The 62,335-nt window shown below is 43.8% G+C and overlaps 2 protein-coding genes across 4 annotated transcripts in view; one reads left to right on the top strand and one right to left on the bottom strand.

The window, feature by feature from the left end:
* Positions 1 to 13,561: 13,561 nt before the first annotated feature.
* ZDHHC22 (zDHHC palmitoyltransferase 22) lies at positions 13,562 to 21,771 on the top strand. Of its 3 annotated transcripts, none has more exons than XM_073349265.1 (3): positions 13,562 to 13,908; positions 15,634 to 16,209; positions 20,192 to 21,771. In XM_073349265.1, exons 2-3 carry the CDS (start codon positions 15,648 to 15,650, stop codon positions 20,455 to 20,457), a joined length of 828 nt encoding a protein of 275 aa, XP_073205366.1. In that variant the 5' UTR covers positions 13,562 to 13,908; positions 15,634 to 15,647; the 3' UTR covers positions 20,458 to 21,771. The 3 variants fall into 3 exon arrangements, with proteins under 3 accessions (XP_073205366.1, XP_073205367.1, XP_073205368.1); XM_073349266.1 differs by lacking the exon at positions 13,562 to 13,908 and adding an exon at positions 13,956 to 14,413; XM_073349267.1 differs by lacking the exon at positions 13,562 to 13,908 and adding an exon at positions 14,917 to 15,461.
* Positions 21,772 to 51,526: 29,755 nt separating this feature from the next.
* CIPC (CLOCK interacting pacemaker) overlaps positions 51,527 to 62,335 on the bottom strand; it is a 15,380-nt gene continuing 4,571 nt past the window's right edge. The window contains 3 exon segments of the mRNA XM_073350349.1: positions 51,527 to 55,617; positions 55,619 to 55,904; positions 60,075 to 60,294. Of these exon segments, the coding sequence (XP_073206450.1) occupies positions 55,031 to 55,617; positions 55,619 to 55,904; positions 60,075 to 60,294 (1,093 nt within the window). The 3' untranslated portion in view covers positions 51,527 to 55,030.

Here is a 62,335-nt window from a genome sequence, read left to right as displayed (position 1 = left end):
TTTTGCACCTACCTAGCTACTTCCTCTCAGAGAGGTGAGGAAGAACCCCTTTCATCACTGGAGAAAATGCACAGTAGACAGTGCTACCGTGGCACAGCTATGCCACAGCTGCTGTAGCGTTTTGAGGGTAGCCATAGCCTTCGTGCCCAGTCCTATGTTTGAATGGCGTATGCCTTTCTTCCACCTTTTGCCTGTCTCACCTGTTAAAGCTGCAAGCTCTTTGGGGAAGGGAGTGTTTCTTACTAGTTATTTGTACTGGGGTACCGGTCATAATGAGAGCCTCGTGGCAGTGCTGTAATGAATACTAATTAGGGCTGTCGATTAATTGCAGTTAACTCACGCGATGAACTCAAAATAATTAACTGTGATTAAAAAAAATAATCGCGATTAATCGCCCTATTAAACAATAGCATACCAATTGAAATTTATTAAATATTTTTGGATGTTTTTCTACATTTTCAAATATACTGATTTCTGTTACAACACAGAAGACAAAGTGTACAGTGCTCACTTTATATTATTACTTTTGATTGCAAATATTTGCACTGTAAAAATGGTAAACAAAAGAAATAGTATTTTTCAGTTCACCTCATGCAAGTACTGTAGTGCAATTTCTTTATTGTGAAAGTGTAACTTACAGATGTAGATTTTTTTTTTTTTTTTTTACAAAACTGCACTCAAAAACAAAACAATGTAAAACTTTAGAGCCCACAAGTCTACTCAGTCCTACTTCTTATTGAGACAATCGCTAAGACAAACAAGTTTGCTTACATTTACAGGAGATACTGCTGACTGCTTCTTATTTACAATGTCACCTGAAAGTGAGAATAGGTGTTCGCATGGCACTTTTGTAGCCAGCACTGTAAGGTATTTACATGCCAGATATACTAAACATTCATATGCCCCTTCATGCTTCGGCCACCATTCCAGAGGACATGTGTCCATGCTGATGATGGTCATTAAAAAAATAATGCATTAATTACATTTGTGACTGAACTCCTTGGGGGAGAACTGTATGTCTCCTGTTCTGTTTTACCTGCATGCTGCCATGTATTTCATGTTATTGCAGCCTTGGTTGATGACCCAGCACGTTTGTTTTAAGAACATTTTCACTGCAGATTTGACAAAACACCAAGAAGGTACCAATGTGAGATTTCTAGAAATAGCTACAGCACTCGACCCAAGGTTTAAGAATCTGAAGTGCCTTCCAAAATCTGAGCGGGACGAGGTGTGGAGCATGCTTCCAGAAGTCTTAAAAGAGCAACACTCTGATGTGGAAACTATTGAACCCAAACCACCAAAAAAGAAAATCAGCCTTCTGCTGGTGGCACCTGACTCAGATAATGAAAATGAACATGCATCAGTCTGCTCTGCTTTGGATTGTTTTCGAGCAGAACCCATCATCAGCATGGACACATGTCCTCTGGAATGGTGGATGAAGCATGAAGGGACATGTGAATCTTTAGTGCATCTGGCATGTAAATATTTTGCGATGCCAGCTACAAAAGTGCCATGCAAACGCCTGTACTCACTTTCAGGTGACATTGTAAACAAGACGTGGGGAGCATTATCTCCTGCAAATTGTAACCAAACTTGTTTGTCTGAGCAATTGGCTGAAGTAGGACTGAGTGGACTTGTAGGTTCTAAAGTTTTACATTGTTTTATTTTTGAATGCACTGATTTTTTGTACATAATTCTACATTTGTAAGTTCAACTTTCATGATAAAGAGATTGCACTACAGTACTTGCATTACGTGAATTGAAATATACGATTCTTTTGTTTTTTACAGTGCAAATATTTGTAATCAAAAATAAACATAAAGTGAGCACTGTACGCTTTGTATTCTGTGTTGTAATTGAAATCAATATATTTGAATATGTAGAAAACATCCAAAATATTTAAATAAATGGTATTCTATTATTGTTTAACAGTACGATTACTTTTTTTAATCGTGCAATTATCACAATTAATTTTTTTAATCACTTGACAGCCCTAGTGTTAATAAACCTATTGATGTACTGGTCACTGTCTGTCTATGTTTCTGTAGCACTCATGATCATCACTGGCCTAATGGGACCCTCACTCTCCCAGAAGAGGCTGTACTGTCTTCTGTCACTTTTGAAGTGCTTGTCCAGAAATTCCAACCTGATCTTCATGAGCAAATCAGTTCTGTCCACAGAGGAGGCCTTTCCAATGGGAATGCCCTTCCCTCAAAGGAGTTTCACCATTGTTATAGTTATTGTCCTTAGCCTTCATACCTTCCAGGTGCTTCACAAACATTAACTAGTTCAGCCTCACAATACTCCTGTGCAGTAGGCAGATAAATATTGTAATGATCCTGCTGGCTCACTATCAGTACCTTACCCCCAGTGCAGCTGAGCTGGAGGGAAGGAGCCAGGAGAGGGTGCTATGTTAACCATTTCTACATCCAGCCAGCAGTAAAGGGCTCGATAATCCCTAAATCACAGGAAATAGGCTATCCAAAGGTCACAGGGGACTAGCTCAGGAGAGAGCCAGCGCTTGCATGTGAGCAGCAAGACAGAGCTGCAGCCCGGGAAGTGGCTACTGAGGGAAGACCAGGTAGCAGGCAGCCTGAGAGCAGGGAGTGTAAGGCTGAGAGCTGGGCTGGCACAAGGCCAGCAGCAGCTGCAGCAAGTTACAGGGCAGCAGTCTGAGCACAGGGGGCATGGGACAACTGGGGTGTCAGGAGGATAGTGCATTCAGGCTCCAGTGACATAATGCACACAAGAACCGAGCTCTGGCTGGTGGAGTGCAAGCCAGTGCTTCACTGCCTCCAGAAAAGAGGTGGACTGGAGGGTGTATCCCTGGCTTGCATGAGGCCTGATGTATTCACTAGATACTGTTACCTTTACAGTCCTGGGTAGGACTGCCCCCGGGGTTGACATTGGGTTGGCCTGTGCTGAAACTGTTAAAGTAATTGTGCCAAGGGTCTTTGTACCTTTTGGTTTGTGGAAGCCCGAGTAAAGTAATCCCCCTTGACTTGGAATGTGTGTCTGGGCACCTGCTGAGGGCTACAGCTTGTAGTCACCGCAGCACCTTGCAGTGGAGTCAGTTACAGTATTTGTGCCCCCATTGTACAGATGGGGGAACTGCGACACAGAAAAGGGAAGTGCCTTGCATAAGGCCATACAGCAAGTCAGGGTCAGAGCTCTGATTAGAATTCAGGAGTTTCTGGTTGAAATTCTGAACTCAGTGCACTACACCACACTGTGTCTCATTGCTTATTGGAACACTTGCAACAATAGGTCAGTCCAGCCTGACAGGGCTGCAGGATTCCTCTCCCCACTGCTCTTTCTGGCCAGCACCACATAGGGGGTGAGTAAACCACATCTTCAAACCCTACGACCATTTAGTTTGAAAAAGTACCATAATCTGGTAACAGAGTAACAGCCTTTCCTTTGTTAAACTGAGCAAAAGGTTGGATGCTCACATATCAGACAGCTAGGAGGGGCTCTGGAGTTAACCATGGAATAACCACTCAGGCAGAAGTATTGTCTGTAATCCATTTACAGTAAACAGTTACTCAAAGAGGTCTCCAGATGCTAGGTGTGGATTTAATTGGCTTGATGTCTCATCCACCAAAGAGTGCTGCAAATCTCTTCCCAAGACTTCAACTCCTGTCATACTCAGGTTATGAAAAGCCACGTAAACTGATGAAATGAAGCAAAAGTTTGTAGAGATCTGGGACCAAATTCAGGCCAGGTGTAATTGGTGCAAATCCCTTTGGTGTGAGTAGGAATTGCACCTCTTCACATCAAAGCTGAGTTTGGTCCCGTGTGCTTAAGTGTCAGTCTTCCTATCAGTGAGGTTTTATCCAGGTTCAGTAGCTTCATTGGCCAATAGAAAACTCCTCATCTGGAGCTCTTTAAAGAGGTCTGTGTGAGGGACACTGTGCTTCAGATCTGTACTAAGCCTGATGCTGGAGTCCATCCAGTGTGGCAATGCATCATTTCCCTTGATATGAGGAAGTTTGGGATTATCTAATAGGAGCGGAGCCAGCTGTGGGAATCTGTTCTTTTCTGTATGGCTTTGGTGTGTAATTGTACCAAAGCCTACCTGCATTGCTCATCAGATCTCTCACTGTTTCAATCACAGAATCACAGCAGTTAGAAACAGAAAAAAGATCTTTTAGATCTTCTAATCTATGGGTTCTCAGTCTGGGGATTGTGACCCAATAGATGTCAGGAGGCTGAGTACCCCGCCTCTCCCATATTGTTATTTGTGGGGAGGAATTCCCAGCTAGATAGAAGGGGGAGTTGTCCCAGTATGGTAAAGGTTTAGAACCACTGATCTAATCAATCAATTTCCCAGCCAATGCATGATTGTTGCTTGTTGTACATTTACTAGGGCTTTGTCCAATCTCATTTTAAATGCCTCTGTCAAGGTTCCTTCCCCACTCTGAACTCTAGGGTACAGATGTGGAGACCTGCATGAAAACCTCCTAAGCTTACTTTTACCAGCTTAGGTTAAAACTTCCCCAAGGTACAAACTATTTTACCCTTTGCCCTTGGACTTCCACTGCCATCACCAAACATTTATCTGGGTTTATTTTTATTAGGAAAGCATTGTTTGGAAACGTCTTTCCCCCCCAAAATCCTCCCAACCCTTGCACCCCACTTCCTGGGGAAGGTTTGGTAAAAATCCTCACCAATTTGCATAGGTGACCACAGACCCAAACCCTTGGATCTTAAGAACAATGAAAAAACATTCAGTTTCTGAAAAGAAGGATTTTAATAGAAGTAAAAAGAATCACCTCTGTAAAATCAGGATGGTAAATACCTTACAGAGTAATTAGATTCAAAACATAGAGAATCCCTCTAGGCAAATCTTAAGTTACAAAAAGGCACACAGACAGGAATATCCATTCTATTCAGCACAACTTAATTTCTCAGCCATTTAAAGAAATCATAATCTAATGCATATCTAGCTAGATTACTTACTAAATTCTAAGACTCCATTCCTGTTCTGTCCCCAGCAAAAGCATCGCACACCCAGACACTTTGTTTTTCCCTCCCCCCAGCTTTTGAAAGTATCTTGTCTCCTCATTGGTCATTTTGGTCAGGTGCCAGCAAGGTTATCCTAGCTTCTTAACCCTTTACAGGTGAAAGGGTTTTTCCTCTGGCCAGGAGGGATTTTAAAGGGGTTTACCCTTCCCTTTATATTTCTGACAGCCTCAAACAATGAGGCTTCCAGCACTTCTCTTGGGAGATGATTCCACAGCCTAAGAGAGTTCCCCAGAAACATATTCTTAGAGTAAATTGAACTAACTCTGGATTGACTATTTCTTCTCTCTAAGCCAGCAGGTAAGAGCTGATTCTGGGCTGAAGCCCAGCTCCTTCCTAAAACCTATGGCCTGGAAATGTTGCACACTTTATTTTTACCATTACTTCCCTTTGATCTGATATTTTCCCCCTTCCGTGAGGTGACAGAATGGCAAAATATTTTGGGGAAAGTGAGCCTATCCTGTCTGGGCAGGAGAGAAGAGGTTATCTGTGTCCATCTATATTCTGTCTATCACCATGATAGTCGAGTGCCTCACAAACCAACGTAGTAACACAAGAAGGTCTCTGTATCTCTCTCTTTGTGTATTTCATAAGGAGGTTTTCTTTGTGTGGTTTTTATATAGGGTAGAGTATAACTGCTGTCTTGCCCATTCCATTACTGTCTGTCCTGGAGGGCCAAGACCAGCTTTTAAAATCAACTTGATGGAGATATTCATGCTGGCTGTGTTTAATATTAGGTGTGAGCTCATTTCCTGACTGTGACTTGTGCAGTGTGTGACTTATGCAGTGTCTGCTGGAGGGGGTTGTGGGGAGTTTTAGCTAAACAAGCAGCACCATCTATGGGCTTCATCTGGGATTTCAAACAGTTGATTTTAAAATCCCAAAGAGGGAGTGCCTCTTTCTATTTCTCATTTTCCATGTTCCAAGCAATGGGTCTCTCTCCCTCTTCCCTGGGAGACGATTACACAGCCTAATCCATCTCACTACCAGGGAGTCTTTCTGGACGTTTACCCTGCATTTTCCCTTCTTAATATCATCCTATTGCTCCTAGTTATACCTTCTAAGTCCTCTAAATAATTAATCTATCTCCTTGATGTTTGCACCCTTCAAATCCTTTTGGATTTATGTCTCCCCTTTAATCCCTAATGTAACTCTTCCTGTAATACAGAGGAGTTGGGGTAAAGTGATATGTACAAGCAGCACATAGACTGCTACCTTTATCCCTCAAAAAACCTTCCTATAGGCTAAGGCCTAGGGTTGGGGAAAAAATGAAAGGTAACAAGAGTTCCCCCTTTCTCCAGTGTATCTGAAGCACAGAGCTCCTGACAGCAATACAGTGAATCTAGCTTGGGCTTACTCACAGGGGTAATAAGGATGTTATTTGTTTTAAATTAAACAGGTCTGATGGCTTTTGTGTTCAGTCATCAGCTACCGTAAAACACTAAGAAACTGTTTTTTTCTCTTTGCCTGAGGCAGGAAAACAGCCTATCAATTTTCTGCTCCACTAAATGCTTCCAAGCTCTCGCTGATGGGGCACACCCCTCTCAGTGAATAGCACAGACTTGAGACCTGTCTATAACCTTGTTGGGGGACCTGGCTGCTACAGAGTTAGAGTTAGACAGACCAAGACTTTAGGACAGGTCAAAGACATGCTTAAGATCCCATTTACATTGCAAAATGGATCTGTGCTTTAGCAGTGTTGGGGAATTCTGACCCTCAGCATGTTTGCACTTGCAACATGGACATTCTCTTGGTCTCATATTAGTTCACATGCAGATTAAACAATATTTAGGCACCAGAAATTATTTTAAAATGGTCACAAGGCTGCCCATCCTCAGGAAGACTCAGAAAGAGAGAGTCATCTATTCTATATTCACTCTGAAACTGAGGAGGTCCCTGTCCGCTAGCACCAAAGACTCAAGTGGCTCACTCGGGGGAGACAGCATTACAGGATCTGTGTGTGCCTCTCCACTTAGCTCTCCATCCAACACATATGGGAATACTGATGTTGTGATACTGCATTCCCTCAGACAGAAACACAGGATTGCACATCTCAGGGGACAGGGAAGCAGGAGTCCTGCTCTGGGAATTTTGCCACCAGGGATCCTGGAAATAGACTACCAAGACCATACAACTAAGGGAAACAGGCCCAGCTGCCTCAAAAATTCCAAAACTGAAGGCCTGATTCTGCCACTCTTACTTTTACTGATCAACACTTTAATTTGTCCCATTAAAGCAAATGGGTTTAATTGCAGAATAAGATGATATTCAACCTAAGTAAGGGCAGCAGAATCAAGCCCTGGATTCCTTAGATAGCACTTACTTTCTTTTTCCAGAGTTCTGCTGAGACTGGTGAATTCATTACACAAAGCACTCAGACACACTATAGTTTTTCAGACACAAAAATAAGCATGGAGTACAATGTTCATCTTACTGCCACTGATCACACTTACTGCCTTGTCACTGTGGGTTGTGTTCTCCTCAATGCTCACTAGTTTATCTGAGTTAGGCCTGATCAATGTTTGTGTGGAAGATCCCCAAGTAGAGCCAGGTTGTTACAGGAAGTGGTGCTGATGACTCTGTAAGTAGCAACGTTGCCCCTGAGTCAGTACTGAATCATTGCCAAGTCTGGCAATTTGGGAGTGGTTTGCGGTGGGAGTTACTAGGTTTCAGATGAGAGGTTACCTTGAAGTCCTAATTGTTTTTTGTCTTAAATCCTAAATCACTTATGCACTTTTCAGAAGAGTTAGTAGATTAATCTCTGTGTTCTGCCCAAATTTCAATTTGGGTAGCTATACTCAGCCTTCCTAAATTCCCCTGCAGCTTTAATTACTTAATGGTGCTATGACAATTTACACCAGCTGAGGATTTCCCCCCTTCCCCAATTCTTCATTTCCAGTCTTAAATCATTGTATCTTTGTATTCTGTTAAACAGCTGCCATGTTCTACCCTGCGTAGGTATGCACTTTGGGAGCCTTTAAGATGGCAGAATCTATATAAATGTAAGATATTTAGTCTAACAGCACACGTTCAGTTAGAATCACTGATATCTGCACTGTTTAGCAGATATATATAATACGAGCATGTGCAGTACTCACATATATAATAACAATAATATTTTACATTTCTACAGCACTCAAAGTAGTTTACAAACTTACATTCCTACACCACCATTGAAATACAGCCAATCTCTAGGGTAGAGAGGGACAGCCAGGTGAAATGAGAAGCAACAAGCATTCTCCCACAGGACACATTGCCGCGGCAGTCTATTTTATAGCACTGGTTTAGAAATTTGTTCTGTTCTCCATGGTGAAATGTGTCATATTTCATAACGGACTTCACTCCTTCCCAGACTGAGAGGTTTCTTTCTCTAGGGAGCATCAGTTTCTTCAAGGAAGAGCCCCAGGGAAACGGCAAAAGGGAAGGAATATTTTATCTTTAGTAACTGGTCATTTCCATTTTGGAGGCAGCAAAAGACGCACCATCTGTTGGGCAGTGAATATTCAACACATGAGCAGTGATTTGACTATGAATATGAGAATGTGTTATTGTTGTTTATTATTTATAGGGTGCCCTAGATGTGCACGACACTTTAAAATCCTTGGGATGTATGATATAAATTCAATCAAGAATGCAACACAAAATAGCACCAGACCATGGTATGTGGGTGTGAGGATGTGGGGGCGGCAGCTGTAAACACAAGTAGGAGTGGGCCGCTCTTGGAGATAGTGATTGTTCCTGTTGCCAGCAGATTGTTTGAGCTGATCACTTTCACACATTCCTTGCTGTTTATGTAGGTTTTTAATCGGCTCCTGTAATTAATATTTACATTTTTTATTTTAAATTCTATACTCACTGAAGTGCTCTGCTCCTGCAGAACTCTCCATGGAAGTGACCAAGCATTAAAGGAACATTAACCAGCTACTGGCTCTAACCACAATATTCTTCCATGAGCAGTGGGACTGCTGCCTTCTCAGGAGCTTTTAATGCCCAAAAGCTTAAAATGAATCAGATTTAAACAAAATGATTCACAGAAATCAAATCGATGTGGTTAGGCACCTTTGCTGTTAGCCTTCAATGGGCTTTAGCTCAGATACTATTGTAATTTCTCATTGAGTTCACTGGGAGCTGGATCAGGTCCTAAGTGAATCTACCTTAGGTGCATAGAGCCTGATCCCTCAAGTCCTAGTTAAGAAAATGAGAACTGGGGGCATTTCACACCTTGCAGAAGGTGCTCAGAGCTTTGCAGGATTGAGGCTTTGGTTATGTTCTCTGCTGTTGGCCTCTTTTTGATTTGCCCCCACTCTCTTTTACAGGGCTGCTTGAGAATTTTCTCTTACAGACCTTCCTGCCTGGGCTTTCAACCATCTGTTTGCAACTAAGTTCAGGCATGAGCACCCTTCCCTTCATGTCGGGCTCCTTTTCCACCTGTCTCTATGGGAGATTTTCCTTCCAATATTTTCTTTTTTAAGCATATATTTATTGGCTTGCTGAAGTTTATTTGATCATTAGAAAGTTGGTGTTTCCCAACATCAGCAGCAGGCAGCAAATGAGTCAAATGTTAATTTCTGCAACAGCTTTCATGACACATAAGAGCACATGCTGAATGGTTACTTGGTACATTTGTTTTAAACAGGCCTGATATTTCCTTGCTCTATCTAGCTATCTAACCAGGTACTTACATGGCCTTCACCAACACAATATCCAAATACCCCTCATTACTTAAAATATGACACTAGTCTTTTGCTCTTCCTTTTCTGCCACCACAAATGGGCTTAGGGCATTTCTTGAAAATGAATGACTGAGAGAATGAGAGTACTATTATGGGGAAGGCTGAGTGAAGAGATGGGACTTATATATGACTCTGAATGTGACAAGACTAGTGGCCGTTCTTATTTCTTGTGGCAAGAGTTCCAAGTTCTTGGCTTGGCTCCTGTGAAGGTTCTGTCTCCCATGGTCACAAGCCATCCCCTATTAGTCCGCAGTAACATCATTAAGTGAAGTGTTGTGGGAGGTCCTTGGTTGCCACGGGACAGACAGTTTCTCAGGTAGCCAGGTCCAATTTCATATGGGGCTTTGCAAATCAAAACAGCTAATATTTGTAAATTTGACTTGGACTGTGTACAGTAGGTGCAAAGTCCTGTTTAAAATCATGTTAGTTAAAATGTGATAGTTTTTAAAACACAACCACTTTTCCTTATCTAGATCTGCCTTCAGAGTTCATGCTTCCTGGTCCATTTGATTTTTGGCTTTTCTAATGAGAATGACAACATCCTGATCTTCTGCATAAATTAGTATTTAGACACTTCTTTAAAAGGGAGATTTTGCCTGATAGACTCAGACCACCCAAAGAGCCATTACAGTCTGTTCTGTAAATCTTTATTAATTCACAGATTATTGACACTTTTTTCCTTTGCTCAGTCTGCTAAGTGTTATAAATCCATGTGCTAAAGTTCCTTAGGACATTGTCACTGGACAAGGTTAGCACAAGCAGGTGCAAAAGAATATGGTGCTAAATGAAAAATAGCTGTTTTTCATTTTCCTTTTCCCCATCCACTACATGGATTAATGACCTGAATATGTCTGACATACAAAGACATGTCTGAAATACAGCAGGTTAAGAATGTGTCTTTAGGTAGAAAACTTTCCAGTCAGACACCTTAAAATGAGTCCAGACTGATTTTTGGCATGTGTCAATGTGTGAAAACATGTGTCCCCTCATAGATATATTGTATGCCAAATTTTAGCCCACAGCATATTTTTACAGCTGAGTTAGAATCCCTGGAAAAGACAAGACATAATGAGCCATCAACAAACAAACCAGACAAAAGCTTGGCCCACACAGATGGGAACATGCCGCTTGTCATGTAGTATATTTCCACAGTAAAGCTAATGATTGGCTGGATCAGGGAACTACCTATACTTCATTTTCAATCTCTAGGCTACAGATTCAAATCCAGCACAAGTCTGATAGTATCAGAAAGTCATGACCTTCTATCAACTGTTTAGTAGCCCTAATGTGAGCAAGTTCATCTCCATCCTTTCCCTTATTGACAGGTGTCCACATCACTAAAGCCACCAGCACAATTTGCACAGCATTACTGGCAACCTAGGTCAAAAAACAGGAACATAATGTTATGTTCCCGAGTTCATATTTAGATACCCGCCTGCCTTCCAATACCGCTCAATGGCCAGCAGCTCTCAATTATAGACAGGAGCTTAATTTTAGTCTCTGATTTTAGGAAGTTTTGGCTCTTGTTGACAACTTCAGTCTGCACATAGGTATCCCTATCTGCCCTGGAGCCTGGGCTCTCTGAAATCCCATCAGTTTCACCAGCTGTCTGAAGGGCCGAATGCAGCCCCTGGGTCATAGTTTGCCCATCCCTGCTATAGAGACTTTCATCTACTATGGCCAAGTGTAGCCCAGGTTATGGTGACCAAAAGATGCAATCAAATGATGGCTGTTTGACAGATTGTGTGGAATGAATTAGTGAATTCCCAGTCTACTTCCTAGTAGATAGTTGTCCACATGAGAGAAATCACCTTCACACTTGGCACTAATTGATCCTGTCTCAGGAGAGAGTTTAAAGTGTCAGTGGACCATGGAGGTCAAACTCCCTCCAAGTCAGGGGTGAGACACTGCGGGGCTGGCTCTGGAGTGTGTGTGGGAGAAGTTCACAGTGCCATTCTCCAAGAAGTACCAGTGCAATGGGTAATAATAATAATAATTAATAATTAATAATACCTAGCCCTTTTATATAGTGCTTTTCATACAGAGATTACAAAGCCTTTATGAAGGAGGTAAATGTTATTATCCTTGTTTTTTCAGATGTGGAAACTGAGGCATGGAGTGGTCAAGTGATTTATCTAAAAGCATCCAGCAAGCCAGCAGCAGAGCTGTGAATAGAACTTAGGTCTCCTGTACACTAGTCCACACTAAAAGAAAAGGCGCACAAGTACTCCTTTTCTTTTTGCGAATACAGACTAACACGGCTGCTACTCTGAAACTAGTCCACACTGCCTCTCTAAAAGAGAAAATGGAAGACTTACATTTCTCTGTCAATCAGTCTAGCTTCTTTCACCAGTATGACATTGGGGTGTGGGAAGGGAGAGAATAATACCAATTCGTGACGTAAATATTGATGTAATTTGTTTTAATACATACCCACAAATTAACCATTGCTCTTGTTATTTCAGTGAGTGGACAAGCTAATTTGTCTAGCTTTTCTCAAATCTCTCTCTCTCTCACACACACTCACACACACACACACACACACACACTCAAATTCCTCCCTGATATAACTCCACTGAAGTCAATGGAGTTATACCAGAATTAATTCTGACTCCTCCTCCCCAATCTCCCATTTCACAAACACAATAATGTGAACAGAGAAAAACAATGTATGCCATATTTTAAAATATTAAGTCAGTATTTTGCTAGTCACGAAATCGTGAGCATCAAAATCTGGAAGAGCATGTTAATGAAAGCAGCAGGCATAATTTAGCCACTGTACCACTCCTCTGGGAAAAGCTGTTCACTTTCTCTTATACATTTCATTAATAAACTGTAGCTTGTGTTGCTACCAATATAGGAAGAATTAATGTGTTTCATGTTATTCATTCCCTTCAGTCAATGATCCTTCATTACATGAAAAGGTTTCAATGTATTTTTTCTGTTATTTTGATGTAAACTGTTAAAATAAGAAGAAAACACTGATTATTCAGAAATAGAAGCTAGCCTGGTATGTTCCTTATTTTAAGGCTCACTCTAGTTTAATATTAAATAAGTCAAGGAAATATTAAAAGATTTTGTTTATTTGGGAACATGACAGGGAGACCATTAGAATGGGAATGAAGGCTGGGCGAATGCTGCCCAGTTTTCCCCACATTTCTGCTGAAGTACATCTCAGGCATGTCTCATTTCAGCTCCATTGTGCACAGGCCTGGCTACCTCTGGCTTTTGCTATCCAAAATGTGTTGTTTTTTTTTTCTCTCTGAAATGTTGAATCATGAAAGTGAGCAGAGGAAAAAAAGTCATTTATGCAACAAAACAAAAAAACACGAAATAAAAACCAGCTGACTGTCACTAACCCCCACGTGTGTGTGTTTGGGGGGGGGGTTAGTTCTTTGTCTCACAATATGTATCTCCTTAGAAGCTGAGACACAGGAGCACACCTCAGTCCTGGCCTGCCATGCACTCCACTTGGATGTGGGTGATAGGCCTCCCTGGCAAAAGCAGAGCCTGCTAATGAGTCTGAATTACAGGATGATTCTTATGAAAGGGACCAATCCTAGGACCAGTTTGCAGCCACCAACCTGTATTTTCTGTCCCCTGCGACCAGTTCAGAATTTGAACCTTGGTCTCCGTAGGTTCAAAGCACTAGGTCAGGGAGCCTCCTCGTGCCCCTTTCAAAGGGGAGACATTTCTTCGACAAGCTGTGAGTGTTTGTCAGTGCCTTGTGAGTGGGGTTTGTGTGGGCGTGTGCACGTATTTTGGAGAGAGAGCGTGAGCGTGTGTGGGGGGTGGGGGGAAGAGGGCGCCAGTTACTCAGCACTTACGGACCTGGAGTAATTAAAGCTCCGCGCACAGGTTCCCTGGGACCCGTTCAGATGCAGCAAGTGCACTTCACACACACCCCCTCACTGCTCGCTAGTTGACTAGGGTGCCAGAGGTCCCGGATCTGGGTAAAAAAGAGGAGGCTGCCAGCCAAGAGAGAGCGAGAACCCCTCCCAAACTTTCCAGCCTTCCCAAACCTGTTCCTCAGGGCTCTTCCAAGGAGCGGCTCGTCGGCAGCAGGCGAGACGTTTCCATCCCCCCCGAGGCACCTGCTGGAGCAGCCAGCTTCCAGCCAGCCGGGCTGCCGCAGGCAGGACCTGCTCTGGGTGAGTGAGCTCAGATTCCTCTTCCTCCCCGTCTCCTGCTCCACGGTGCTACCGCTGGTGGAACTGATGGGATTTCAGAAAGCCCAGGCTCCAGGGCGCAGAGGGACACCTTCCCACTGCCTACAGGGTGCTGGTAGGGTAGGAGGGACCCCAGATGCCGGGGCCCGGCGGCACACCATACTGCTCCCTCCAGTGCCAGGGCTCACAGGAGGGCTCCTGCCGGAGGAACTGAAGGGACAGCTCCCTCTTTCTCCCGAGGCTCCTGCCGGAGGTGCTGAAGGGACAGTTCCCTATTAAGCACAGGGCGGTTCCTGCTGGGGACGCTGAAGGGACAGCTCCCCATTGAGCAGCCTGCTGCTATCGGGAGAGGGCTGCTAAGGGGGAAGCTCCCCGAGCCTCCGCAGTTCACACCGCAGCTGCTGCTAATCCAGCGGCTGGCCTTGAAGGGGCACCAGCTTCTTCCCAGCCCCATCGGACTCCAGCCACAGCAGCTCCAAGCAGCCAGGTAACAACTAGGCATTCCTAAAAAACAGCAAGCAAGGGGATTTCAAGGTTATTCCGCGTGCCAGCCAGACAGCAAGCCAGACGAGCTCGGAGAGGGGGATGAGCTGATCTGGAGACTGCCCAGCGGTCCCGCCAGAACCAGGATGGGGCTGCCAGTGTTGGCACCAAAGAAAGTTCCCAGTGGCTACTAAATGTTTAAAGTTTAAGGGACAAATGTGCTTCTGATTTAAGTTCCAGGCTGAAGTTAATGGTGGATAAGGTCCAGCTGGGGAGTGTAAATATCAGGCCGCGCTGGAACAGGCGGCTCCCTGCTTCATTTATTTGCCATAGGTCCTTTTCCCCTTGTACATTTTATATGTGTCTGGCACGGATGGAAAAAGAAAGAGCTAAACGTAGTCATCGCTGTGTTGGGGGAGCTGGCGTGGACCTGCCTAGACAGCTGCTCTTTTGTACCTTTGGTTTTTAGGGGATTTTGTTTGCTTGTTTGGTGTAATCATGTGTATTGACTATACAATAGCGATAGACAGACACACGCGCACAGCGCTCTGTTGCTGTGACAGAGTTCCTCGCACAACGCCGAAGGTTGCAGCTGGGGCAGCCCCTAGCAGTTCTTTTGAGCATTTCCTCATCTTGCGCATGTAGGGACAACAGTCATTGAGGTAATCGGAGATCTGTGGCTTCAACGGCTAAATTAGAGCTTTGGATTTGATCCGTATTGCAGTGGATTAGAGCAACCACCCTTTCTCTCTTCCCTCTTTCCCCCACCTTCCTTCTGACATGCAACACGAAAACTGACCCTGCCTGTAACAGGAACTCCTGTAGTAGAGAAAAGGGGAGCCGCGGAGCGAGCTTGGTGCTGATGCAGCCGGCAGACAGAGGCTCCAGGCACGGCAGCCTCTGGAATCTCCGTGGCAATGCCGCCTGCAAGCTCCCTGGAGCCAGGCACTGGGGCTGTGACAGTAACAGCTAGGAGATGAGGAGCGACCGTTCCCCAAGGAGCTGGCCTCTGTCACGCGCCACTGAACTGGCGGGGATTTCATTGCAGAGGGGTGCGTGTGGCAGACGGGAGGGAGCGGCGGGGGAGAGCAGCAGAGAGGGCATTGCCAGGAGCAAACAGGGGAGCCGGCGGGAGGGGGGAGAATGGGGCACCTGGAAGGAAATGGACGCATCAAGTATCCGTCTGAGGCGGTGATGTTTGTTCTCTTCTTGCTCTCCCTGCAGGAATGTAATCCACAATGCTAGTTCTCAGGGTGCTCAATGTTGTTGCTCCAGCCTACTTCCTGTGCATCTCCTTAGTGACCTTCGTCCTCCAGCTCTTTCTCTTCATCCCCAGCATGTTCAAAGACCCTTCCACCACCCCACTTTTCTCTCCTGCTCTGCTGCATGGGGCCCTCTTCCTCTTCCTCTCAGCTAATGCCCTGGGGAACTACATCCTTGTGATACAGAACTCCCCTGAGGACCTGGGCAAGTGCCTGAACTCGGGCGGAGGAGCCGAAGTGGTGGCGGACCGGCCGGACGGAAGCAGGTCCCCTTGCTCAGCCTTGCCCAGCACCCACTTCTGTAGACTGTGTGCCAGAGTCACCCAAAGGCATGACCACCACTGTTTCTTCACAGGGAACTGCATCGGGAGCAGGAACATGCGGAACTTCATCATGTTCTGCCTCTACACCTCCTTGGCTTGTCTCGACTCCCTGGTGGCAGGGGTGGCTTACATTTCTGCAGTGCTCTCTATGTCCTTTGCAAACCCACTGGCCTTCCTCACCCTCCTGCCTCACTCCATCAGCCAGTTCTTCTCAGGTAAGCGGCCTCTCTCCCAGAGAAAGAACATGGTCTCCCTTTGCCCAAATGCGCCACTTGGGTCTTGCTCCTTCCCAGGCAACTTTGTGAGGGGCGGGGGGCGGGGAAAGGGAAGGGAGGGGTTCCTGTGCTCACGGATCTCTTCACTGAGGCTTTGTGTACATTTCCTGCAGGAGTTGAGCACTGTGATCAAAGGCCCTACCGAAACCCAGCCGGGTTCCAGACACAGTCCTCTTCGTAATTTATTCGGTTCTAAAAAACCCAAACCCAGCGCCTAAAACAGGGCGCCAGTGAGCAGGGCTGGTGGGCGTGCAGAGAGTCCAGTGCAAGGAGGCAGCAGGAGAAAGAATTTCACTCATTATCCTAACGCAGAGGGGTGCCTCAGTGCGTCCCTGGGGGTGGTTCTCAAGTTGTTCAGAGGGGGGAACCATATTCTAATAGAGATTGACTGGGGGACACTTCCCCTTCCGTTTGCCGTCACCTGGTCCCTCCTCCACTCCCATTAGACACACACCCAGCCCCACCTCCTTTCCCATTTGACATACACCCAGCCCCACCGCCTTTCCCATTCGCCATCATCCAGCCCCACCTCCCCTTCCATTTGCCTTCACCCTGCCCCATGTCCCCATCATAAGACACACACTCAGCCCCACCTCCTTTCCCTTCCCAATACACACACCTAGCGCCCACATCCCCTCCCTGTGGCAAGTATAGCTGCTGCTCACATGGAAATTCAGTGTTAGGAAATTATGATGTTAGCTTCTTTTAATGCTATCTAGCAGGTGGAAACAAAGAAGAGAATTAGTATCATGTGACCAACCAGCTCTCTGCAGACCTCCAGCTTGTTCTTTGCAGACCACAGTTTGAGAGCCACCGTTGATCTCTGAAAGTGCCCCATGCCAAAAGAAGATGTATTCAGAGGAATAATCTGCTTCTGACCCTGCCTTTTTATGGCTTTCAAGGTGCCCTTTCCCCATCCACATCTTTTCCTGTTCCTCATCAATTCTCCCCCTACTCCTCTAATTTCTCTTTCTGATCCTTCTCCCACACACTGCCTCAGCACCTCTGGTTCTGTCCCTCCTCATCTCACCATGCCCCTGAGCCCCTCCAAATGCACCAAATCTAAATTTGAGACAAAACCCTAGAATGAGGGGAATTTGAAAAGTTGCTTCATCAAAAGTTTATAGACTAGTGGTATTCTGAAAGTGACTATGTAAAAATTTCATTCTTTTAACCATCAGACCTGCAGCCTGTGTGTATCAGAATCAGATCTCCTCGCTTTACTGACTAAAATAGGACTTCTGCTCTGACTCCTGCAGAGCCACTCAGCTCAGGGAGAGGACCAGGATTGTATTCTGGGGTTATGAATCAACAGGACTGTTGACTATGTTTTGCTTGCAGAATCTTGCTAATGATGCATGAGCCAGAAGGAACCCAGCTTGATTTTCAGATTCCAGGCTGAGAAGGCTGGCATTTAAAAACAAACAAGCAGCAATTTAGTCATAAAAGTATCTGATTTTGGCATGGTAGTCACTAAAAGCCAATAAACATGGAACCCTGCCATGAGATTTTTATGGAGTCACTTTTCGAAGTAGAATCACATTTTAATTAATGTTGGATAAACTTCTTCAGAATGAATAACATTCTCCTCTTCTAAGCTATGGCTGACACAGCAAAATGGAGTGGGGAGACAAGGTGAGGAGGCCACCAGGGAGCTGGTTATGGCTCTTTGAATCTGTGGGCCGATCAGCATCAATCCTGGCATATGTTAGAGCAAAACCCTAGGCTGCACTAACTTATGCTGCTAGTATATGGACCCTAAGGAAGCATGTATTAACTGAGGATCAGTGCACCAGAGCAGAGCTCCACCACACTCCAACACATCTTTTTCCTCCTCTGACATGCTCTCTATGCTGGTGGCAGGTGACCACTGGAATAGGAGATGGATCTGCAAGTTTTATGACAACTGGATTAATTCTCAGCTGGCTAGTTGTGGCCAGAATCTATGCTCAGGAGGCCCAAAGAGCCAGCATGGATATCAGAATTTGGCCCAGTATCTATAAATTCAGCATCATAACTCAGCATTTCTGGCGTAAATAATGTGCAGCAATAAGAGTGAGATCACATCAGGTTCATAGGGAACAGAAGTAAGTTTGGGTTTAAAATGGTTTCTGGTAATGAGGGGCAAATAAGAGGTATTTTTGTAAATGTCTGTCAGATTGGATCTCCTGACAAAACTATAGACTATGTTTATTTGGATAACCTAAGAATAAGATTAACAAACCTTATGTCCATTAAGTATGGCTCAGGGAAGCTTTATACTTGCAAGAAGAGACAAAGGATTCCTCTTCTCACAACATGGTGACTTTCTGCATCATGTCCTCAAATAAATCTTGCAGGCTTCTTGCAAATAAATCTTGTAGGCTTGCTGCAAAGTCCACAGCTCCCAACAGAGCATTATCAGGAAAAATGAACCAATCTCTATCACTCTTGCTTCCAATAAATGCTGAGAAGCCCATGCTTGTATCTGACCTTCCTATTCAATATTTCAAGTTACCCTCACTAACCAAATTAGTATGAGGATTCTTTACCTCCTTAAGGGGATCTGTTCTCCCCGGGACATGTTGTGCATGATGTCTACTGGGATCAAGAAAGACAAGAAAAGAAAAGTGATATTGAATTTAAAAAGCAACATTTAACAGTTCAAGTGTTCAGGACTGAAAAGCCAGATGCTGTAGTCTGTTTGAAAAAAATAATCCTGTGAATGTTCTCTCCTAGCCAAGTCCAAAACTTGAAGTGAAGTCAAAGTGTAATTTTGTGGCAGCCAACAGCTAGACTATTAATTACTGCATTTCAAGATGGAGAAGCTGGAATTCATAGATTTTAAGGCCAGAAGGGACTATTAGCTCATCTACTCTGAAATCCTGTATAACACAATTCCAATAACTGGAGGAGCCATGAGCTACTTACAGCCAGCCACCCAGCCCTGTTCTGGTGACTCCTGGTAAGAGAAGATGAGGCAGGACTGGTTATAAGACTAGCCAGCACTCCTGCACCATTCCCTATGGTGACTTCTGCTGAGAGAGACTTGGATTAGAGTAACTTGAGTTGTCCCCCCTGCACCATTCCTACATTCTTCTCTTCAGGAGGGAAAGGTAACATTAGAGAGATTCTTTTAAAAGACCTATAAGGAATTAGTTATGATACATTTGATAGTTATATAAGTACTAAAATATTGGCAGATCCTGAGTGGGTGCAAATTGGCCTATATACTGATATTATACTATATATATATATATATATATATATATATATATAGGGCCAGAACTACAACTGCTGTAAATTTTCACAGCTTCATTGACTTCAATGGAATTAGGCCAATTTACACCAGCTGAGGATCTGCCCATATTTTTTAGTACTTATAGGTGTATAAAATTATATATAACTTTTTTAAAACAATGATTAGAAGTACCTGTCAGATTCAGTGTTTCCGTAAGTCTTTTAGCATGCTGTAGCCATGTACACAAGAGATGCTACTGTGCGGCAATCTAGTGCATCGTAGATTCACACCCTGCTTTGCTGTGCAAAAACATCCCATGTAGACAAGCCCTGTGTCATTTAGGCACTTTTGAAAATGTTACTAACAATGATTAAAATACATTTTATATTTTGTGGAATTTTCCCTTTAAGCCCTGATGCTACATATTACCAATATAAACACTAGTCTAGTCTAACCTCTACAATTTTAATATTTTTCCCCAACAGTGTTAGTTGCATTGATGATCATGAATGAAATCCTTCAATTAAAATGATTAGAATGATTAATTCTCTTTTTCCTTCTAGCTCTCAAGTTGTATAATTGTTATAGAATATAATTCAGTTTCCAAAACTCTTCAGGTTGAATATTTCTGGATGACTAATATACTAATATGTGGGGTGTAAAATGCTGTTTCTTTTTTCTCTTCCGGCTCTGGAACTGCAGGAGCTCTCCTTAGCTCTGAAATGTTTGTCATTCTCATGCTGTACCTCTGGCTTGGAATTGGACTTGCCTGTGCTGGCTTCTGTTCCCACCAGATACTGTTGATCTTACGAGGGCAAACTCGCTACCAGGTGCGGAAGGGGATGGTGGTAAGAGCCCGGCCCTGGAGGAAGAACCTGCAGGATGTTTTTGGGAAGAGGTGGCTAATAGGACTTCTCATTCCTGTGCTAAATGTGGGAAGTGACTATCATAGGCATAAAGACAAGTAACTCTCCACAACACACATGCACAGATATACCCCTACTTTCTCCCATACTTCTGCTGCAACATGGCAAAGTTGGGATATTCCATCTCTCAGTACTGCAGACTCTAGGGGGAAGGGATTGGCTAGCAAACCGAGCAGATGTAAGGGATTGTCTTTCTGTTCTGTGCTTGTACAGTGCCTAGCACAATGGGGTCCACATCCATGACTAGAGCTCCTAGCCGCTATGTTAATACAAATAATAAATATTAATAAGGAGATCACAAACCATGTAGATGAAGAGATACTGCCGCTTTGTAGACACATCACTGCACCTGTGTACATGGCAACAGTCTCTGTACTATTAGAAAAATAATATTCAAATCCTCCTTTAGGATCCTTTCTCACTCTTTCATCTTCCCTCTCTCTCTCTTGCTCTCTCTCTCTCTGTTATCTAACCTATGCCTTCTCCCACAACTGGCAGCAGGATCCTTCTCCATCTAGCTGATAGCCCATGCTATCATGACTAGATTGTGAGCAAAGTATATGTTCCTGTGGGGGGTTTCCAAGTTGGAGCTTTATGAAGCATAAAGTGACCTGAGACAGAAAGAAGCATTTAACAATAAAACTGTAGTGCAGCCAAACACTTTAGGAACAGGCTGCTAGGAAGGCAGAGAGAGTCTAGTCTTCATAGACTAGAAATTAGGGATGGAAAGGACTTCATTAGGTCTCTTGAGCTCCAGTTATTCTTGAGCTCTTCCCTTCGTAGGTATATGAAGGGATAGCAGCTCACAGACTGTCCACAGGGCCTGTCAGGATTGTAGCTCTAGTGGCTACTTCTCAGAGTGTTTCTTCTTCAACTCCCCACCCCCAGCCCTTGCCTTATGACACAGTCCATGGCACAATTGTCTGTCCAGCTCCAAGGACCAGCAATCAGATCTAATAATGGACCTTGGATCAAATAAGGCCAAGATACAAGAAAAGAAAACTGTGAGCATGAATGGAAAAGATGCATTTGAGAGTTGGGCTGTGGTTGTGTGACAGAGGTAGGTTGGGGGTGGCTTGCGTGAGTGAGTGATAGAAGGTGCATGCGCACAAAGTGGGCTGGCAGGAGAGTGTAAGCGGCAGCACTTAAATGTACATCCTGATGTAGCACACAGTCAAAGATGGTTCGTCCATGTTGAGTGGTGTTCAGAGTTCAGCCTTCACTGGAAGACAGTGGGGTTCTCCAAAGACCAGGACCCTTTGCTATAATTTTGTAGTAGTATTAAAAATTAACAAAATGATTACCTCAAACATTCCTGCCACACCCTTAATATAGGCTCTTCAGAGGTTCTCAAACTGGGGGGGCGTGGAATGTATTCTGGGGTGGGGGTGGGGGAATGAGAAGCTTTAGGGAAAAAATTACCGTGCGTAATCAGAGCGGGTGGCCGGAGAGCGGTGGCCATACCATACCATGCCATCCTTACTTCTGTGCTACTGCTGGCAGCAGTGCTGCCTTCATAGCTGGGTACCTGGGCAGCAGCTGCCACTCTCCACTCTGCCTTCAGAGCTGGGCAGTCAGAGAGCGGCAGCTGCTGGCCAGGTGCTGGCGGGGGATCATGTACATTACAACAGACCCAAAGAAGGGGGGTGTGATCAAGTTTGAGAACGAATCCTTTAGGACATTTCCTCTAGCCCAGGTATAGTGGGGTACATTCATCATGGTATATCTCCACTAAGGAAGTTAATGGAGTTACTATTGGGATTAATCAGCCCAGTATGTCAGTATGTCCTGCTTCAGCAAACCCCATCATATCAGTGCTGAGACACCATGCTGATGATAGGTGCCTTAAAAAAAGACACTACCACATTTCAAAAATTATCACAGTGCTTTATTCCCAGGGGTTTATTATAATGAGAAGAAGCCTCTGTTATGGTCATCTTGCATCAGACAGTGTGGCCTGGATGGGAATCCACTACTTCTTTTAATAGACTGGAAGGGCTGCTGTTAAGCAATGAAAGGTGTCTTTCTTCCTTAAACACCACTCTTAATCTATCATAGGGGAGGAGCATAATACCTGCTCTCAAAGTTGTGTTTCTCCCACAGCAGTGCACAGCAGTCATTCCGACAGGCTTTAGAATTGGCTCTCAGACAGCTCTATCATGATCCCAGGGTGTACACAAGTAACAAACAAACACAGCACATTGTGATGAGCTGCGTGACCTTGAGAATGTACTGTAGAAAAAACTAGTTGTGTAGGTAGAACACACATAGACAACATTCTTTCCACATTGAATGTGTGTTCGCATGAACACACCTGTATTTACATGTATAGTATGCTGTATTTTCAATAACAGACAACAATAAAGTGTTTTGATTTTTTAAGTTATCTTCTGGATGCTGTGATCTTTAACTGTTATTTTGTTCTATTTGTGTGTGTGGACATGTATGTGTATAACTGCATATTTAATCACCTTATGTACAGTAGGAAGAAATTAGGAGTCAGGTCTCCTGGGTTCTTTTCCTGGCTCTGCCACTGATTCACTGTGTAACCTTGGGCAAGCCACTTCATCTCTCTACTTTAGTCTCCCCCCCCCATCTGAAAATGGATCTAATAACATAGGAGGGTTGTGAGGTTTGATTTGTGTTTGTAAAGTGTTAGGAGGTCCTCAGATGAAATGTGCTAGAGAAGTGTTACTATTATTAATTTATTATTATTTTTATTATAATAATATTATTATTATCCACAGACAGCTTGTAAGAGTGAATTACTCCCTACTGGTACCCATGCAACAGAATGGTTAACCTTGACACTATCTCAAATAGGTAAATGAATTGTTTCTGACAGTCACCTTGTTATTGGACTGTGAGGAAGCACATTGCACTGTATGCCTGACTTTAAGAGTGTTCCCAGCATTATTCTTATTCCACAATCTAGCTGATCCAACTTCCTCTTCTCATCACTGATTCTATTTTTTATTCCTAAAAGGGACAGGCTTGCAAGACTTCAGCCAATAGCTTTTAGGTGTCAGCACAAATTATGAAATTATGTTGTGGAATTCTCATCCCCTGCGTGTGCCATTTTATTGGCACTGTCGGTTTGGTCAGCTCCTGCTATTCACTGCCTGCAGACATGCTACCTCAGACTCTCATCTCATCAGGTATCACATACTAAGAAGGGTGGGGCCAGCTCAGTACTTGGAAGGGGGAAACTTCCAAGGAAAACCCAGGTATTGTACAAAATAATGCTAGTGATTCAGTAGAAATCCCTATTCTCTCCAAGTCAGTAACCAGTGCCCCAGCCTGGTGCTAGAGACAGCTCTGCTGGTGGAAGCTCCTGACCATTTCAGTCATTTTTAGCAAGTGTTAATCCTGGTACACAGCCAAATTGCAGTATGGGGAACTGTATTGTGACTCTCTAAAATTCCTCCTGCAATTTCAGTTATTCCTCACTTCCTGACCTAAGTTGATGTGTAGTGTTAATGTGTGCTGCTAAACAGCTTTTCTGAACCATGCTACAGGCACCTGGATTTCCGTGGTAGTGAAGTGACTTCTGCTTGTATATCTTGCTGCAAATAATGTCTTTTGGGAGGAAAGGCACTATAGAAATGTAACATTATTGTGATATTGTACGTTGTCTTATCTCTCTGCTCTCCATCCAACTTTGTGAACTGCAGCATCCAAAATCTAAGAGTGGTGAGTCCCTCAGGAGCAGCAGTTGTCAGAGCTTCTCACTTATCCATCCACCCCAACATCTCTTCTATATGGTACCTAAGGGTTCATCAAAATCCCCAAAGGAAAAAAACCCAGATTTTAACAACTCCAACCAGAACCTTTGCTCCTGGCTAAGGCTTGGCAAATTAGGCCCAAGCCCAACAGCAACATAGTTACTTCCAATAAATTATCAGGAAAACTGTTTGATGGCTCTAAAGTTTGATAAAAGTAAAGAAAAAAACTTTTCTTAATGTTCAGAATAACAATAACAACAATTACAATAATAAAAACACATTTTGAGAAGTGATGCTCTGTAATAGGGGCTAACTGCTTCTATTATTTTGAAAACTAAATATTAAGGGCTTAGTCATGTTTGAAAGCCCAGCATTGGGCTGAGAGTGGTATGAAGGTGGAGAGCACCACAAAGTTCTCCGGAGGGGGGGGGCATTAGATGCTGCTCTCTGAGTCCAATCAGGTGTGCTCTATTGGCTGGTACAGGGTGAGGGAAGCTGAGCCATGGCCCCATCTCTTGCACCCTCTTTGTTGGCTCTGAACATGCATAGGGACCAGGCACATTCTGACCCTTCATAAGGGTTAAGATACTGAACTTTTAAAAGTGTGTATTTCAAAAAATGGTGATTTCTCTGAAGTCTGAAAAAGTCCTACAAGTGACAGTAGAGACCAAACCAAATGAAAGCTTGCAGTGCAATGTCACTGCCAGAGAAGACAAGCAGCCATCTTCTGCATTTAGCCACCATAAACTGGAAGCGAGGACAGCAAGTAGCAAGAAAGAATTTGGCCTTGCTTAGGCTGACAAAAACATCTGCACAGTGTTAATAACAGGGATAGATAAAGTGACAGATTTATGAGAATAAAAAGGGAGCATGAATAACTGGTCTTGAGTCTGGGTGTCTGTAATTATAAGTTTCTTGCTGGCATTGCTTTATTGATAAGTAGAAATTATGAGCTTTTTTGCTGTTGGTAGGGAAACAGTCAGCCCATTAGGGGTTTCTTTGAGTTTTGCTTTGTTTTGAGTTACCTATAAAAGAGTTTAGTTAGTGTGGAGAAGCCTGGGAGAAGTTCTTTTAAGAGGACTTCTATGAGCTTGGAGCCTGACTGCTACCTCCCCAGTGGTTAGGAGGAAGGCTGGCCACTGGAACCCTGCTGCTGATCACTCAACACCAGCTCAGACTTTGGGTAACTATATTTTGGGGTGCTCTAAACTATTGTGATTTTAGAGGTACTCAATAAAAACAAGGATTTTTAGGTGGAAGCACTCTTATGTGTGCCAAACATTTATCAGACAGAGGTGCTGTATCCTCCATTGATTTATTTCCTGACACCACCTGGAAAACAGAGACTAGTTACCATAGCATTGAGTTCAGATAATCCTGGGTAACACCTCACCCTGCCAGGAAAACTGAGTCCCGACTTCAAACCACAGGATCCAATTTCAAACCTCCCAACCTTCAATCCCAACCCAAACACCAGATCCAATCTATGACAAGCTGTCTGAGTTGATCCTACAGCCATTTCAGTTAGTCCCATGCCTTTTAGGTTAGCCATGAAATCTTGAACTGATTCAGAAAATCATCTACATGGATGGTGAAGTTGGCAAGCACAATCAGCTTGGCAAATCCTCTAATCCTGCAGCAAGAAATTCATTAGCTCAAGAAGGGATTTTGCTGCACAGTGGGGCAATCTGCATACTAGAATCATCTTAACTCAGTCATGGGACTCACATACAAGATGGAAATGCTGTATCAGACCAAGTGTTTGAGTAGGAGACTCCCCGCATTTTAGGCTGGTTGCAAACACCACAGCCACAAAATCTCTCATTGGCTCATATTGTATTGAATGTAACATTCTGTATTCCTATGTCCATCCCTTTTTCAAACTATGATACATATTGTACAAACTATGCCTTGTAAGGTATCTCCTGAAAACTCATGATTTGCTGATCATTATTGTCCTGGTAAAATATGTGTGGCAACATTGTAAAAGTTATAAGATTCCACTGTATGATGTTACTAAGACATATTCCAAATCTGGGAAAGCAGCCACAAACCAGTTCTTCAGAGATAAAAGGAAAATTGACGCCTCAGTCAGGTGTCAACAGATTCAAATGGACTATCACTTGTTTAAGTTCTTTGGCAGGAAAAAGAGTGTGAGTGAGAAATTTACATTGTGGCAAAGAAACATCTGCAGATTCCCATCCGCACATACTTTCTGTTTCCTGAACCCCAGCAGGAGATGTTTCTTAAAGAAGAGGGAAAGTGTAAGAATGGGGGACAGACATCCCAAGATATCTCTCCATTCATCTCTACTCAGAGCATCAACAACACTTGAAGGACAAAGGAAGCATCATTGGATTGTGGAGGGATCATGGCAGAAATAAATTCAGCCAGTAAGACTGCTAGAACATGTGGTGAGAGAGACTTTTGCTTTGAATTCATGTAGCTTGTTAAGTTAGGTATTAGTTGTGTTTCACCTTTTATTGCTTTGTAACCAATTCTGACTTTTATGCCTCATTACTTGTAATCACTTAAAATCTATCTTTCTGTAGTTAATAAACTTATTTTTTTGTTTTATCTAGACCATTGTGTTTGGACTGAAGTGTTTGAGAAATTCCATTTGAGATAACAGGATTTGTGCATATAATTTTCTATTGATAAATGACAGACTTTCTATGAGCTTGTATTATTCAGAAGGAGAGACCCGGCAGTACAAGATGCACATTTCTGGGAGAAGTGTGGGACTGGGAATTTGCTGGTATTGCTCTGCAGTGTAATTCATGAATCGCTGGCCATAGCACTGGTACAGTATAGCTGGGAGTAATTTACATGCTGGAGGCTGTGTGTGAGTAGACCAGGAGTGGTTGCTCTCATGGAGAAGCAGTGTAAAAGGCACACCAGGCTGGAGAATTGAGGGGACACAGCTGTTCAACAGTCTAGACTGTAACCTGGGTAATGACACAACTTGGCTGGTAACATCATAACTTGGCTGGTAACAACTTTGATCCATCATCATAACCAGATCTTATTATCTTCTGGGAAAGAGGAGTTTAAGAGGGAAGATGGGTATTGTGTTGATGGGGAAAGAGAGTGAAGAAGTAGAAAACCTGGCAAACTTAGCAGCGGGGCCAGAACTGACCTAGAGATGATAGGGTGAAAATGGACAAATTAAATATGAGGTTCCAGTTAAATATGGCAGCATTTTGGGATGCAGAAGAAGATGGATAACAATGCAGGAGGTTGGGAAATGATAACCCCTGTCTATATAACTCTGATGCAACCACACCTGGGATATTACATTCAGCATTACATACCTCAGACAAACTGGCGGGATTTCAAAGAGAAGCAACAAATAATTAAGGAGATGAGAGATGGATTTACCAAAAATGATTAAAAAAACCCTATATCTGTTTATTTTGGATGAATTAAAATAGAGGGGGGTTGTGGAAAGGATATGAAAACCATCTATAAGTATTTGACAGGAGTAGGAGGAATTATTTGGATGGGATCAGCAGGTATAACTAGGAGTGATGGGATCAATGTAAGAAAGTAAAATATAGGTTAAATTTCAGAAAATACTTCCAGACAGTGAGATCTGTTAGACAGTGAAATAATCTTCCTATGGAAGAGGCTGAAGCTCCATCACTTGGGAGATTTAAAACTAAAATTGCTAAAGCACTAAAGGCAGGGAACAATCCTGCACTGATGACAGGATGGGTGGGGAGATGAACTAGATGAGACCTCATATTTTTTCCTATCTCCAATTTCTACGAAGAAACAAAGATATTTGCACTAGTGCCAGATATAACAACAGGGGATCAAGCTTAAACTGAGAAAGGGCCAGATGCTGAAGGCATTTCTTTATACACGGTGATACCTACAAAACACTTGGCAAGAGAAGTTAAGCTGCTGGTGAACTAATATTGTCTCATTGTTGCTGTGTATTCCCCCATCTGTCTATCTGTATCAATCTGCTGTATTTTGTCTTATACCTAGATTGTAAGCTCCTTAGGACAGGGACCATCTTTTTGTTTTGTTTGTACAGCACCTAACAGAATGGTCCAGGACTTGGGCACCTGGTATAAGACTAAGGCTCCTAAGTGCTAAAGTAATAAAAATACAATAATAAAGAACATAATCAAATTAAAAGGGCTGTCAAGTGATGAAAAAATTAATCGTGATTAATCACATTGTTAAACAATAACAGAATACTATTTATTTAAATATTTTTGGATGTTTTCTACATTTTCAAATATATTGATTTCAATTACAACACAGAATACAAAGTATACAGTGCTCACTATATTTATTTTTGATCGCAAATATTTGCATGGTAAAAAAGAAACAAAAGAAATAGAACTTTTCAATTCACCTAATACAAGTACTGTAGTGTAATCTCTTTATCGTGAAAGTTGAACTTACAAATGTAAAATTATGTACAAAAAATAACTGCATTCAAAAATAAAACAATGTAAAACTTTAGAGCCTACAAGCCCACTCAGTCCTACTTCTTGTTCAGTTAATCGCTCAGACAAACAATTTTGTTTGTTTATGGGAGATAATGCTGCCTGCTTCGTGTTTACAATGTCACCTGAAAATGAGAACAGGTGTTCGCATGGCACTATTGTAGCCAGCATCGCAAGATATTTATGTGCCAGATGTACTAAAGATTCATATGTCCCTTCATGCTTCAACTACCATTCCAGAGGACATGCGTCCATGCTGATGACAGATTCTGCTCAATAACGAACTGAAGTCGTGTGGACCAACGCATGTTCATTTTCATCATAAGAGCCAGATGCCACCAACAGAAGGTTGATCTTTTTTGGTGGTTCAGGTTCTGTAGTTTCTGCATCAGAATGTTGCTCTTTTAAGACTTCTGAAAGCATGCTCCACACCTCGTCCCTCTCAGATTTTGGAAGGTACTTCAGATTCTTAAACCTTGGGTCGAGGTCTGTAACTATCTTTAGAAACCTCACATTGGTACCTTCATTGCGTTTTGTCAAATCTGCAGTGAAAGTGTTCTTAAAACGAACAACATGTGCTGGGTCATCAACCAAGATTGCCATAACACGAAATATATTGCAGAATGCAATTGAAGTGGAGCAGGGAACATACAAATCTCCCTCAAGGAGTTCAGTCACAAATTCAATTAACATGTTATTTTTTTTTAATGAGTGTCATCAGCATGGAAGCACGCCCTCTGGAATGGTGGCCGAAGCATGAGGGGCATAAAAATGTTTAGCATCCCTGACACGTAAATACTCTGCAATGCCGGCTACAGCAGTGCCATGTGAACATCTGTTCTCACTTTCAGGTGACGTAAATAAGAAGTGGGCGGCATTATCTCCGATAAATGTAAACCAACTTGTTTGTCTTAACAATTGGCTGAACAAGAAGTGGAACTGAGTGGACTTATAGGCTCTAAAGTTTTACGTTGTTTTGTTTTTGAGTGAAGTTATGTAACAAAAAATAATCTACATTTGTAAATTGCACTTTCACAATAAAGAGATTACACTCCAGTACTTGTATGAGGTGAATTGAAAAATACTATTTTTAAATTATTTTTACAGTGCAAATATTTGTAATAAAAATAATAATATAAAGTGAGCACTGTACACTTGGCATTCTGTGATGTAACTGAAATCAATATATTTGAAAATGTAGAAAAACATCCAAAAATATTTAATTTTCAATTGGTATTCAATTGTTTAACAATGCAATAAAAACTGCAATTAATTACAATTAATTTTTTTAATTGAGATTAATTTTTTTAGTAATCGCGTGAATTAACTGCGATTAATCGACAGCCCTAAAAATAAAAAAATAACAATAAAATACACCTGTGACTACTTTCTGCCCTGACTTACACTTTGTGCCATCTCAGCTGGCGAGTGCAGAATGAGGCCAACTAATTAGTTGATAAAGTGAATAAAGTACCAAAGCTTGAAAAAGCAATTAACTGGGCAAACAGAAAAAGTTGTAGAAAAAATTGCTAACTGAAAGGAGGTATTAGATCTAAATAGAGTTTTCTGGCCTCCTTGTGCCCCAATCCTGCATCTGTAGCATTATTTCCACATAGTTAATTCCTCCTTGGGAATATATATAATTACTATCTGTGGAAAAAGTAAAGGATTCATGTATCTCTAAAGCTCTTTCCAGTACACCAATGACCAGACACAGTAATTTTCAGGTTTCAGAGCAACAGTCGTGTTAGTCTGTCTTTGCAAAAAGAAAAAGAGTACTTGTGGCACCTTAGAGACTAACCAATTTATTTGAGCATGAGCTTTCGTGAGCTACAGCATCCGATGAAGTGAGCTCTAGCTCACGAAAGCTCATGCTCAAATAAATTGGTTAATAATTTTCAGTGTCTCAATATAGCCAGCAGAGGCCACATCCAAACAGTCTCTTGGTGTTCTTGGAGAGACAAAGGGGGTGAGGTAATATCTTTTTATTGGAGCAACTACACTCAAAAGCTTGTCTCTTTCACCAAGAGAAGTTTGTCCGTTAAAAGATACTATTTCACCCTTCTTGTACATCTAATATCCTGGAACCAACACGGCTACAACAACTTGATTGTTCTTACTCTTCTTTTGTCCTTCCAGCTCAGCCTGGGTAGAACGGTCACGGAAAGCTGTGCCTCCATATCAGTGGGAATGAACAAAGTTATTTCCTATTTAACTTATGTTTTTCCCCTTCAAAATAAACTATTGCAGCCTGATTGTCAGAGGTGCTGAGTACCCACAACTCCACTTAAAGTCAGTGGGAGATATACCCTCTAGCACCTCTGAAAATCAGGCCCTTTATATATGACATACAAATAAATGCATGAAACTTCAGATGGAATAAGAGAGCCAATCTAAGACTAAACTCCAGTTCTGGAATGGTTTTAAAATGCTGGACAAAAACAGCTTTCTGATTGGCTCAGCTTGATGTTATAGCACCAAAAATAGATCATTCTGATCGGCTCCAAGTGATAGACCTTTGTTAGTAATACTCAGGAAATGCCAGGGGAAAACGTTTTAAAGTTTTAAATAATTAGTGTTTCCTAATAGCAGTAAATGCCTCAAATATTTTGTGAGGACTGAGACGTGCCATGCAGTATACCCCAGAGCTATACAAAGAAATAGAATGAGTACAGTGGGCACAGCGAATAGCAATGCCTTTGGTGGTAAAATGCAGTGTCACAGTATAGTCAAAGTAGTGAAATGCAGAGCTGTACTGCAACCCTAATCTGTCTCATTGTCAGCAGCAGAGAAGCAAAAGGAATCTGTGAAAACTCATGCTAAATACAAGTCCTCAATATAGACAGAGGCCAGAGTTCAGATCACACTTCATATCCCCTCATTTGAGATGATGTTTCCACAATACGGACAGACCACAGGGACTAGTAAAGTCTCATAACTTTTCACCTCTAGGTGGGAGGCATGGATCAGCATTCACGTTGCACTCCCCATCAGTACCCAGCCTGGGCTGGGGAAGCTAATGATCCAACCAGTGGACCAAATCTGTTGATGAATCCTGGTCACATGACTCCTGAGGCACATTGCACATAGGCTAAGAAGAAGACCTCTAGGTCTTTACTTCAAATCTCACTCATCTGAAAATTACAGAAAGTGATGTGTTGAGTTGACTACATGAAATTGGTTGGTCTTAGGCTAACTTCTAATTGGGTCAAGTTTTTGCATTACAAAATCCATCATCAAAATTGGCCCATTGTTGACAGTTGCAGCAGAGAGATGTATGATTGAATGGATCGGGGAGACATGAACTCTCCTTTCAACCCTGTGAGGTCAGGCATGTTGGTGGACTTTGCATGAAAACCACTTCTGTTATAGCTGTTTGGTGATTATGCAGAAGACTTCAGTCTCCTGGACTGTCAACCTGTCACTTTTCATACAAGGTAAAGTGTATTTTTAAAAATATATGAACAAGTTAAACTTAGCTAAACTTGTCACTTGGCAAGCTTGGATGGAATACAGAGGAAAATAAAAACTTGCTTGGGTTAAAAAGAAGCAAAGGATTTTTTAAATAGCTCATGGCAGAGTATTACATTACCTCCGAAGTACTGAGGCAGAATCGACTATCCCACACTCCTACTCTCTCTCATCCCTTGTCAAATGCAGGGAAATATTTATTCTTTTTAAACATTGCAGGTCACTGTGAAAAGATCACATGGAAAATGGATTCTTTATAAACTGTCTGGGACAGAACTGGAGCCTCTCTCAGCCCTGGTCTACACTAGGACTTTAGGTCGAATTTAGCAGCGTTAAATCGATGTAAACCTGCACCCATCCACAAGATGAAGCCCTTTATTTTGACTTAAAGGGCTCTTAAAATCAATTTCCGTACTCCACCCCTGACAAGTGGATTAGCGCTTAAATCGGCCTTGCCGGGTCGAATCTGGGGTACTGTGGACGCAATTCGACGGTATTGGCCTCTGGGAGCTATCCCAGAGTGCTCCATTGTGACCGCTCTGGACAGCACTCTCAACTCAGATGCACTGGCCAGGTAGACAGGAAAAGAACTGCGAACTTTCGAATCTCATTTCCTGTTTGGCCAGCATGGCAAGCTGCAGGTGACCATGCAGAGCTCATCAGCAGAGGTGACCCTGATGGAGTCCCAGAATCGCAAAAGAGCTCCAGCATGGATTGAACGGGAGGTACGGGATCTGATCGCTGTATGGGGAGAGGAATCCGTGCTATCAGAACTCCGTTCCAGTTTTCGAAATGCCAAAACATTTGTCAAAATCTCCCAGGGCATGAAGGACAGAGGCCATAACAGGGATCCGAAGCAGTGCTGCATGAAACTTAAGGAGCTGAGGCAAGCCTACCAGAAAACCAGAGGGGCGAACGGCCGCTCCGGGTCAGAGCCCCAAACATGCCGCTTCTATGATGAGCTGCATGCCATTTTAGGGGGTTCAGCCACCACTACCCCAGCCGTGTTGTTTGACTCCTTCAATGGAGATGGAGGCAACACGGAAGCAGGTTTTGGGGATGAAGAAGATGATGATGATGATGATGAGCTTGTGGATAGCTCACAGCAAGCAAGCGGAGAAACCGCTTTTCCCGACAGCCAGGAACTGTTTCTCACCCTGGACCTGGAGCCAGTACCCCCCGAACCCACCCAAGGCTGCCTCCTGGACCCGGCAGGTGGAGAAGGGACCTCCGGTGAGTGTACCTTTTAAAATACTATACATGGTTTAAAAGCAAGCATGTTTAATGATGAATTTGCCCTGGCATTCGCGGTTCTCCTGGATGTACTCCCAAAGCCTTTGCAAAAGGTTTCTGGGGAGGGCAGCCTTATTGCGTCCTTCATGGTAGGACACTTTACCACTCCAGGCCAGTAACACGTACTCGGGAATCATTGTACAACAAAGCATTGCAGTGTATGTTTGCTGGCGTTCAAACAACATTCGTTCTTTATCTCTCTGTGTTATCCTCAGGAGAGTGAGATATCATTCATGGTCACTTGGTTGAAATAGAAAAGGAGTACTTGTGGCACCTTAGAGACTAACCAATTTATTAGAGCATAAGCTTTCGTGAGCTACAGCTCACTTCATCAGATGCATATCGTGGAAACTGCAGCAGACTTTATATATACACAGAGAATATGAAACAATACCTCCTCCCACCCCACTGTCCTGCTGGTAATAGCTTACCTAAAGTGATCATCAGGTGGGCCATTTCCAGCACAAATCCAGGTTTTCTCACCCTCCACCCCCCCACACAAATTCACTCTCCTGCTGGTGATAGCCCATCCAAAGTGACAACTCTTTACACAATGTGCATGACAATCAAGTTGGGCTATTTCCTGCAGGGTGCTTTTCTTCAGGGAACATTCAGAGGAGCCCGTCCTGCTGAGCTGTTTGCCTGTGGCTGAACAGAAATGTTCCCCGCTGTTAGCCACGGGGAGGGGGGAGGGTTGAGGGGGTAGCCACGTGGTGGGGGGAGGCAAAATGCGACCTTGTAATGAAAGCACATGTGCTATGTATGTAATGTTGACAGCAAGGTTTACCCTGAAAGACTATAGCCACTGTTTTATAAAATGTGTCTTTTTAAATACCGCTGTCCCTTTTTTTTTCTCCACCAGCTGCATGTGTTTCAATGATCACAGGATCTTCTCCTTCCCAGAGGCTAGTGAAGATTAGAAAGAAAAAAAAACGCACTCGTGATGAAATGTTCTCTGAGCTCATGCTGTCCTCCCACATTGACAGAGCACAGACAAATGCGTGGAGGCAAATAATGTCAGAGTGCAGGAAAGCACAAAATGACCAGGAGGAGAGGTGGTGGGCTGAAGAGAGTAAGTGGCGGGCTGAAGACAGGGCTGAAACTCAAATGTGGCGGCAGCGTGATGAGAGGAGGCAGGATTCAATGCTGAGGCTGCTGGAGGACCAAACCAGTATGCTCCAGTGTATGGTTGAGCTGCAGCAAAGGCATCTGGAGCACAGACTGCCACTACAGCCCCTGTGTAACCAACCGCCCTCCTCCCCAAGTTCCATAGCCTCCACACCCAGATGCCCAAGAACGCGGTGGGGCGGCCACCGGCCAACCAGCCACTCCGCCACAGAGGATTGCCCAAAAAAAAAAAAGCTGTCATTCAATAAATTTTAAAGTTGTAAACTTTTAAAGTGCTGTGTGGCATTTTCCTTCCCTCCTCCACCACCCCTCCTGGGCTACCTTGGTAGTCGTCCCCCTATTTGTGTGATGAATGAATAAAGAATGCATGAATGTGAAGCAACAATGACTTTACTGCCTCTGCAAGCAATGATTAAAGGGAGGAGGGGAGGGTGGTTAGCTTGCAGGGAAGTAGAGTGAACCAAGGGGCGGGGGGTTTCATCAAGGAGAAACAAACAGAACTTTCACACCGTAGCCTGGCCAGTCATGAAACTGGTTTTCAAAGCTTCTCTGATGCGCACCGTGCCCTCCTGTGCTCTTCTAACCGCCCTGGTGTCTGGCTGCGTGTAACTAGCAGCCAGGCGATTTGCCTCAACCTCCCACCCCGCCATAAACATCTCCCCCTTACTCTCACAGAAATTGTGGAGCACACAGCAAGCAGTAATAACAGTGGGAATATTGGTTTCGCTGAGGTCTAAGCGAGTCAGTAAACTGCGCCAGCGCGCCTTTAAACGTCCAAATGCACACTCTACCACCATTCTGCACTTGGTCAGCCTGTAGTTGAACAGCTCCTGACTACTGTCCAGGCTGCCTGTGTACGGCTTCATGAGCCATGGCATTAAGGGGTAGGCTGGGTCCCCAAGGATACATATAGGCATTTCAATGTCCCCAACAGTTATTTTCTGGTCTGGGAATAAAGTCCCTTCCTGCAGCTTTTGAAACAGACCAGTGTTCCTGAAGATGCGAGCAGTCATGTACCTTCCCCGGCCATCCCACGTTGATGTTGGTGAAACGTCCCTTGTGATCCACCAGAGCTTGCAGCACTATTGAAAAGTACCCCTTGCGGTTTATGTACTCACCGGCTTGGTGCTCCGGTGCCAAGATAGGGATGTGGGTTCCGTCTATGGCCCCACCACAGTTAGGGAATCCCATTGCAGCAAAGCCATCCACTATGGCCTCCACATTTCCCAGGGTCACTACCCTTGATATCAGCAGATCTTTGATTGCGTGGGCTACTTGCATCACAGCAGCCCCCACAGTAGATTTGCCCACTCCAAATTGATTCCCAACTGACCGGTAGCTGTCTGGTGTTGCAAGCTTCCACAGGGCTATCACCACTTGCTTCTCAACTGTGAGGGCTGCTCTCATCTTGGTATTCATGCGCTTCAGGGCAGGGGAAAGCAAGTCACAAAGTTCCATGAAAGTGCCCTTACGCATGCGAAAGTTTCGCAGCCACTGGGAATCGTCCCAGACCTGCAACACTATGCGGTCCCACCAGTCTGTGCTTGTTTCCCGAGCCCAGAATCGGCGTTCTACAGCATGAACCTGCCCCATTAGCACCATGATGCCTGCATTGGCAGGGCCCGTGCTTTCAGAGAAATCTGTGTCCATGTCCTGATCACTCACGTCACCGCGCTGACGTCGCCTCCTCGCCCGGTATCGCTCTGCCAGGTTCTGGTGCTGCATATACTGCTGGATAATGCGTGTGGTGTTTAATGTGCTCCTAATTGCCAAAGTGAGCTGAGCGGCCTCCATGCTTGCCTTGGTATGGCGTCCGCACACAAAAAAGGCGCGGAACGATTGTCTGCCGTTGCTCTGACGGAGGGAGGGGCGACTGATGACATGGCTTACAGGGTTGGCTTCAGGGAGCTAAAATCAACAAAGGGGGTGGCTTTACATCAAGGAGTATTTCAGGCAGGACTTCACGGAGGGTTCCAATAAGAAATGGTGCACCTAAGTTATTGTTTTTATTGGAACAAGGAGATTAATCTGGCCTCTGATTGATACATGGCTAGATTTACCTCGCTGCACCGTCTCTGTGAGTGACTGCAGTGTGACCTAGAGGAATGAGTCCCCTAGACAGGGGAGGGGGGGAAGCAAATGAGTACAAAACAAATCTGGTCTATTTCTTGTTTTGATCCACTCCATCTATCTTTTACATCTTTGGCTGGCAGCAGACGGTGCAGAAGGACTGCATGCCATCCACATCTCATGGCAGCTTGGCAGAAGATGGTGCAATACGACTGCTAGTCATCCTCATCTCTTTCCTGCCAGGCAGAAGATGGTGCAATATGACTGCTATCCATCCTCATCTCTTGCCTGCCTGGCAGAAGATGGTACAGTACGACTGCTAGCAATCCGTATCGTCTGCCTGCTCACCATAAGACGGTTCAATAGGACTGACTGCAGGACTAAAGAGAATGACCTGGTCAAGTCACTCCAAATTTAGTCCCTGCGCCCATGTCTGCCCAGGCGCTCCTGGCCGACGTGTCCAGGAGCACCTCGGACATGACAATGACGGCTACCAGTCGTATTGCACCGTCTGCTGCCAGAAGGCAATGGGTTGCTGCTACTGTGTAGCAATGCAGTATCGCGTCTGCCAGCAACCAGGATACATACGGTGACGGTTAACTGAGCGGGCTCCATGCTTGCTGTGGTATGGCGTCTGCACAGGTAACTCAGGAAAAAAGGCGCGAAACAATTGTCTGCCCTTGCTTTCACGGAGGGAGGGAGGGAACGGGGGCCTGACGATATGTACCCAGAACCACCCGCGACAATGTTTTAGCTCCATCAGGCATTGGGATCTCAACCCAGAATTCCAATGGGCAGCGGAGACTGCGGGAACTGTGGGATAGCTACCCACAGTGCAACACTATGGAAGTTGACGCTTGCCTCGGTACTGTGGAAGCACTCCACCGAGTTAATGCACTTAGAGCATTTTCTGTGGGGGGGGACACACTTGAATATATAAAACCGATTTCTAAAAAACCGAGTTCTATAAATTCGACCTAATTCCGTAGTGTAGACATACCCTCAGTAACGGGGCACAATCAAAGAGGAGGACGCTGGCATTCTGCTAGCTCAGTTACCCGTAAACAAGAGCTGTCTTTTCTGCTCAGGAGATGGAGTTTGCTTACTGAAACTCCAGAGGAAACATAATTGGGGCACAGTCTACATTTCCAATCAAAGCCTAAACCTAAGGATTATGCTGAAGTCAAGGTGCTCAGAGGCTGTATGGATTCTTACTGCCTACAGGAGGTCCCTGAGGCATTAAGAGAATTAGTCTACAGGTAAGAGGAGGGTTCAAAGAAGTTCTTAGTGTTACTTCACAGGAAAATAATCCTTTAAATTAAGAAGCTAGCTGTTGCATTTCTCTCTCTCTTCCCCCCCCACACACACATTAATTTAGCGTGGGATTTTCAATAGCATCTAAATGACTTAGAAATGTAAGCCCCACTTCCAGAGGGACTTGTGCTCCTAAGTCACTTGGACCAGTGGTTCTCAAACTAGGGTCGCTGCTTGTTCAGGGAAAGCCCCTGGCGGGCTGGGCCGGTCTGTTTACCTGCCACGTCCGCAGGTTCGGCCAATCACGGCTCTCACTGGCCGCGGTTCTTTGCTCCAGGCCAATGGGGGATGCAGGAAGGGCGGCATATCCCTTGGCCCGCGCTGCTTCCCCCAGCCCCCATTGGCCTGGAACAGCGAACCGCGGCCAGTGGGAGCCACGATTGGCCGAACCTGCAGACGCAGCAGGTAAACAAACCGGCCTGGCCCACCAGGGGCTTTCCCTGAACAAGCGGCAGCCCTCGTTTGAGAACCACTGACTTAGGCACTTTTGAAAATTCCACACAATGAATGCAGTAACCTTAATTGCACTGCTAGCTCAGGGAACTGCAGATACTTGAACTGTCTAGATATCAAATTATGTTTAAAAAATGTCTTCTGTTCCCTGTGTCTCTCTACCCTCAAGACTCCAAAACATCTGTACAAAATAGATACATATAAAACAAACATGGCAGAAGACTCGGAGCCAGAGACATTTTGTACCCATTACTGAAAATAGGCTCGATCCCATCCAGGCAAACGCTTAATCATATGTTTAACTTTAAGTATATGAATAGTCCCATTGACTGTAGCTGAACTAGTCACTTGCTTAATTTTAATCACATTCTTAATTTAGATCAGACTACAGCACTCAGCATCATGCAGGACCAAGCTCAATATGCTTTTATTAAAATCTTGTGACTTCCTTCAGATATATGAAAACACAGCAAATATAATACGTCTTGAGGTTTTTATGACTCCAGTTTCATTTGCTGTATCACTATGATGTCATGAAAAGGGGTGTGTGTGGAGGTGAAGTAATGTGTATGGGAGGATGGTAAGGCAGGCTCTGTCTACACTAGGGAAACTTTCTAAGTTTTCCTAACACAGCTAATACGATTTCTACTTCACTAACGTTAGCAATGGCAGGCTATTTAGAAAATTTCCAACTTTTGGCAGGGCTGTGGAATTTACAGTCATCTAAATAAAATTTTCTCTTTTGTTTTTCAAAACAGAAATGAATCAGGCTCCTTGTTGGGTGGTGGGATCATGGCGGCAACTCAACCACTCATTGGACAATTGATTTTGTTTCATTTGGATAATGTTATGGTTACAAATAGTGTTGAGATTCCCAGGTATTTATCCAGGCTTTTAAGCTGGTCTAATATCACAGCTATGACAACACAGCCATGAAATGTAATGAATAATAATTTAGTATTTGTCACCGGAGATGCTCGAAGTGCTTTATAAAGGTAAGTATCATTATCCCCATTTTTCATATAGGGAACCTAAGGCACTGAAATGTGAAGTGACCTGCCCACGGTGAAGCAAGGAATCGAACCCAGACATCCTCAATTGTAGTGATAAGGAATAACAAATTATTAGCAGTAGCATGTTTGTACTAAGGGCCTTTGAGCCTGGCTGTGAGGCATAGGACTAAAACCCAATAATTTAAGCCCACTCATACACTCTGAGAAGGGCAGGTACTCAGTACAGACTGTCCATCTAGATGCATTGTGACTTTTATCTTTTTTAGACCAGAAGGGAAAAAAACCTTTATTATAAAAAAAAAAATTGTTTAGATTTACTCCGTTTCCTTAAGATAGACTAACTGCTTTTAAAAGATTTAAGACTGTGACTCCCCTCCCCCCAGTTATTTTAAAGTCTATTTTCATATATCCCTGTGAGCAAATTCCTCTATGATTGCTATTCCAGCACTGCTGGGTGCTCAGTATTCTCTTCCTCTCTGCCTTCTATGATGCTTTTTTTTCTTCTTTGTTAACAGCTGCCACCCACTCACAGTATTCATGGGATTTTCTGCATCTTACCCCCCTCCCCATACACATTTTCATCTTCTCAAATTGCTGAGATTTTAAGTATGAACCATATGGCCACTAGCTCCTCTCTCAAAGTTCTCTCATTTTATCTCTCACTTAATGTTATCGTTTAGAATGTGGGAGAGAAATGGAAAATTACAGGTACACTGAGAACAGCAGGGGATTTAAAAAAACACCACATTTTATTCATAATTTCAAGAAGATTCTGCACAATCAATAGCAATTACTGAAACAAGATTGAGCAGACATTATCACATGCCATGATATCAAATATAGACCAAGATCTTGTACAGATTAAAAAGAAAGACCTCAACAATCTTGGAGAAGAAACAGAAAACCAAAACATATATTAGGAATCTAAACGTTATTACAACCTAATGACATGAGGTGAGATATTACCTATCTGAACAAATTGGCTATTTCAATGACATAGGATTTTGAGTGATCAGATTAAAGTAGTTCTGAAGGTTAGATACCCATAGAGAGGGGTCGATTAGAAATGTTTAGACCAATTTGTATAGTAATAGTGGGTAGGAGTGCAGTTGGAAACTTCACCAGGGAAACTGAAGCCTGTTCTTATGATGTCCATATTCTATAAAGAAAGGGAACTGAAAATTATTGCAGTGGGCCATTCATTGAAAAATTATGGACTCACAAATGATTATCCCTATATTGATGTCAGATGCATGCGATGGCCTGAGAAAGAAAAGAAAGAAATGATACTGAATCCTTGCAAAGCTCCTGGCTGTTTGCTTAGATGTTATCTCAGCAGATTAGCTGTTAGTGCAGTCAGACAAGTAATCACACAGGTTCTTGTAGCACGTGCTGATTTATGGGTAGAGAGCCCATGATACTGACTGGAACAGGAAAGAGACATGAGCCAAATCCTGGAATTGTTTATTTATTTATTTATTGGTAGACGTTCAGCGGCTCCTGTTCCTTCCACTGACAGGCTTGTGTGTGACACTGTAATTAACTCTGCAGCCACTGGTTCTGATGGCTCAGAGGGGTAGGAATAGAGGTGGAAAACAAGCAAAGGGAACAGTGGAATTAAAAAAAAAAAAGAGATACAGACAGAAATCCTGTTTTCAAGAAGCTTTTAGGAACAGAGGGAAGAGAAAATACAGGTGGAGGAAACAAAAGATTTTCAGAGTGTTTACTCAAACTATCAGGTATCAGCATCTGCTTAAATCTAATTTTTCTGCCTGTATTACTACTAACCTCAGAAACTGCAACCTGATGGTTGGTAGCAGCATAAAAATAAGACAGCTGACTGGCATAATGGGGCAGCAGTGCAGCTCTCGGTTCCCTCCTAACTTCATTGCTCTGTCTGGGGGAAAATGAACAAGATAAGAATGTGAACATGCAAGGTACTCTTCTCTTTGCACCTCAGCCTTTCATGAAAACAGCTTATTGGCCTTACCTACAATGCAAATATTTGGAACTCCTAGAAAGCCAGTTCCCACTGGTGCATGGACTTTCACAGCTCCGTTTGGACTGTACTTGCTCTAAGCAAGACTAACCACTTTAAGTCACTCTTCACTGTTACAGTGCCAGTGTAGACCGCAGTAAAATAGTCCCACAATGCAATTAATCTTCCTACTCCCACTGTAGTGCATTGGCCACTATTTAGGTGTTACATCTGGTTGAGTTTTTTACATTCTAATGAAGCACATTCAAGTTTCCCAGAAGTCCTTTATTTGTGCAATTAATGCTGGACACAACTTACTTATTCGTGATTGCTGTGTTAGCAGCCCACTTTGGAGCACTCTCAGAAAAAGCCATCGTACAAGCATGCTGCAAGCTAGCACAGAATCAATGGCTGAGTTTTAGTGAATATTCAGGATGATGAAGAGACCAGGTCTCAGCTGAATTCTGTTATCAGAAACCCTGATATATGATCACATCTGAACACCTTGCTGAGCAGAGAAAATAAAAGGGTCAAAGTCGTAGTATAATTTAAGGACTGGGATGCCCTGCCAACAGTCACTCTGGGACAGGAAGCAGATATCTGTGCAATGCCTGATCTTTCGTTCGTCAAGCACAACGGTCTGCTCAATCCTCAATTAGTACCCAACTGACCTGAAATGATCTGGAATAGCTGGCACCCACATTCAATTACCACTCTCTTTTCCATGATAAGCAGAGTTCTCACCCTCATGATCTGGTCCTGTAATGTTGATGCCAGCTAGTCTTCCTGCTCAATAGGAGGTTCTTTTGCCACTGTTGCTCATCCCAAGTCTCAAGAATAACTCTGTCTCGCTAGTTTTGACCCAAAAGCTGCACTCCATCCAATGAGCTGCATCTTGGAGTAATGCACAGAGCTAGCTACTATGGGGTTGGGGAAGAGTACAACTTCTCACAAATTTGCAGCATGAATTTTATTAAACTGATGGCTTTTTTCTTTAGCTCTCTGCACATACTGTTAGAGCCACCACCTCTCTTGAGCCACAGGAGTCATTTGGAAATTGATTTGCAGGGCTGCTATCAGAAAATTGTCTCTGATCAGAACTTGCTGTTTGCTCATTCAACCCATCCTCTCTTCTGAGAATACAGAAATAGCTGCATTCCCCAGGGTGTTGTATGAGGAAGGGTCAAAGTCTCATAAGTCCCTTGAGTTTGCAAAAAGCCTTCCCAACTCTCCCATAAGCCACTGCTTCTGGGAGTTGTGTCCAGGGCCTTGTCTACACTACAAAATTAGGTCGAATTTATAGATGTCGGTTTTGTAGAAAGCATTTTTATACAGTTGATTGTGTGTGTCCCCACACAAATGCTCCACGTGCATGTAGTCGGTGGAGTATGTCCGCAGTACCGAGGCAACCGTTGACTTCCAGAACGTTGCACTGTGTGTAGCTATCCCACAGTTCCCGCAGTCTCTGCCGCCCATTTGAATTCTGGGTAGAAATCCCAGTGCCTGATGGGGCTAAAACATTGTCGCAGGTGGTTCTGGGTACATATCGTCAGGCTCCCCTTCCCTCCCTTCCTCCCTCCGTGAAAGCAATGGCAGACAATCGTTTCGTGCCTTTTTTCGTGGGTTACCGGTGCAGACGCCATACCACAGCAAGCATGGATCCCACTCAGCTGTCTCCGTATGTCTCCTGGGTGCTGGCAGACGTGGTACTGCATTGCTACACAGCAGCAGCTTATTGCCTTTTGGCAGCAGACAGTGCAGTATGACTAGTAGCCATCGTCTACGTAGTCCTGGGTGCTCTTTTAACCGACCTCGAGGAGGTCAGGGATGCCTGGGCAAACGTGGGAGTGGCTCAGCCAGGTCATTTCCCTTTTAAGTTTCATCTATGGTGATTCAGTCCTACCGGCAGTGAACTGTCTTTTAATCAGCAGCCAGGAGAAGACGATGGCCAGCAGTCACACTGCACCATCTTCTGCCGAGCTCCCAGGAGATGATGATGGCTAGTGGTCGGACTGCACAGTCTGCTGCCAGAAAGATGTATAAAGATAGATGAAGTGGATCAAAACAAGAAATAGACCAGATTTGTTTTGTATTCATTCTCTCCTCCCTCCCTCCGTGAAATCAACAGCTTGCTAAACCCAGGTTTGAGTTCTATCCTTGAGGTTTTGAGTTCTATCCTTGAGGGGGCCATTCTGTTTCTCGCAAAGCCACCCCCTTTGTTGATTTTAATTCCCTGTTAGCCAACCCTGTAAGCCATGTTGTCAGTCGCCACTCCTTCCGTCAGAGCAACGGCAAACAATCGTTTCGTGCCCTTTCCCCTGGATTGCCCGAGCAGGAGCAGATGCCATAGCACAGCAAGCATGGAGCCCGTTCATCTCACCGCAGCAGTTATGACCATTGTAAACACCTCGTGCATTATTGTGCAGTGTATGCAGAACCAGCACCTGAAAAACCAGGCGAGGAGGCGACAGCAGCGCAGTGATGAGGACATGAACACACTTTTCTCTAAAACCACGTTCCCCCGCAATTTGGAGATCATGGTGTTCATGGGGCAGGCTCATGCCGTGGAAAGCCGATTCTGGGCCCGGGAAACAAGCACAGAGTGGTGGGACCGCATAGCGTTGCAGGTCTGGGATGATTCCCAGTGGCTCCGAAACTTTTGCATGTGTAAGGGCACTTTCATGGAACTTTGTGACTTGCTTTCCCCTGCCCTGAAGTGCAAGAATACCAAGATGACAGCAGTCCTCACAGTTCACAAGCGAGTGGCAATAGCCCTGTGGAAGCTTGCAATGCCAGACAGCTACCGGTCAGTCGGTAATCAATTTGGAGTGGGCAAATCTACTGTGGGGGTTGCTGTGATGCAAGTAGCCAACGCAATCATTGAGCTGCTGCTATCAAAGGTAGTGACTCTGGGAAATGTGCAGGTCATACTAGATGCCTTTGCTGCAATGGGATTCCCTAACTGTGGTGGGGCTATAGACGGAACCCATATCCCTATCTTGGGATGGGACCACCAGGATAGCCAGTACATAAACGGCAAGGGGTACTTTTCAATGGTGCTGCAAGCACTGGTGGATCACAAGGGACGTTTCACCAACATCAACTTGGGATGGCCGCGAAAGGTTCATGACGCTCGTGTCTTCAGGAACTCTGGCCTGTTTAAACGGCTGCAGGAAGGGATTTACTTCCCAGACCTGAAAGTAATCATTGGGGATGTTTAAATGCCTATAGTTATCCTGCCTACTCCTTAATGCCCTGGCTCATGAAGCCATACACAGGCACACCGGACAGTAGTAAGGAGCTGTTCAACTATAGGCTGAGCAAGTGCAGAATGGTGGTAGAATGTGCATTTGGACGTTTAAAGGGTTGCTGGTGCAATTTACTGACTCACTCAGACCTCAGCAAAACCAATATTCCCATTGTTATTGCTGCTTGCTGTGTGCTCCACAATCTCTGTGAGAGTAAGGGGGAGATGGTTGTGGCAGGGTGGATTAATTGATTATAAAAATAGGGAGATAACTCACAAGGTAGCCTGAATGGGGTGTGGGAGGAGGGTAGGATGGAAGGAAAAGGCCACTTTAAAACTTGTTGAATGCCAGCCTTCTGTTGCTTGGGCTGTCCACTGGGGTGGAGTGGTTGGATGCCCGGAGCCTCCCACCCCGCATTCTTGGGCGTCTGGGTGGGGAGGCTATGGAACTTGGGGAGGAGGGAGGGCGGTTAAGCAGCGGCAGCCTGTGATCCTGCTGCCGTTCATGAACCTCCACCAGATGCTGGAGCATGTCGGTTTGATCCCGCAGTAGCCCCAGTGTTGCCTCATGCCTCCTCTGATCTTCCTGCCGCCACCTCTCCTCACGTTCATCGGCCACCATCCTGTACTCTGTTATTGTGTCCCTCCACACAGCTCTGTCAGTGCTGGATGACTGCATGAGCTCAGAGAACGTGTCATCGCACGTGCGTTTTTTTCGCCGCCTTATCTGAGATAGCCTTTGGGATGGAGGAGGGAGGCTTGAAACATCTGCAGCTGCTGGAGGGAAAAAAAGGGAGTGAAGTATTTAAAAAGATACATTTTACAGAACAATGGCTACACTCTTTCATGGTGAACGGCACTATTCACATTACATAGCACATGTAATTTTTGACAAGGTCGCATTTTGCATCTTATATTGAGTGTCGGTGGCTTTGGTGTTAGAGATCACGCATGCAGGGCCGGGCAACAGAATTCGGCTTGCAGGTGGCCATGGTAAGCCATAGTCTTTCAGCTTCTGCAACCTTTATAACAGCAGCCTGTTCCTTTCCCATACCAAGCAAAGCCCGTTGGCCATTTAGTGCTGCAGTTTTCCTGTTAACATGCAGCAGCAGAAACCAAACTAACCCCCTCCCCCCACCCAATTCTCTGGGATGATCGCTTTTCCCCTCCCCCCACCTCCTGGCTGGTATCAGGGAAGATCCCTACTAGCCAAACACGAACAGCTCAGCGCCAATGCCCCCCCCCGCCCGACTAACTGTGGGGAGGATTTCTTTTCAGCCACAGGCAAACAGCCCAGTAAGAACGGGCACCTTTGAATGTCCCCTTAATTAAATTCCCCTATTTCAAGCAGGCTACCATGAACGATATCACTCTCCTGAGGATAATACAGAGAGAAAAAGAATGGATGTTGCTTGAATGCCAGCAAACACCGGGACCATATATGCTGCCAGGCTTTGTCATGCAATGATACCAGATTACTTGCTACTAGCATGGTGAGGTAAAGTATCCTACCATGGAGGATGGAATAAGGCTGCTCTCCCCAGAAAAATTCTGCAAAGGCTTTTGCAGTACCTCCAGGAGAGCTTCATGGAGATGTCCCTGGAGGATTTCCGCTCCATCCCCAGACATGTTAACAGACTTTTCCAGTAGCAGTACTGGCCACGAATGCATCCCAAGTCCTCAGGGCTACTTAATCATTAAAAAACACTTGCTTTTATAACATGTATTATATTTTAAAAGGTACACTCACCAAAGGTCCCTCCTCCAGCTTCGTTGGGTTGGGAGGGTATTTCAGCCAGGGTGATAAAAAGATCCTGGCTGTCGGGGAGAACGGTGTGCTGTGTGCTCTCCCCAAGCTCATCCTCCTCATCTGCAAAATCCTCAGCCATGGCGGAGAGTACCCCATCATCAGAGTCCACGGACAGGGGTGGGGCAGTGGTGGCGGACCCCCCTAGAATTGCATGCAGCTCAGCGTAGAAGTGGCATGTCTGGGGCTCTGTCCCGGAGTGTCCGTTTGATTCTTTGGTTTTCTGTTATGCTTGTCTGAGCTCCTTAATTTTTCACGTGGCACTGTGTTGCGTCCCTGATATAGCCTCTGTCCCTCACGGCCTCTGAGATTTTTTGAAATGTTTTGGCATTTTGTCTTTTGGAATGTAGTTCTGATAGCATGGATTCCTCTCCCCATACAGCGATCAGATCCAGTACCTCCCGTTCGGTCCATGCTGGAGCTCTTTTTTGATTCTGGGACTGCATGGCCACCTGTGCTGATGAGCTCGCCTGGCCAAACAGGAAATGAGATTAAAAAGTTCCTGGGGCTTTTCCTCTACACCTGGCCAGTGCTTCTGAGTTCAGAGTGCTGTCCAGAGCGGTCACAATGGTGCACTGTGGGATAGCTCCCGGAGGCCAATACCTTCGAATTACATCCACACTAACCCTAATTCGAAACGGCGATGTCGACTTCGGCGCTAATCCCCTCTTTGGGCAGGAATACAGAAATCGGTTTTAAGAGCCCTTTATGTCAAAAAAATGGCTTCGTTGTGTGGACGGGTTCAGGGTTAATTCAGATTTAATGTGGCTAAATCTGACAAACTTGTAGTGTAGACCAGGCCTGGAAGTGCAGTATAGGTACCTACAGGGTGAGGCAACTGCAACCCTCAACTAGAGTTCTGTACGTGGATATAGGTAAAACTGCACCCAAAACAGATGGCCAATGTGGATGCTCTGCACCAGTGCTACTTATACCAGTCTCAGAGTAGCAGCCGTGTTAGTCTGTATCCGCAAAAAGAACAGGAGTACTTGTGGCACCTTAGAGACGAACCAATTTATTTGAGCATAAGCTTTCATGAGCTACACCTCACTTCATCCTATGATGAATTTATGCTCAAATAAATTGGTTCGTCTCTAAGGTGCCACAAGTACTCCTTTTCTTTTTACCTATACCAGTGCTATCCCAGCTACCAATAGTTCAGTTCTCTAGTGTTGATGCTACTTTTGAAACTGAAACACAAAGCTTGTTTTGCTGCCTCGGAGCTGCTAACCAGTCATTACAAAGTATGTACAGCTTTTTTCACTCATCCAATTCAGTCCGGTATCAAAACATTTTAAAAACATAACAAATGGAAAGGGACAAAGGTATCCCCAGCCACTCCACTTTTCAAAAACGTATGTGTGACTAAAATTGGTTCACCTCAAAACAAAGAACTGACAATACTGTCTCAAGCTGGGTGCTGTGTAACTTTCCATTACCCAATGCCTCTCAAGTTAGCCCTGCAGTATCCTCTGCTCTTCCAGTCCTGCCCACCACAGCTTTACCCAGAGATGCTGGAACAATTTGTATAGTTGGGGTGCTGAGAGCCATTGAACCAAACTGTAACCCCTGTATATGATGGAAACCACTTCAAGCCAGGGTGTGCAGCACCTCTGGCTTTACCAGTGCAATCAATCCTGACTACAGCCCTTCGCTATTCTAGTTCTGTTCTCTCACAGTCAGCTCTGCCAGTGACTTCCCTCAGATTATTTATGTATAGCACCAGTAAGAGAGGCACTTTTTACAACTTTGTGGCTGAGCTAAGAGGTGGCAGAAAAAAGTTGACAGCTTCATCCGTATTAGGTGGGGACTGTACTTCTCGTCCTACCTTCAGTGGACATGGAGAACAATTGATCACCATCCTCTTTATAACATTATGATGTTCCCCTCAGTCTTCTTTTCTCAAGACTAAGGTTTTTTTAAACCTTTCCTCAAAGGTCAGATCTTCTAAACCTTTTATCATTTTTGTTACACACACCTCAGGACTCTCTTCAATTTATCCACATCTTTCCTCATGTCTAGCACCCAGAATTGGACTCAGTACTTTAGATCAAACTAACTCTACACGTACACATAAGCAATGAGATTACAAGTTTTGTTGATAAAGGTAATAGCGCTGATGTAACACACAGACTTCGGTAAGCCATTTGTCTTGGTACTGCATGGTGGTTTGATTAAGAAAAGAGAATGATATAAAATCGACATGGCACACAAAATGGATTAAAACTGGTTAACTGATCTGTCTCAATATTTTATTGTAAATGGGGAATCATCATTAAGTGTGTGTTTCTAGTGGGGTCTTGCATGTTCTTTCCCCTATTTAACATTTTTATTAATGACTTGGAAGAAAACAAAATAATTACTGATAAAGTTTACAGATGATAAAGATTAGGGAAATGATACATAACGAAGATTATAGGTCACTCATAAGAACAAATCTGATCACTTGGTAAGCTGAGGGCAAACAGTATGTGTTTCAGTATCACCGAATGCAAGAAGTCATACATCTAGGAACAGAGAATGCAGGCTATGCTTATAAGATGCAGGGGGCAATTAGGGGTAGGGAGTGGAGAGGGGACTCTATTCTGGAAAGCTTTGACTCTGAAAGAGTTGGAGGCCCTAGTGGATAATCCACTGAACATGAGCTCCCAGTATGATGCTGTGGCCAAAAGGACTCATGCAATCCTTGGACGTATAAACAGGGAAATGATCAAGGAGGAGAGACAGGTTATATTACCTTTGTATTTGGTGGTGACCACTTCTGGAACACGGTGTCCAGCCCTGGTACCCACAACTCAAGAAGGATGTTGATAAATTGCAGAGGGTTCAGGGAAGAGCCATGATATTGACAGGAAAACATTAAGTGATTGAACTCATTGAGTCTGTTTACCTTATTAAAGAAAAGGTTAAAGGGTGACATGTTCACAGTCTGTCAGTACCTACCTGGGGAACAGAAATTTGACAGGGGGTTCTTCAATCTAGCAAACAAAGGTGTAACAAGAGCCAGTGCCTGGAAATTGAAACTAGACACATTCAGACTTAAAATCAGGCACACATTTTTAACAGTGAAGGCACTGGAACAACTCAGCAAGGGTTCAGGTGGATTCTCCATCTCTGGCAATTTTTAAAACACTATTGGATGCTTTTCTAAAAGATACGGTTTAGCTCAAACAAGAATTAATTCAGAGTCCTATAGCCTGTGTAATGCGGGTCAGACTAGATCACAATGGTCCCTTCTGGGTTTGTAATCTATTAACTAGATTTAAAAAACAAAACACTCTTTTTTGTCATCATCTAGACATATCCCCAAAAACCACATACCAGCTATGGATAGCCAGAGTGCAGCCACTCCCTTTCTCCACTTCTGCAGCAGGGGCAATGAAAAAGCATAGCATAGCAGCCAGCTACTCTGCCTCTATGAATGCGAGCAACTCCTGCATGCTGGGATAATCCCTAACAGGACAGTGGCTGGTTTCTGTTCCCTTTCTGGCACTTGGGCAGCGCAAAGCGGGGGGGGGGGGGGGAACTGGGAGCAGAATTTGCCCCACATCACTGATCTGGCAGCTTGACTTTTCTGAAGTCAGGGCTGAAAACGCTGGATGCATTTGTATAGATTGTATGATCCAAGAACATCCTTCTTGGGAAGAGATTGAAATTCTTGGCTCCTGAAAAAAAGTATTGCTTCCTCTTTGAGAGGAGATAACCTACATTAGCAGTTTACAATTTCAACTTTTGCACATTTGGCTGACAAGATTAGCAATCAGTGTAGGTGTCTACCCCTACACAGACTGCATGCTTCTTGCAGTTTTCACATAATTATGGAAGTTGGAGATAGAAATGATTTGTTTGATTATCTAGCCCATCTCTATGCCAGTGCAGGATTTTTCACTACAACATATTTTGAATGTTCTGAGAAATCTAATTTTACCTCTTCTTTTCCAAACCCTTTGCCCCTTTAGTGGAGATATAATAGGCATGGATTAACATTAAAGATCCTGTGATACCTTTTGTAGAGACGTGCTATTACATGCCACTTGTTGGTGCCCATTGCTCCAGAACCAGCTGCATGTCACTGTACTGATGTTTGTTACTCCTGGAGGAATTCTGCACCAAAAAATTAAAAATTCTATGCATATTTTAAAATTCTGCAGGATTTTGTCAAAACAACAATATAATCATGCCCATTTCAATTATTTTGGTAATTTATTTCAAAATATGTCAGAAAGTATGTCTGTATCAATACAGACAAAAAAAAATCCTGAATTTTTTTTGGACAAAACAGATTCCTTACTAGGCATATTAATACAGAACGTTGAGTAATAATTCATTTAAACTACAATACAGAACTGTATTTCCTGCACCCCTCAGAAGCAGTGCAAAGGCTTGGCCGAATCAGGGGTAATGGAGGAGCTGAGGGAGAGGGCAGAAACTGCTGGAAAGGAGCCTGGGAGTGAACTTAAGAGGAAGAAAAATAGGGAAGAAGGGGTTTTGGGGGGGGGGGAGGGGGGAGAAAGGATTGGTAGGAAGTTGGGGAGCCTCCCCCATGAAGACTCTAGCTGACCCCAAGCCTCTCCCATTTCAGTCAGACATCTGCCACAATCCCCTTCAACTCCCTGCCCCCCCCAGCTACCTCTCCTCCCCCGTCCCCATGTGTCCCTGCACCCTCTGCCCTCATGTGGCTCTACACCCCCATTCCCATTCAGCCCCTGGCTCAATGCTGTCACCCCACTAGCTCCTGTGCCCACCCCAGCCTGTCCCCCCACACTAGCCTTTTTGAACCCCAGCCTGTATCACCTCCCCAGGAGCCCAGTGTTCACTGCTGTGTCTGTCCCCGCCATACCCCGTGTCTCCTTACCTGGCCCTGCCGGGAGGGTGCTGTGAGGAAACCAGCCTCTCCCCCTCCCTCTCCAGGGCTGGCTGAGCCAGTTGCCCTCTCTTCTGGTTCCAAAGCAACCCCTAGTGGGCAAATGGTGTAACTGCAGCACCTTTCCAGCAGAATGTATTTTCTGCAGGGGAAAAAAAACATCTGCAGGAGGCATGAATTTGGTGTGTGTGCAGTGGCACAGAATTCCCCCAGGAGTGTGTTTGTAGAGAGTATTTTGCAGTAAAGGACTCCATAGTTTAGTAGTATTATAGCAATCCACAATTTTTCAGGCACATACTTTATTTCATTCATATTTCACAGTCAGTCTCTAGAAAGCTTTACAGAAAAAAAATCACATTTTGTAATCAAGTTCTCATACTACAGAATTCAGATTTTGCAATGCACTTGAAGGTACAGAAAATATTTACATTCAACCAGAGTTATCAAAGTTTTAAAAAAAACTTCATGAAAGCAATTAAAAATTCAAGATGTATAAAGTTATTAAAACTCTTGCATGAAAGCAGAAGTCTGGTTGACCCATCAACCTTCCCCTTTCCTTGTCATTTCTGCCAGTTGGTGGCAGGACCAACAGCAGAAGCCTCAGAAACTGTTTAGATGACCTTTCAGAGCTCAGGACCTCTGGTTTAAGTCTAGGTTCTTAAATCTATGGATCAACTACAATTTGCTTTAAAAACCTCCAAAACCTGCAGGGCCAATGGTTACAGAATTGTTTGATTGAAGAGGCTAAGTTTCTGGACAATCTTGCTAGGCTGTTTCTGGATTCAGTTTAGAACTGGCTTCAGCTTCAGACGAAGTCTACTAAAAACCAATGAATTCTCTCACCATAGCTCCATGCCCTTTTATTTTACTAAGCTTACAGCTAGGGTAGGAAAGCTTTTGCTATATAAAGCTTCAGTAAGGATTCCAGCAATAAAGGCAGCTAAAAGATGTAGGAGTAAACTGGGGTTTGACAGCCTTTTGTATATCTACAATCAGCGCCCTCCAGTGTACTTCATTAATTACCTTAACTGCTAATTTATCTGTGGACATGATTCCTAGGTGACCCCAGATTTATTCAGTAGCTTAGAAGATTTTTCTCGTTCAGTACATACTGAATAAGAAGTTTGGATTCTGACAAGCAGTATGATTTCTAAACAGTTGCTGAACTTCTATTCACAGTTTTACTATGTTCACATATATTTTATATAAAATTGTGTGAGCTACAGCAGATTTATACTGTCCAGGATTTTCCTACATCAGGAAGTACACTATATCCTGTTGGAGGGTAATTTTCTGCCCTCTCCCCTCCCCCGCCCATTCCCCTTCATCTCTAAAATGTCCACAGTTCATTCTAGATCCATCACTTCACGTTCTAGAACAGTCATTCTTAATAAATAGGGTCTGAATTTAGGATTCTCCACAGCCTCAGATGGGAGAAGCAGCGCTTCCAAGGAAAGAGAAGGAACCTCTGAGGGCAGGACTAGGTCGCTCACATGTCTATTCCCCTCTCTGCAATCCCATACACAAACACCTGTATCACTCAGATCAAGGGAACAACCTTTACTCCCTTTCAATAAGGGGGCTGGAAGCTCCACTGCAGTAACTTTGTTGTGATTCTCTAGCAGGCTCAGGTGTCCGAGTCTTTGGCCTGGAGTGTGTGATGCCCTCCTGCCATATACAGCCTCTTGTTTGAATTTGGTGTCACTATGCTATGTGTTAACAGTAGCAAGCTAACTTCAGATACTAGGCAACACAGGAAACCCACATAAGATTTTGGCCAAATTCCCATCGACTGCTCCTTCCCACCCCCATGCTTTCTTTGGTGGTGCTCTACACCACAGTTGGAATTGTGCTTAATCAGCTACCATTCAGTTGGGTTTTGAGGGGAACAGAGTCTTGGGGCCATCTGGGAAATCTCTCTCTAGCTCCAGAGGCCAGTCCAAGTCTGACTTTCATGTTCCATCCCGCCTTGAGGCATGTATGCAACTCCTTTTCAGTGAACTAATTAAGGTGCTGAAAAGGAAAAACTCTTCTCCTACCTCCAAAGTTTCCTAAGGCATTTGTTACAGTAATGCTGTAGGAGAATTCTTTAGGACCTCATGCAATGTTCATTTGAGGCCATTAGAAGGATGAAAGGGTCATGTCACTGAATTTAAAGACAAAAGGCCAACTCAAACTTTTTAACTGGAAAGCTTTTAGGCTTCTTTTTGAGAAACTGAAATACACACAGGAATGCAAGAATGTCAAGGCAATACTTGATCACATGAAATGCAAGTTTTGTTTGAAAAACATTGTGAAACCAAAGGGATCAGACTCTGGATCATATAATTTAGAATGGGAGAGACTGTTCACTTCATTCTTAGATTAGCATATTTTAAATCTCCTTATACAGAGGAGTATTTGAAAGACATGGCTCAAGTTGAAGGGAATACAAAGGAGAGTGACAAGTCAAATTCACACAATATGAAGATGTCTGTAGAACAGCTTTTGAAACAAGACTGTCGGGTACATCTAACACCAAGGTCTAATGCCTCTACCAGAATCAGTGTGTAAGTGTATGCTTCAAGACTAGCAGGTTGGGAATGAGAATACTCATACTAATGAGAACATTAAAAAGCGTTCAAGGTCATATTCTTGGGAAGATGTCACCAAAGTGATCAGTGTCTCTTCTAGTGATACACTCAGATGTTTCTCATAAAAAGAAAAACAGGGCTTGTTTCACTCTAGGACCTGTACAACCACTTTTTTCAACTCAGCAAGCTGATTTCACAGCCAAAAAAAGAGTCTCTCCTAAACTGGATAAAAACCAAAGGATGCATAGCTGCCTAGTGAGGAACATATTTTGGGAAAGTTCTATAGCCTGTGTTATACAGGAAGTCATACTAGTTGATCACAATGGTCCCTTCTGGCCTTGGAATCCAAGAATCTTCATTGTAATGAATTTTAAAAAAAATTACATAACAGCTTCTTTTTTTTTAAAGTAACAGTCAGTGTTTAATTTATTGCATACCTGGGAAATCCAAAGCCATCTTGCTTAGTACAGTTGTTAGCTGTTAACGGGCAGTTCAAATAAACCTGCTTTGGAATAAACACTTCCAGTGCATGTCTAGTGCTTTCAGATTTTCACCCAGCTCTCAACTTTAAAGAAACTAAAATAGGCAGTTGACAGGCCTGCCTAGAACTATTACATTTATTTCTAATATACCCCTCACCTCCCCACCCCTACTTTGCTCAAGCAAAGCAACGTATGGAGTGCAGCTTTAATGCAAGCAGATCTCCATTTGTTCAATGTGGTGATTATCCAAAAGAAAGACCACCGTATATCTTTGGAGTATTAACACAAAGCTGGAGATACTATGTTACCCATCCAGTTTCCTCTTTCCATATCAATTCATAAATGGCTACACTAGATTAGGTCTTTTGTCCCATTCTGTGAATTGGCTGTCTGGAGATAGGGGGTGAAAAAAGATGCTTGCTAGGAAAGAGCCATTTGCAATGTTCTCCATCATAAGAGTGGGAACACATCACATCATAGCACTTTCACACCTTCATGGTCCAAAGAAGAGCACAGTTGCTCAGTCCCAGTGACATGAAGCAGTACTAATTCCAGCCTAGGCCTCCCATTGTGCCAGTCTCACAACTGGCATTTGGGACAGCTTATTAATGGCATGCTGCTTTGTGAATGAGTTTTTAAAGCAGCCTCAAACTTAGAAAGTGCTCTTGTAAAAGCCTGAGACAGAGGAAGAGAGGCACTGGAGTCACTTGAACAGCTATATATTTTTTGCGCTACATGTTGGGATATGTAGGAGAAGCCTCAAGGCTGCTGTCAGCTTTATCTGACCCCGTTAGAGATGCCTCTAGCTCTGCCCAGGCCTGAGGAGCATTGCCCTCTATTGCCTCCATGAACAACTGTGTTTGCTGCTTCAGCCGCTCCAGTTCAATCTGGGTTACCTGGTTCTGATGAATCAGCTCCTTGGTTTTCAAGGTGATCTCCAGCAATCCAGACCTGTGCAGCACAACAAAGGTATTCTGAAAGCGCTTGCGCTTGCGTTGCTGCTGCAACGATAGCTCAGGAGTAGTATAAAGTTCTTCTGCTGCCAAAGGTGGGCTGCAGGTTGCTAACTGCACCATATGATGTACTGGATTCTCCATCTCAGGAGATCTGCAGTCTGATATCTGGAGGAGTCCAGTAGGAGAAAAGGGAATCAAACCTGGGGCCTTTTGTTTGTCAGTAGAAATATACTGAAAGTCATCAATAGTTGACATTTTTCCACTTGCCATCACAGCTGAAGAACTCTGCTGAGTAGAGTCCTGAGCAGGCTTAAAGTCTGGTGATACTTGGAGGCAAGCACTAGGGGGCAATAAACTAGTCTTACTGGACACAGTAGTTAGTATCTGTGCAAAGCCATTTCTGTCCACTGGTTCTCCCTCTTTCCTCCAGATCCCAGACACGATCTCTTTTGCAGGGATGTGGTGCTATCTTTGCATAGGAGTTCAGGATGGGCAGGTAATTAGTAGAGTCAATTCTCTTTTCACCAACAAGATGAGGGTTAATGGGAGGGGAGATGGCTGGATGAAGAAACACTAGCTGTGGCTGAGCTGGAATCACTTCAAAAGATGGCTGAACAGTCCAAGACTGAAGCTGCGATGAACTGCTTCCCTGAGAAGTATGGGTGGAAAAAGTGGAATTATCACAACTAACAGTGTAAGAAAAAATGTTAGAAAAGCTTTATCAGAACAGGTGAGCCTCGTGCCAATGCTCGTAGACGCTGTTGCTAAATGCTGCCAGTTATAATGTAGTCTGAGTAGATTTTACCTCGTATAAATTCATTCTTCCCTTCTTGTGACACTGCTAGAGACCAAGCTGTAATTCAAAATCTATTTACTGCTGAACAGCAAATACATTTAGAAGTCATTCCGTTTTAGCATTCCTATTTATGCTAACACAAGCTGGCAGCAACCCTGGGCTTGAGGATATAATAAGAGAATAATAACTACAGGTGTCCAGAAAACTTTGAAAAAAAGTCACAACACTTAAAGTTATGATTTAAAAAAAAAAAACATTCAGATGAACGCTGCACAAACATTCTATCTAGAAGTTTAAATTTTATATTAGTTGAGACATAGGAACTCTAATCCTGTCACTTCTATTCTTACAGAAAGTGCTTGAAACAGTCTCGGTTATTTCTAACACAGTAGGTAGTCACTAACAAGTGCTGCAGTTTTAAAATTTATTGAAACCATATATTATACAAAAACCTAGCACTTGAAGTAACGCCTACTAGCCCCAGGAGAAATACCTGCTCTACACACAAAGTTGCACCCTTTCAACACCACACCTTTGGTTAAACTGGTGCAACTTTGTGTGCTGAAAAGCTTAAAATCCATTACTGTGGGAGAAAAACACCAGTGCTTCCGTCCAAAAGTTACAAATATTTCATTTTTTTAAATTGGCAGGGTTGTAACATCAACAATCTTGATTTAATAAAAAAAAATCATTACCACATTGATACTCTTTTGGCTCAAAATTGTGCCCTCAGCTAAACCTGTCCTAAGACATCCACCCTACCTCCCACTTGTTTGTCTCATCTACCTTTAATGGCGGGTCTCTTAGATGCCAATGCAGCGAACATGAGCTAGAGTCCATTTGTATTCAGCAAAGCACTTTACCACACAATTAAGTGCTTTGATGAACAGCAAACAGCAGAGGAAGGATGATCCTGTGGTTAGGATGCTAACCTGGGACTCAAGAGGCTCCAGTTCAATTCCCTGCTATGCCATAAGCGACCTGTGTTACTTTGGGCAAACCACTTAGAGGCCAAGAAACTGTTTCTTATCTGTAAAATAGGAATAATATTACCTTCCTACTTCAGAGGGGTGCTGTGGGGATAAATACATCGTGAGATGCTCAGAGATTATGGTAATAGGGGGTCCATAAATACCTTAGATATACAGATGGGCTGTAGAATTTGAAGCCTTAGGCTACATCTACAGCAAGCGGTAGGGGGTGTAATTCTCCTGCTTATGTACATATACTCATAATATCGCTCATCAACCTAGCGCAAGTATAAATAGCAACGGAGCTGCGGTAGCAAGGGTAGCAGCAGCAGAGGCATGGCTGAGCCATGCCAAGCACATACCCAACAATTTCAGGCAAGTTTGTGTTCAGCCTTGCTGCCAGTGCTACAGTGGCTACACTACTATTTATACTTGAGCTAGCATGAGTATATGTACACAAGCAGGGGAAATCATTCTCCTAGCTGGTAGCGTAGACATAGCTTTAAAAAACAAGCTCTTTGGTGCAAGGCTTGTCATTTACTAGATGTTTGCACAAAAGGACCATTCCACGAAGAACAATTCCAACACAGTTGACTGACCTAACATATTCCAATTTGCTTAGTTATTACAGGTTGAGGCAGGAATGCATTTCATGATCATTAACCTATATCCATTGTTTTTGTTTGCTGAAGTAAAGTCTTCCATTTTACTTTAACATGACTCCCTCTTTATTTTAATATAAAGAGGTTTGGACATGAAGATCTATGACACAATGGACTGTCTTCCTTGTTTATTCTTAATTTCTCTCCCTTACTCTGCTACATTACAACATTCTATAACTTAGGTATATTATAAAAAATGGTAAAGTTCTGCTTGCAACATGCCCTGGGAAGTTTGTTAGCATAACAAGAAAGCCAGTATTTCATTTTCCATCTCTCACCCTAAAGGCACCAGAAGGTGAAGCTTGCCTAACCCCTATCAGATTGGAGCTTTGTGCATCTGCCTAAACAGTTTGTCCACATTTCCAAGAATGTTTTTTTGGGGGGACGGGGACGACCACACAGTCTTTTGTCAAGCTAAAGAGAGCATGTTGTGGAGATTAAAGAACTGACTTCCCTATAAAAGCCTACTCCAGACATCTCTTTCATTGCACATCTTGACAGAGCCTCACTCTCTCGTTGGATATCAATACTGAAGTTTAACCAGATTTGCTTTCAACCATGCCAGCCTGGGCTGTGAGCTTGTCAGATCTCACAGGCAAGTCGGGGAGTCTAAACTTGGATTGTGGTTTCTCCTTGGAGGCTTCCCATCCATTTGTCCCCACTGCATTTTCAGGAATTTTTCACTCAGATGGAGGGCTGAAGAAATGTTGGTCCCGCTCTGATGAGAGAGTTAAAAACATGGTTTCTCCCACACCTTATTTTAAGTTGCACATTTTTCACAAGTGGCTAACAATGTGCTCATAGCCTGACAGAACAACGTGGCAGAGAAACTAATCAATTAATGAGTTCACCCAGTTGTTACAACTTAAGGCCTGAAATTTACTTTTTATTTAGTAATTGTTTAACATTTTGCTCCTAATCATCTTAATTTAGACACAAAAATATAGATTAGAACAGAAAAAGCTTTGACAAAAACAAATATAAGCAGAGATGGTTTCATATTTTATTCATTTTGAATTACACTTTACCATTTGCTTATACTATTGGAACCCAAAATCCAAAAGCCTTCTTAAATACTTGAGATCTAGCAAGTGAAACTAACTATTCTAGTTTCACTGTCTAAGCTGAATAAAATATTCCTGGGGGAATTCTGTGCCACTGCACACACACAGAATTCATGTCCCCCGCAGATTCCGCCCCCCCCCCCCCCCAAAACGTAGAAATACATACAGCCAAGAAGGCACTGCAGGTACACTTTTCACCCACCAGCGGCCATTGTGGTGCCAGAAGAGAAGGCAGCTGGCTCAGCCAGCCGTGGAGAAGGAGGGGGAGAGACGGTCTTCCTCACAGCACCCTGCCCACGGGGCCACATATGGGGGGGGATGGACAGAGCGGGACACATGGGGGTGTTGGGGAGGTCACACAAACTGGGGTTCAGAAAGGCTAGTGGGGGGTGGGAGACTGGGGCAGGGGCAAAGGAGCTAGCTGGGGGACAGCATTGAGCCAGGGGCTGATTGGGAGTGGTGGTGAAGGGCCACATGGGGACAGTGGCAGATGCGCCTGACTGAATGGGAGAGGCTAGGGGTGAACCAGCATCTGCATGGGGGAAGCGCCCCAACTCCCTCACAATCCCTTCTCCCCACCCAAGAAAAGCCATGCTCCATACTTCTCCCACCCACACCCAACAACCCTCCACGTGCACTCCCAGGTTCCTTCCCAGCAATTACTTCCGTCTCCCTCAGCTCCTCCATTATGAGTAATTCCCACGAGCCTTTGCACTGTTTCTGTATTGTAGTTTAAATGAATTATTACTCAAAGTTCTGTATTATTATGCCTAGTAAGGAATCTATTTGTCAAAAAACATTTCCTGAATCTGTCATCTGTGTTACAGACATACTTGCTGACAGGTAATTTGAAATATATTACCAGAATAACTGAAACTGGCATTTTTTTAAATATTGTGTTATTTTGACAAATAAAATATGCAGTTTGCAGAATTTTAAAATATTTTGCACAGCATTTTAAATATTTTGGCACAGAATTCCCCTAGGAGTAGTAAAGCATCAATGCAGAAAGTACATTAGATTTCTAAAATTCTTTCATTTAAATAATCTGAGGTAATTAGTACTTTTTCTAAATATGTCTTTTATCTTTCCAGGATCCCTTTAAAATAAAGAGATTTAATAAACTTATATGAGGCATTAAGAATCTTACGTTTGATCTATCTTGCTGATGTTAGCCTGCCTCTGTCCAGGCACATACTCACTCTAACAGATCTTATAGCAACGAGTTAGATGAACATCACCCTTTAAAAGAGTTATTTGCAAAGCGCACTTCTGAAAGGAAAACATACTTTCCAATATATTATTATCTTCCCCCCCGCCCCCCACCTGTCTGACCAGTACATTTTTCCTTACGACCACAGGAGAAAGTGCTGGGAAGGAATTGCTTGTGGCCAGTGAGTAGAGCCAGGGCCCATCCTCTGTGTTCCAACACAATGCATTCAGCATATTCTCTGAGTTGGTCAGCTCCACAGAACTCAGACACACTGAACTTCCGTCTGGTAGATGCGAAGTCCAGTTATTAGTTGTTTTATATGCAGCACACTTTCTAACCTCTCACCTATTTCCTGATTCCACACTGTTCAATCAGATTGTGCATAATGCTGCTAATCTGATTTTGGAAACCAACTAACATGGGCTTCATACATTGTCTGATGGCTGCTCAGTGTCCTCAGATTTTAGTTAAAAGAAAAGGAGTACTTGTGGCACCTTAGAGACTAACAAATTTGAGCATAAGCTTTCGTGAGCTACAGCTCACTTCATCAGATGCATTCAGTGGAAAATACAGTGGGGAGATTTATATAGAGAACATGAAACAATGGGTGTTACCATACACACACTGTAACCAGAGTGATCACTTAAGGTGAGCTATTAGCAGCAGGAGAGCTGGGGGGTGGCCAGGATGGTGTTTTCAGGAAGATCACCGATGGATTGTAGTTTCCTCAGAAGTCAGTGGTGTCTCAAAGATAGCTGGGAGTGCTGGTAGCGTAGGGCCTAAGGAGGCAGTCTACATAGACAGACAATCCTGCTGTCAGGGTGCCAGTGCCTGAGATGATGGGGTGTCCAGGATTTCCAGGTTTATGGATCTTGGGTAGCAGATAGAATACCCCAGGTCAGGGTTCCAGTGGTGTGTCTGTGCAGATTTGTTCTTGTGCTTTTTCAGGGAGTTTCTTGAGCAAATGCTGTAGTTTCTTTTGGTAACCTTCAGTGGGATCAGAGGGTAATGGCTTGTAGAAAGTGGTGTTGGAGAGCTGCTTAGCAGCCTCTTGTTCATATTCCAACCTATTCATGATGATGACAGCATCTCCTTTATCAGCCTTTTTGATTATGATGTCAGAGTTGTTGCTAAGACTGTGGATGGCCACTATGGATGTAGAAGCCCTCTACACCAACATTCCACACAAAGATGAACTACAAGCTGTCAGGAACAGTATCCCCGATAATGTCACGGCAAACCTGGTGGCTGAACTTTGCAACTTTGTCCTCACCCATAACTATTTCACATTTGGGGACAATGTATACCTTCAAATCAGCGGCACTGCTATGGGTACCCGCATGGCCCCACAGTATGCCAACATTTTTATGGCTGACTTAGAACAACGCTTCCTCAGCTCTCGTCCCCTAATGCCCCTACTCTACTTGCGCTACATTGATGACATCTTCATCACCTGGACCCATGGAAAAGAAGCCCTTGAGGAATTCCCCCATGATTTCAACAATTTCCATCCCACCATCAACCTCAGCCTGGACCAGTCCACACAAGAGATCCACTTCCTGGACACTACGGTGCTAATAAGCGATGGTCACATAAACACCACCCTAAACCAGAAACCTACTGACTGCTATGCCTACCTACATGCCTCCAGCTTTCATCCAGACCACACCACACAAGCCATTGTCTACAGCCAAGCTCTACGATACAACCGCATTTGCTCCAACCCCTCAGACAGAGGCAAACATCTACAAGATCTCTATCAAGCATTCTTACAACTACAATACCCACCTGCTGAAGTGAAGAAACAGACTGACAGAGCCAGAAGAGTACGCAGAAGTCACCTACTACAGGATAGGCCCAACAAAGATAATAACAGAACACCACTAGCCATCACCTTCAGCCCCCAACTAAAACCTCTCCAACGCATCATCAAGGATCTACAACCTATCCTGAAGGACGACCCATCACTCTCACAGGTCTTGGGAGACAGGCCAGTCCTTGCTTACAGACAGCCCCCCAACCTGAAGCAAATACTCACCAGCAACCACATACCACACAACAGAACCACTAACCCAGGAACCTATCCTTGCAACAAAGCCCGTTGCCAACTGTGTCCACATATCTATTCAGCGGACACCATCATAGGGCCTAATCACATCAGCCACACTATCAGAGGCTCGTTCACCTGCACATCTACCAATGTGATATATGGCATCATGTGCCAACAATGCCCCTCTGCCATGTACATTGGTCAAACTGGACAGTCTCTACGTAAAAGAATAAATGGACACAAATCAGACATCAGAAATTATAACATTCAAAAACCAGTCGGAGAACACTTCAATCTCTCTGGTCACTCGATTACAGACCCAAA

This window comes from Lepidochelys kempii, chromosome 6 (genome assembly GCF_965140265.1).
Source record: "Lepidochelys kempii isolate rLepKem1 chromosome 6, rLepKem1.hap2, whole genome shotgun sequence".
In the NCBI taxonomy this organism is placed as follows: domain Eukaryota; kingdom Metazoa; phylum Chordata; order Testudines; family Cheloniidae; genus Lepidochelys; species Lepidochelys kempii.
Note: the sequence above shows the minus strand (reverse complement) of the source record. Positions and strands in the feature narration are given on the sequence as shown.

Bases quoted from the DNA above. Each gene is read 5' to 3' on its own strand.
- ZDHHC22 (XM_073349265.1), top strand. From the start codon at position 15,648: ATGCTAGTTCTCAGGGTGCTCAATGTTGTTGCTCCAGCCTACTTCCTG. The intron at 16,210-20,191 runs GTAAGCGGCCTC...CTGGAACTGCAG, and splicing joins CATCAGCCAGTTCTTCTCAG to GAGCTCTCCTTAGCTCTGAA.